At 36.9% G+C, this 72,089-nt stretch overlaps 2 protein-coding genes across 5 annotated transcripts; one reads left to right on the forward strand and one right to left on the reverse strand.

The window, feature by feature from the left end:
- Window positions 1-4,536: 4,536 nt before the first annotated feature.
- kiz (kizuna centrosomal protein) lies at window positions 4,537-35,500 on the forward strand. 3 transcript variants are annotated; one of them, XM_028000849.1, is made up of 15 exons: window positions 4,537-4,715; window positions 5,453-5,515; window positions 6,162-6,321; window positions 7,322-7,393; window positions 9,545-10,139; window positions 10,286-10,544; window positions 15,070-15,189; window positions 15,790-15,954; window positions 16,928-17,132; window positions 19,092-19,248; window positions 20,885-20,947; window positions 23,328-23,417; window positions 23,608-23,677; window positions 30,736-30,776; window positions 31,346-35,500. In XM_028000849.1, the coding sequence occupies exons 1-15, from the start codon at window positions 4,630-4,632 to the stop codon at window positions 31,447-31,449; spliced, it is 2,250 nt and encodes a 749-aa protein (XP_027856650.1). In that variant the 5' UTR covers window positions 4,537-4,629; the 3' UTR covers window positions 31,450-35,500. The 3 variants fall into 3 exon arrangements, with proteins under 3 accessions (XP_027856650.1, XP_027856651.1, XP_027856653.1); XM_028000850.1 differs by having other exon boundaries at window positions 16,982-17,132; XM_028000852.1 differs by lacking the exons at window positions 23,328-23,417; window positions 23,608-23,677; window positions 30,736-30,776; window positions 31,346-35,500 and adding an exon at window positions 21,021-22,089.
- A 26,252-nt stretch (window positions 35,501-61,752) lies between these two features.
- Window positions 61,753-64,495, reverse strand: nkx2.4a (NK2 homeobox 4a). 2 transcript variants are annotated; one of them, XM_027999921.1, is made up of 2 exons: window positions 63,637-64,495; window positions 61,753-63,197 (listed from the first exon to the last, which is right to left on the reverse strand). In XM_027999921.1, exons 1-2 carry the CDS (start codon window positions 64,004-64,006, stop codon window positions 62,506-62,508), a joined length of 1,062 nt encoding a protein of 353 aa, XP_027855722.1. In that variant the 5' UTR covers window positions 64,007-64,495; the 3' UTR covers window positions 61,753-62,505. The 2 variants fall into 2 exon arrangements, with proteins under 2 accessions (XP_027855722.1, XP_027855723.1); XM_027999922.1 differs by having other exon boundaries at window positions 61,753-63,170; window positions 63,637-64,494.
- Between the last annotated feature and the right edge of the window lie 7,594 nt (window positions 64,496-72,089).

A 72,089-nucleotide genomic window follows, 5' to 3' on the forward strand; every position in this document is an offset into this window, starting at 1 on the left:
CTTTGAGCTGTATTCTAAAGGAAAGCTTTAATTTATTTATTTGATTTTCTGTAAAACCTTTTGGATTATTTGGTGTGGATATGGTGCAATATTCATAAACTCACCTCACATTTTGCTTGAGCCTCCAGAACCAATAACATAACATATTAATTGCTTATATATTTTAATGAGACCTCGCTTTAATAATCCTGAATTATTCCGTCGACTTCCTTAAAACTTCTGAAGGACTTAGAGTGGCTCAATCTTATCAGTGTCATAGATCAGAGCTACCAACCGTTAAACACCAAGGCCTTAATGTCAAATATCTTGACCCAAAACATTAAATAGCTGTTGGGAATCTAATCTGTCAAAATGCACACCATCCCTCAAATTAGCTGTCAGTCAAACTCAGAAGTGAACAAGATCAGCCCAGGAATTACAAGCAGGTCAAAAAAGTTGACAAGTCACACAAGAGACCAGTGTTCAAAGTAAAGAATATAAAAAAAATTAACAAAACAGAGAACGAATCCACTCTGCATCACAAGACGTGTGTAACAACAAGCCATTGTCATTAGACCTCAGAGTCTTTGTTTGAAACCACACTGTCATATTGTGCTCTCAGACAGCACTCAAGACTACCCTGATGTTTATTCAAATAACCAACAAGTGCAACATTGGCATGAATCGGATCTTTTTTCTTCCAACTAATAAAGGACAAAGGCAGTAAAACAATTAATCTCTGGCTGTCTTAACACAGCCTAGCTCACTTTCTGTTTTCTTCTTGAATCTCAACTGAAAAGAGAACCACTGAATACTATTTCCACTTCAGGCCTTTCTATTTGCTCAACTTTCTGTTCTATGAAATTATAAAGGGAACTTCTTGCAGGTTTTTATCCACTTGATAGCACTTAGTTAATTGCTGTCCTTTCATCGACACAAATGCATTCTGTCACAGAAGATGCACACACCGAAACATATGCATTCACTGGCTTTGTAAAGATCTAAGTGATATTCCTTTTTATGTATTATAAAATTAAATGTGACCTGGTTTTAAACTGATGTATCTAATACCATTGTCGGCACACATGGAATCTCTTTAATACAAATTTGTGAAAATCAAACTATAGCGCTGCCGGTAGCTGTATAAGTGCCTACTTTCCGAAACAATCATAAAAGCCTGGTGAAATCTCTTTCACTGGAGTTATCAGCCAATTACAGATACAAGTGATCATTGAATTAACACATGAAACTTGAAAGCTTTTGCACTTTGATGCAGAATGTTCTCTGGGAAAAAAAAGAGAAAGAAAATTATGTCAGACCTTAAATTGCAATAACACATTGAGTCACCTAAGTTCTGGGGCAGTCAATGAGCATTGTGGATGTGAAAATGAGAAAATGTCACAGTTGTTCTTTGTTTCTCTTTTTTACATTTTTGTAAATGCTAACTAAACAAAGATATGAATGCACAAGAAAAAAATCTCCACATTTCGCTGCTTAATAAAGCAAATGGTATTTAGAATTAACCCCAAATGCTATTCCCCTTTGAAACCACGGAAACCAGAGCAGTGGAAGAGCAACAAAAGACATAAACCCAACAGCACAGAGAGGTGAGCCAACTGTTCCAAGTCCTGCACAAGGGAGGATGGAGTAAAAAGGGGAGGAGAATGGGGAAATAATTTAGCATTTGTATAAGCTGTTTATCAAATTATTAACTGCACAGATGTTTCCGACTAGGCTACGAGCTGAACATGAGCTCGACCAAGCAGAGGAACAAAGGTCTGAAGGATTCAATGGAGATGTGCACTGCATGTCAATTTAATTTACTAGCTGTTAATTCTTATGCAAATTGTGACCTCTGTTGGGGCGTATCAATGGCTATACACATTGCATGTTGCTGCAGGAGCAGTAGAAAAAAAAAACAGTGAAAGATCTCTGCTAAAAATACACTAAGATAATCACTGCAAAATAGTGTTATATTAGCAGTATTTCGATTTGTTTTGTAATTGGAAGAAAATGTATAAACAAGCAACAAATAAGCAAACATGTTCAAATGGTTTATTACAACTTATATATGTAATGTTTATTTTATATATATATATATATATATATATATATATATATATATATATATATATATATATATATATGGATCGATAGATTAAATATAATAGAATAGAATAGAATGGAATAGCATATAATATAATATCATATAATATCACAAAATAGAATACATATTATGTATAATAAAACTAATCCTGCGTATACTGTGTGTGCATCCCCCCAATTTTCCCACAAACTGTGCCACTGTGGAAAATAGGGGGAGGACCATAAGTTTAAAACAGTCAGTGTTGATATTGTCTGTACTTTGAATCATACTACAGTAAATAAAATCATCACCAATACATGTTATGACTTCAAACAAAGGTTAATCACACAGCCAACAACCTTGGACGGGCTCAGCTGGAACAGCAATGAGGCAAGTCTCATTTTCTTCATCACCTCTAAAGCACTGCCTTTCAGCTCTCTGTGGCACAAACAAAAAAACCTAGCAACAATATCAATTATACATGCAGGAGGCAAACAGGGGGATTTATTTCACAACAAATAGCCTCATAGAGAGATGCTGAATAGGGCAGATTAGCATTAAAAAAGGACAACAAAACTCCCCTGTTCAACTGCTAAAGAGCAATTTGATGGGTCTGGAATTGGGGGAAATTGGTTGATTGCAATGTGCATTTAAGGGCCTGGAATCCAAATCTCTGACATAGTGTTCAAATGAACACACTTCAAAGGTTTTGGGAAATACTTATAATGATAGTCATGGTCATTATTTATGTTGCAAAAGAGGGCTATTCAAAATACAAATGACAGAGAACATACATATCCACTATTTCTAAAATTAAAAATACATATATTAAAACTGACTGATCATACTCAGTTTTTATACACCACAACTGATGCGTTGGTCAATAAACCACCAATGTACAGACAACATCTTAAAACTAATTTGTAATGGAAAGGTGAAAATTAAGCTTACAAATTACTGGTGTAATTTGTAAGTTAAAACCTTATAGTGCGGCACTGTCTTTGTGGAAAGAAGCAGTTGAACAGGCAGTGTAATAAACTAAAGCAATGCATGACACAACGCAGTAAAAAAAAAAATGTTTTTCTGTGAAGCAAAGGGGAGAAGAGTGCCATTAACTGGGCATTCTTGACCATTATTTAAACATTATGTCTGTAAATTTAGTGCGGTGCATAGGTATTTACACCAGAAGTCCAGTTTGCCACAAGTCATGCAAAGAAACCCCTGGAAAAATGAGCTCTGGCTACCTGTGACCAAAATTAAACCTAAATAAGGCCTCCTCTCAAACTACATGGTTTGAAAAAACAACAGTGCAGTGCACATCAATCTGAACCAATCATTTAACACTTTTCTTCAGCAGGAACAAAAAAGCTGTCCAGCATGATAGGAAGACAGATTAAGTTAAATTCAGGGCAATCCTGGCAAAAAACTAATAAGAAGCTACAAAAGGCCTGACAGTGGGGAGAGATACACCTTCAACCAGGACAACAAACCAAAACACACAACCAAAGCTGCAATGGGATTGTATACTTTAGCACATTCATGTGTTAGAACAATTCAGTCAAAGCTGACCAATATCAAATTGGGAATCTCTTGCAAAATTTAAAGACAAATGCTCTTTGTTAATTTGACTTCGTTAAATGTCTCACTAAAAGAAATTGTGAGACATTTCAGTCTCAACATGTCTAAAATCAGTAGAGAGGCACCCCAAAGATGTCCAGAGGTAATTGTGGGGAATGTTGGCTAGACAAAGCATCTATGTATGGGGTCAAAATACAAATTAATGCCAGACTTTTCAGATTGTTATCTCTGAACATTTTAAAAGCAATACTGGGCTTTGATTTGGCTCTTACTTCACAGTAAAACAACACAATTCTATTAGTTTATCACATATATGCAATAAAATATGCTTATATTTATGGTTACCTGTCAAAATGTTAAAATGCTTTTTCAAGGTGTGTGTGTATTTGTGTACTTGTTTCTCTTGGCACATCATTGAGGCTATGTGTCTGTAAATGAGGAAAAAGGAAAAGTCATAATTTAATAATACATAATGGAGAGAGTGGGTTTAATGATAATAGTAATACGTTTTTAACGTGCTGTGCTGTCTTATTTTAACAAGCTTACTTAATCAAGATCAACATGGTAAAACATGACATTTTGAGAAATGTCAGTGATAAACTATGATGCAAGATGTTGAAGATTATAGGAAACTGCCATTATCTGTGAAAACGAGTTTTTTTTCTGACAGAGAAGGGAACGCTTATCTATGGGTACTTATCAAACAAAAGACAAAGGCTTTTGATGGATGATATTTAAGAAAGTCGGGTTATAATCAGAAATGGCATTTAGGCACTTGCATTTGCATTTCTCAAAAGAAGACACTTTGTTTTTAGCATTTAAGAGTAAATTCGAAAAGAAAAAAAAATAGACCATGTGAATTTTGTGTTTACCAGCAAAGGTTTCTGGGAAGTCGTTCTCATGGTAACCACCGTAAACACAACCGTCTTTCTCTCTGCCTCCTCCGTGTGCCTACCTTTGCTGGTCTCGGCTCTGCCGCGGCTCCAATGCAGGTGAAAATGGCAGGGTCCACTTACAGCGAGGACCGCTACTATGCAAAGATAGCTTCTATTCAGCAAAACATGCGTAAGAGGTAAGGTATCGCTCTGTTCTTTCTTACCAGGAGCGTCGGGCCGAGGTAGACTGGGGTCTCGAGTTGTAATCTCTGCCGCCTGGTGGTGTCCTTATGCCGCGCGAGTCCGGCTAACTATCCGGCGAATTTCAACGGCTAATTATCTCTGAGGCTAACTTAAGCTAACGGAGGTAAATCTAGGAGCTGCTCTTGTATTCATACTTGGAATACTTATCAAAGCTAATCTCCGTTTAGTGATTGCGCTATTGTTTTTTTTATTAGATTGCGTGCCTGTAAATAATAGCGCTAATATTGCGAATAATTAGCCTAGAAATACATTTTACGGGCTAAGCTATTTAGGTCTTCTTTGGGGGTGCTGGAATCCCCCCCTTGTGGTTTTGTACGTAACTTTGTCCGGTCCAAATTGAGCTATTTACCACCGGACGTTTCGGATTTACTAAACCGTATTCGTACAAAGGAGATGTGCAGGTGTAAAAAGTTTAGTAAGTAGAATACACATGACATTTAAGCGTTTTATGTAACTTTACCTCCTACAGAAGAAGAACAAAATTATATGCAATAGTTAAGTAGTTGTATGGACAGGAAGAGGTTTGTTTACAGGCGCAACATAAATATAAGAAGAGACAACATGGAATTGGTTGCCTATGAGAGGGGGTCATTATTTCACTAAGGGGCAATTGACCAGAGCCTTCATGGGGATGACAGCTTTTGTTTACTTGTTTCATGTCTCTATGCAGTGAGAAGCGCAGACTGGAGCTGGAGAGGGAGATGTTTGCTTACTCCAGATCAGACGCAAGAAAGTAAGTTTCACCAGCTGACAAAAATAAGAATATGTGAACATCTGAACTTCTCATTTTGCTTTTTTAATATTTTTTTTCCACATCTTGCACATGCATGCTAAATGGTATTATTATTCACTGTCCAGAGGAAATCTCAACATTGCAATGAAAACAGCTGTTCAGTAAAGTATCAAACAATAGTAAAAATTGATTTCTAAAGATTTTCTTCTTATTGTTCCAAAAAATGATTTTAAAATGCTTAAGTCTTTGCCTTTGGTGAGAAACAGTTTTACCTTCGTGTTATGAATTTTAGAGCTCCATTATTTTCTAATAACGGCATTTAAGCAAAGAAAGAGGTCATAGTTAGTGTGAGGCAAAAGGTACCTAATATAAGGTTGTTCTGTATGAATATTTGTGTCTGGACAACTAGTTACTTAGCAAGAATATTGTAAATGGTGTCTGAGCCTTAGCAGGGTGTTTTCAATCTCATTCATATTCACATTTCAGGTCAAAACAGCAAAGCTCGTGTTGATATGAGGCTTCTGAGCAAGCTTCAAATTTAAATCATATTGTGCTTAACCTTTTCTTACGAGAGGTCTAGCTCTTAGTTTTTGACAATGCTCTCAGATAATATTTCCCTTGAATAACACTTCTCCATTGCCTTCAGCTTGCAGATAAAGTGTTCCAAACTGCGCAGCTATCTCAAAGAAATCTGTGGCAGGGAAGCACAAGCGAAAATGAGAAACCTTCAGCTTAAGAGAGATGTGGAGTGCATGGAAATTAGCATGGAGTACAGTTCTGACCATGGAACCCTGCAACAACAAAAGGTACTACATTCACTCACACTGCTATGTATTTATCAACACAGTTTCAGATTGCTTATGTAGATTTTCCCTTGATATAAGCACTATCAACAGACTGCAAAATCCCTAACCCAAGCAAGCAAATATTTTATTCAAAATCTGATTAAAAACACCTCTAGCGGTAAACAAATGACTTAAAGAAAAAGATTACTTTAAACACATTTTGTACACATTAGCTTAATTGCCACATTGTACATTTACTACTTAGAAAATGCATAGTAGACAAGTAGACAGCCCATTGAAATTGCTCGCAGTGGCTTGATGTGAGAGAAGTAAACACTCAAACAGTCCAATTTATCACCACAAGCAAATGAACAAGGGACAAAACAATGAGCCAGTCAGATTATCACTTAAAACTCAATGACAGTGCTTGACAGCTTAATATCAAATTAACAAAATTGGCTAATTATGACTCACTGAGTTAATTGCCCAATATAGACTCTGAAGTGCTCCAGAGGTTTAGTCATTCTCTCCCCTCAAGCAGTTGGTTTATTTCCTCTGAATGCTTTTGAGCCCTATATGTTTGTTTTTGTTTTGGTGATTTTTAGCATCACTCTTGCATTAATGGTGTTATTACCACAATTATGACACCTGAAAAAAATAAATATTCCTACACTAATTTGGGAAAGTTTATTTATTTTTAAACATAAAGAAACATATTAAAAAAGGTGTATATTTGTGCTAAACCAAGGCTTATTGTTCGATTGAAATACAATTACTGTGTGAGTTTAGATTAAGGCAGTCAGTCAGATAAACATTAAGGAGAGTATCTTCTTCTACACCAGGCACGCTCACTTGAGAAAACTCGTTTGACTGATAGCCTGCTGCTCCAAGGTTGCCACTTTAGGTTCTTTGTAGTCATATAATATTGAGCACTGGTATTGGAGGTATTCCTTTTCTAATGCTATGTGAATATGATTATTTTTCTATATTGTATCTGGTTATTTAATACATTTTTATACAGGCTGACTTCTTGGAAAAGATTTTCAGATTCACTGAAGCGAGCAGCAAGACAGAGGAGCTGGAAGGAGCAAAGGTAAAAACTGCTAATATTTTGGTGCTGTAAAATTTTTGAAAAAGAGCATCAAGCTTCTTGTGTATGCTACATTTTGCTGCTTTTGTATTGCTTCTTTATATTTTGTGCTTATTTTGTTGGTTCTTTTTAACTCGTGCTCGATGCTCGTATTTAAAAATGTTTACAAGGTTTATGCAAATTACAGACAGCTCTATCGGGGCTCTGTTTTCAGATTTAGGAGAACAGAAAAAAGCAGACATTATGCCTAGTAAATCTGTAGAGGAGTTTACGTTTAAACTGTGTATCTGTAATAGCACAGGTGTCTAATCCTTGCTGGGGAGTCTGCACAAGCAGTGTAGTTCAAGCCCATGGCTGCTTTCTCCCTTCACTTAAAGCAGTTAAAGCTCTTTTAGATGAAATGTCTAAGACATCTCACAATAACTTGGAGCATGCTGTCTAGAGCAGTCACTTGTAACTGTGTGCAGCCCCCCACCCCCTCCCTCAGCCTGTCGATATTGTAATGAGCAAAATGGTACCGTCACTCCATTATGCATACAAGCCATTGGCTGGCAGTGTGCATGTCCCTCAGGCTGCAGCATTCATTAAGGAAAGCTTACCGGGCTGAAAGCTGGAGACAGATGATAACGGGATATGATTTTCATATTTAATACATTCCTTGGAAGAGCACACGCGTGCCGCAGATTGATAGAAGAATCAATTGCTACTTTAGTGAAACACTTTCTACTTTGCCCTGCAGCTACCGATGGAATCACTCAGCCAAGAAATTAACTTTTCCTCTTTTTTTTACCTACTTTGTGGATCTGCTGGGCAGGCTGCATGGGTTACAGTGAATGTTATTAAGCAGCTAACTGTTTGGTATTTAAGACGCTTATCAGAAAAGAAACAGAAGCTACGCTTTTTGTTGTTATGTTTGGAGGGAGGCTTTTTTTTTGCTCTTCTCTCTCCCTCTCTCTTCCCTCTTGGTGACATTGCAGACATGAATCAAAACTTGTCTAAAGGATTTTTCACAAGATTAAAAGTTAAAGCATTGATCCTGACACATTAGTATAAAACATAGTAAGAAGAAAACTCTAACCTTTGCCCAAATAAACTACACTTCTTATGAATCAAGCTGGTGACATATAGCGAGTGAATCTCAATAGATAAGGGTATTATTTAAAATTGTGTTTATGTCAGTTGCAAATCTACCTAAATCATATATAGATTAATTACACTGAGTGTTGAATTTGAAGTATTTTCATCTTTCATTATGGCTGGCAAGTAATGTGTTTTGGAAATCTTTAATATTACATAACACCAATAATAAAAGTAATTTTGATAATTTTTGTTTTAATTGCAATGTACAATCACTTGGAAGACTACTGGCTTGATAGTTATCCAGCAGACAGTCATTGGCATCCTTCATGGGTGAGCTGTGAAATGTCATTGCTAAGAAACTGGCTGTTCAGACTGCTGTCTGCAAGGATTATTCTTGGAAAGTTTAGTGGAAGGGGAAAAACAAGCCGACTAGAGAAAATTTTGAAGCAAAGCCCAAGAGTTTGGATGGAAAGTGGAAGGTTGAGTAGCTAATTTATAGTTGAGCTGGGATTAATGCTGCCAAACTCTCCAGTGCTGTGAAAAAAATACCAGCATAAATGCCACTTTCTGATTACCTCCAGTGCCAAACAGTTATTAATACAAAGGGAACCCAAACCAAAGTATTGATTCTATATACTTTACAGTACCTGGACTTACTGCTCAAATATCTGACATCCTTTTTTTTTTTAGTTGGTCTTATGATATAAAAAACATGTTTTGTAAGATTCACGCTAAATTTTGAGATGAAGGTTTTAATTTCTTGCTTTTTCTTCATTATGATGTTCCCACAACTCGGTGACTAAAAACATACATTCACTTTGGAGATTGGGGACAGTTTATGTTCATCCAACAGACTAAATATATCATTGACCTTTATATTTTTACTCTATGGCAATTAAAATATATTGTCCTACCAGATATGAATCTGTATGCTGTATGGGATTTGTTATTTGAGTTGCTTAAATAATTTCACTTTTGATTATAATTAACCAAACACTTCTACATGTGTTAAATAACACTACATTTTCAGAAAGAAACTCCAGATGAATATTTTTCTGTTTTTCCTGAATGCAGAGTAAAGCTGTGCAAAGACGACAGTGGGACAACAGCAAGAACTTTAAGCAAGTGGAAATTTTTATGGACCGCCAGACCTCCAGGGGCTATGATGCCGAAGCTGGCACCACAAGTGTACACTCACACCAAGCATTGCAGCGTTTGCCCAATCGCAGCGTTCAGCCGTGCGAACGTCTACCGAGTGGCCTTTTGAAGGACTTCAGAGTTGGCGGAGAGGATGCCGCCAGTAAGCGAGCGCATTTATCAGATGACATTTCAAGCTCAAACGATTCCCCTGACGGCTGTAATTTGAGTGACAAACATGAAAGAGTGTCGGGGCTGCTCCCATCTGCTCGTGCCTCAACAGCGGCAGCTGGTTGTGTGGCTTCTGCAAGTGATGATGAACGAGAAGCTTCACCTCTGGTGACCTTGACGAGGTCTGAGAAGAATCCATTTCCCAGCAACGGTAACCCTGCGATGGCTAAGAATCCCGCTACAGAACCCACTGACTCCCAAGAGGTGGCTCGCAAGCCTCTCATAATGGGAGATGAAGAGAGAGGTCTTAGCCATTTGAAGTCTGAAACCACTTTCAGAAAAGGAGCTCAAGAGACATCAGGTTTGCAGTGATATTTCTTCCTTACTACCTTGTTGTAGCTTTTATCTGCCTTCACAGAAACAGTTTTTAGCACTTTATTTTGCCCTTTGAAGTTTTTTATATTTTTCTTAAAAACAAGCGATACTCTTTGGGTTGTTTACATTCAGGAAAATGTGAGAGTGTTGGAGAATCATGCTCAGATGTGCAGTTGTCAGAGAGCAGTTCCAGTGACCTGACAATTTCTTTGACACAATCGGAGCTTGAGGAGGATTTACCAGCGGAGGCAGCATCAGAGAGAAATGCCTCTTGCAGAGGAAGTGGTGATCACAAACAGCATCGTACTGATTCATCCCCCCACTCTGATGAGTCTAAGAACACAGAACGGTTAAATAGTGAATCCTCAACACCGGGGGTGACTTTGAAAAGGTAAAGTATGTTTGAAGTGTTTTGGTTTCTGAAATTTTAAAGAGACTATCCAGTGTTGTTTTGTTTTCACCTATAAAGCTACACTGACAGCAAAAGTACATCTGGGTAATGTTGCCTGGATTTCCACTATACAGAGTTTCATAAAATATTAAATTTGAAGAAAGAAATCTGCATTTCTTCCTTATTTGTGTTTGGGTTTAAGACATCACAAGAGGCATGTGAATTTAGCTAATCATCTAGTCATAAGCACAAGTGACAAGAAACTTTTAATATAGCATTCAAGTTGTGTTTAATTACAAGGGGTTGAACCTAATGTATTTGATGACCCCCAAGACATGATGGATACTGCCATGGATGGCGAACAGTGACAGTGATTATCTTCTAGACTTTAACTCTTAAGACCTTGTTCTATTTTCAGCATTTTCCGTTTGAGTGGTGCCCCTACACATTCCTTACCCAAACATTATCTCTCTGATCTCTCATCATTCAGCCCCACTCTTCTGTACCAGGTGCTTCCAATTTATCTTACAATTTTTTGAATAAAATTTGGATACATGACTTTGTTAAACAACATCTATTAATAGGAGGTCAAAGTTTTTGTTTGATCATTGGAGGTTCTGTGTTATGTTAGAAAATCATTGTGATGTTGTGATAAATTCACATTTCCTTAATTCTCTCTTTTATGCTTCCAATTTCATCTGTGACCTTTAACTCCTTGATTACTGTAATCAGTGTCAAGTGTGGGCATTCTGTACAGGCTCCATTCTGAATTATCCTATTGAGATGCAAAGGGTGAACTTATGGTACTTTGACACAATATTATTAATTATTGTTTTCCAAAATGTCATATTAATTTACTAATGTAGATGCAGTGATAGTATATTCATGACAACTTGTGCACCCTTATCCGGAGTATTAATCTGTCATATTTTATAGAAGTCAACAAGTCTACATGGGGTTTTTTGGAGGCAGTATATCTCTATATTTTATAAAAATATTAAACTACACCAAAAAATAGAAAATATGAAAACTGGTACAAAATTGTTTGTTTACAGGTACGAAATGGGAGCAAGAATAAATTGAATGGGAATGTGTACGTAAACAAAAAATCTCCTGGAACAATTTGATAAAAACACAAGGAAAAATGGGAAAGAACAAAAACAATGTAATTAGTTGCTTTATGCCTTTTTTGTGTCATGAGAGACATTTTCGCATAGACACTGGTTTATGGGAGGATTCACTTTCTTTTCTTATTTAGATAATTATTTGCATCAAACCAGCAAAATAAATTAAAACTAACTGACAGCGGCCCATTTTTCTGTGTTTTCTTCTGTTTTAGGACATTGTCCTTTTAGAGTTGGCACATTTTAGTGAACCTTTTTCCAAAAACCTAAGCTAAGCTTGCATAAAAGAATGTTCTGCGTGCTCATCCTGAACCACATTGCAGTTAGTGATAGTGGGTGAAGTTCTTTGCAAGTATCAAATCTGGGGCTGACAGACAGGAGCTGAGGGAGTCACAGTCCATGCCACAGTGTTGTCTGCAGCTTCGCATTAGCAGTGGCTGTTGTGGCAGTGATGCATCTTATAGAGGGGAGAGCTCAGGACCTGTCCACAACAATATTGCCATAATCCAAGATAATGCTCTAACAGAGCAATTTTCTGCTTGAGAGACCTCAGGAAGTCCCCACTGGAGGAGGAAATTGTGGCACCATAGAGTGTTCTGGAGGGTGGGCATGTGGACAGCACTTAGAGCCACAAATCCTTAGCGTGATGATGGCTTCTGAGTTGAAGGATCACTTTGGATGGAGTCGGAGTCACAGAAAACCCCATGTGAATGTTTTTGCACACAGCGTTTCTGCTTTTTTCCCCTCTTCATATAAGCAGGCCCTTGTGTGCATTTTACAAACCACTTTATTTTTGTGCATTTGTAAACATATTTGTTTATTTTTTTCTTCTCTCTCCCCTTAAGCTACATTATAGATTATACTCTGCTTACTGTATCTGTTATAAATATCACAAACCTTTCTGAGCACTGTCTAATTGGAAGCACATTATTTAAAAGTTGGTACAGCCTTTGCTTATTTCTAAAGCAGTTTGAAAGATTATATTTCCCCTCTAAGGATGCAGCAGGCACATTTATGTGTGGTCTAGCATATTTCTTATGGTGTGACCCCAAGAGGAGTTGCAGTTAGCCTGCAATGGAGAGACAACGGTGGGGGCTGCTGCCACCATTGTTAACACAGAGAGCTTCTGTGTCTGAGGAGAGAACCAGAGGCTTTGATGTAAAGCTCAGAGAACATCCTGCGTCTATCGTCTCCCTCTGTTTCCCTCTCCCTTAAGGTTAGAGTTTATATCGCTCCTTCCATTCAAACCCCATTCCCAAGCAATTCATTAGATTATCCCATTATATTTTCTTCCTCCAGCACGGACAGACTGAGAGAGACTGAAATATTGTCCGAGTTTCTTCTCATAATGGCCCCAGTGTGTCCGCCTCACAAATACAGTTTCACCTAACTGCACAATGGCTCGAGGCTTTTTGGTACTGCCAATCGCTTTTAGTCCAAATTAAAGAGCAGTACATCATACTAATTCTATAGCAGAATAGAATTACATAATAATTAATTGTTATGTAATCACAATGTCATTGTAGGAGCACTGCAAGGTAAAGGAAGTAATATATTCCATATATTATACTGTGTATATGCGGACATACATATGTACTGTATAATATATAATATGCACTACATTGCATTAAACCTTTTTGTCCCTCTGCAAACTGCTATCTGCTTATTAGATACTGGTGGTGATTTTCCATGAATGTCAGCCTGGTTTAGTCCTTCTTTCAAATCCTCCAGGCAGATTCATATTTTTTTGCTTTTTGTTGAGTTCCTGTGCCGCCCAGGGTAGTGAACTATATTGCCTATATAAAAAAAACAAAACATTTAGGTTTAACAATGCAAAGGTAATTTTAGGACTAAAAAATTATATAGAAGACTTTCTCATGCAACCAAAGAAAATTCAGGACACTTCAATGTTTTCAATGTAGTCTAATGGAACTTTTAGGTACCTTGAAACCAGAACTTTAAAAAAATACCTCAGTACTGCTAACTGATCCATGCTTAATATTGTTTTTCTTTTCTCATTTGTTTGCTATTTTTGTTGTGACTGGCATTGTAGTTTCTCTGATTCTCTGGCCATTTTCTATTTTCTCTCCCTCTAGTCGTGTTTGTCCATGTAACAGACATGATTTCCCATTCGCTCTCATTTGTTGATAAAATCTGCCCAACACAGTAAAGCAACCAGAACCTCCCATACTGTTTGCATAAGCTGTCAGAACAGGACACAATAAGAAGATAAATAACAGAGTTTGTCTCTTGAATTATCGTCTTATTGTGGAACATAGACAATATTTAAAGCCACAGCTGTGCTGGGACTATTTGTGGCTGCATTTGTCAGTTTGGTTGAGTTATTTTTGCCATCTGTGCGAGCAGTGTGCTTCCTCCTGACACCAATCACTCAATTTTGGGACCAATTCTGTGTGGTAAAAATCACCCGAGTCAGAACTGTGTGTTCTACAGTATTACTGCTGACCTCTTCCACCTAGTTAAAACATCCTGAGAACAGCAGCAACATACAAAGTAAAGATATACACCTGGACTATTTGCAGAAAATTCACTAATTTACTCTCTCCATCTCTAAGATGTTTTCTACAATAAAGAGGAACAACTTGTGGCACACTCAGACACATGTTTTGTCTATTCTTTCAGAATGTTAACAGGAAACAATCTGCGGAAAAAAGAGGGAGCAATTGTTTGCTGACCCTTAACCTAAGAGCCTATGACAGATTATCATAAAGTCTCTCTGGCCTCTCTTTAAAGGATGGTGGCTCAGAATGTCTCTGTTGGAGTTTCTGGGAGAATTCAATGAGGACCACCCAGAGCTTAATGCACAAGAAAGAGATGAATTCTGCATATCCACATGCATTAGGGATCCATTTCTCATTTCGTAGCCTCACTAGGCCAGATTAAAGTTTAAATCTTCAACCAAAAGAAATTATCCAGAGGCCCCTCTTTTTCTTTTAGGATTTTTTTGTTTGTTTTCTGTGAGCTTTTAAGGTGTTTATAAATTCACCCTGTATAATACTATGTTACTTATTACTTATTGGACAGGATTGAGCCTGCGATTTACTACAGCAGCAGACAGAAGTTCTGCTTTTTGAGTGCCAGGTGTCAGAGCTTTTCTGTGCAACCTGTTATTACATGTGGCACCATCAACAGACAGTCAAGTGTTGAAATCCTGCATTGTTGCCGTCACGTTTTGATGGCCGGATTCTCCAGTGGTCCTTGAGTATCTCAAGGAAATTACCTGGAAAAAAAAAAAAGAAACGTGTCACAGATTTTTGGATCAAATGGCATCCTTTTATTTTTTTTTATTTCCCTTTACAATTTCAAACCAAATCGATTATATGACCTCCGTTTTTTATTTCCTTTCATCACAATATTTGCAATGTTTGTTTTTTTTTTAGCCTCTCCCTGGAAGGACTTTTTAATCTGCTAGACAGCATCGAAGGGCGACTCCATGACAAGCAGAGCCACGTGTACAGAGATTCCTCAATAGATGGGAGACAACTCAATAGGATTATCAGGTACATCCTTCCTGTCTTTCTTCAAACTTTACAATCTTATCTCCCCCTGTCTAAATGGAAAGCCATGTAAATTTATTTAATAGCTATGGAGCAGTTTGAGCAGATGAGAAAAACATATTATCCTTCTGCTGAGGGCTCTCACATTAGATGAAGTGTCATCACCATCAGGCGTGCGTCTTTATTTCTGAGGGGTTTTTCAAACGCATGGGATTGTTATAGTAACCACCCTGGCTCGATTGTTATTGGGAGTCATAGAGATAGAGGACAGGGAATGTGTTTCATTAGACAGGGCTTCTTTTTCACAAGGTTTTTATACTTCATAGCATGAATCATTTACCATAATTGCTGCTCCTGTCGTAAAGCATAAAAGAATAAATGTTGCACAAGAACAGGGCTGTCTAAATACATAGTGTGTACTTACCTCCGTCTGTTGTGTGACCATTTGGTGTCACGACCCTCATAATGTTTAGTCGCGCTGATGTTTATGATTATGCTCGTTTAGGATGTTTGTTTGTCTTCGATGCGTTCTCTGCAATGCTCGCCTGGGGCTCACCTCAGGGCTCCATGGCAATAGCTGACCGCTTTCTATATATTGGGCAGCCTTTGTGACGATGGAGCGGGCTTGATTGACGAGGACCTTGAAGCATGTGGAACTGTCGTCCTTCATGAGCTTCGGAGGTTGTCATGGAGCACGGAGAAGGGCTGCGTGCTACCACAGAAGCTGGTGAGAGCGCATCAGTCTAACACTGAGCCTAATGAAATAAGGTAAGGGTCAGTGAGTGTTTTTTATTATCATGGTACCTCAAAAGTGATAAATGGTATTTCTGTTTGAATTTTGTTAATTGTTGTAGTTGTGCTTAATTATTTGTCTCAATAATGCATTTTTGTTATTGTTTGAATCATGCATTTACAATGTCAATTGTGCAAAACTGTTTTCAATCTCTTAGCTTACTAGCTAAAATTTTGACTAACTTATATTAATAAAATTAATTTTGTTTTTTTAAAAATGAAATAGACAAAGGTTTTCTGGTTTATAATAGCTTTAAAACAGACACCCAAATCATTATTGCTATAATAGCTGGAGTTCAATAGTTTTCTTTACTAAAAGCATTCAGTCACAGCAGAGGTGAAATCTGCTTTACAGACTGAAAGTTCGCTGTATGTTCTTTTTACTTTTATTTTATTTCTCTCTAAGGCAGTTTCTGAGATATCGCATGTTACAGTTTGATCGGTCTCCCTTGTTCACAAACCTGAAAGGTCATCTTTGGTGTCACCTCACACAGCATGGGTGAATGTCATGAGTAAATTAAAATGCCCTATCTGCGACTTCCAGTACTTTTGGATAATGCGCAGTTATAGTCTGAGCCAAATCTATGTTCTGCTTCACTAGCCTATTGATTTCACTGAGACCTTTTCTATTATATACTCCAATTCTAAGAGACACATCCAGCAGCGTCGTTCTCTGGAGATGCCAATTGGTTGACCTTGACCTACTAGCCTGTTTTTCTGCCTGAGGTCATATTGGTATCTGTGTCTATTCAGTGTTAACTGGAAATTAATCAATAATCTATAGTTCTGACATTGTTTATAGACATTATGTTATAGAAAACAATCCTTTCCACAAAACATCTTCAAAACATTAACCTATCAAATGTAATATATTTTGCTCTAGTCAAACTTGCTCACATTTATGACTATTTATGCTCATTTTAATCTTCGTTTACATTTTTTTCTAAAGAAGGCACCTTTTTTGTTCATTTTTCTTGCTGCCCTACCCCCACCTCAACTACAGCACCAGCCTCCCTCCCAATGCGGCTCGGCTGTGGGATCGCTGGTTCAAGCACGCCCTTGTGCTCAAGGAGAGCCGTGTCCTCAGCACTGAGCGCCTGGTCCAACTGTTTACGCCGCTTCTGCTGGAGCGTGATGCCGACTACAGCCAGCAGGTAGCGTCAAAGACGCGCGCACACACTCTCTTATAGGGCACACAGAGAGTCATGCAGTAATAACACATCCACCCATTTTTAACAAGCGGACATGGCTTGTTATTATACTTCTGTTTCTTTTTTGTTTTGCTTGCCCTTGGAAAAAAGGTTTGGTTTTCCTGCTCATGAGATTCTTTAATGGAAGGCCTTTTCACACAGCAGTAATTACAAATCACTCTCAAATGGTTCACTATTAAGACAATGCTTGCTTTTAATTAAGGTTTTACTCATCAGCTGAATCAGTTTTTAAAAAGTCTGCTCTTTAAAAACTTTCTCTTCTTTTTTATTGTTTGACATTTTACTCACACTCATGTTGCAGACGTGTTCATACTATGCTTTCACATTTTGTCACATTAAAACCACTGGTTTCAATGTATTTTAGAATTAACTTTTGTGATAGACTAATGTAAAATAGTTCAAGATTGTAACATGGAAAGAAAAACGACACTTAAAAAAATTAAAATTATAAAACATGTAATCTGTTACAGCATGTTGCTACCTCCATTCTTGCTTTTCCACAAAAATATTAATGTTTGGTCTCATTTGTGGAGCACCTTCCTTCATTAGTTTGCTGTGCAAATACGGAAAGGTTTCAAAGAGTGTGAAAACTTTCATAATCAACAAGAGATTATTTACAATTAATGTCCAGCTATGGACCCTTGTGTTTTGCTCATTTGTTTTGACTCATATTACTGGGATTATTGTGGCTTCAATTTGTTGCTGCAGTACACCCGACTCAATGAAAGAGGCAAAGAGGAAGGCTGTAGAGCCTCTTGAAAATATGAACTCACAAAAGAAAGAGGGGTACATCCATCTACATCATTGTATCCAAGTGCATCAGAAAGAGGCTGAGTGAAATCTTTCTCTTCCTTTATTGCTTTGAGTCTCGCTCCATCTATTCCTCCCTCCTGTCCTCCACTCCACCCCATCTCTCCCTTAATGTCCCTCTGTCTTCCCGTACAACCGCTCACTCTGCACATGGGCTCAGACAGACATTTCCATTCACGTCCCGCCACGCAGCCTGGCTACTCTAACAAATGGGAGCATGCAGCTCGCATGCACACACTCAAAGTGGCCCTTTGAATATTCAAGTGCTAACAGTTGCATTCATTGATATTTAAAATGCAGTAGATGAGCGAAAGCCCTCAACTCACGGTACATTTGACTACATCTAAAAAAAAGGAATTTTAGGGACAAGAATTAAGACGGTTTCTTTTGCGGGAAAGTCAGATCGGCATGTGTTTGTATCTTTTTCTCCTCTGAAAAAACATTAAATCGTTCGCATTGTTGATCTTTTCTGTGACCACCTGATAACGAATTACAATGCACTTAAATTTTGTCACTGTCAAAATCCCCCTGATCATCCCCTTCATATTAGCGTTCATTTAAAGTTCCAAATGGCTGTCCAAGGCTGAGAGGAAGCCTTTGATCACAAAAGAGAGATCATGATGGCAGGATTTGATTTGGGTGTGGAGAAAGGAAATCTGTGTGTGGCATCTCCCTGAACAGCTTCTCTTAATTGTGTATCCTCATCACCACAGAGATAAAAATGAGCTGAAGAGGCGGGAAGAGAGTAGTTTGTCTCGATCCTCTCAGCCAAGAGGAAAGATATCTGAAACGTGTTGCACATTAACGGCAGGGTGATTGCATTCTTTAGAAAGTTCTCTAATCTCATGGATGAGAAGAGAGGGAATGAGAAAAGCTAAAGTGATTGAAGGGGAGAGCAGGCGCAACGGCGTGAAAAATTATCTTTTTGTTTTGTTAAACGAGTGAGGGACTTTAAGGTTATTGGATGTTGGTGTACGAACACACATTATGGCTGCACCTCGGCGTGAGCAGCCATGGCCAAAGTTCAATTTGACGCTTCCTTCACAAAATGAGAACAATTAAGAAGGTGGTTTTAATTTGTGCTGTGCGCAGGCCAAAGTGTTTCTGAGGGCACTTCTCTCCCGGTCCAGTGATGAGGGCCCCTCGGCAGAAGATGAGAGTGACTCTTCTTCTTTGTGCAATAATTCCTCCGCCTTGGCCGTCGCAGACGTGGAGCCCTCCCGATCGGTATGCCCGCAAAACATCCAAGGTAACTGCAGATATTTATATTGCACATCATGCTTACAGTGAGAGCTCTAATAAAGTTGTATGCAAAAAATGATACACTTGGTACAAACAAATCTGAGCTTTTAATTCATTTTAATACGTCCTAGCATGCAATCAAATCTCTAGGTTACACCAATTGAACCGAGAATTGAGCTCTGCTTCTTATGACACTGTGAACTGTCTGTGTCTTCTTTTCCACAAATTTCTCTCTAGAAACTAACAAATAAAAGTAAAGAAAAAATATATATTTTTCAACCTTCCCACAGTAAGCGGTCATCAGTTATTGATAACAGAAGCAGAGGAAATGTCCCACTTGGTCTGTTAGAGGGTATTTTCTTTCAAATTTATTTATAAATAGACAATATAGACTAAAGATTTTCTGACTATATTTTGTAATTTCTATGAGGATAATAAAAAAGAGATGATATCATTATTTTAAAAAATGATCCAAGTTTTTCTTGCAATACGTGTCGCATGCAATCAGTAGAAAAATAGTCACACATTATCTAATAGCCTTCTTCACTGCACTTATCCTGTAAACAGCAGACAAAAATGCATTTAATCATATTTTCAAAAATATTATTTATTGGAATTAAGTGGAAAAATTGACTTGACAGCAGAAATACACATCTTAACTTGCAAAAGCCATTACTTCACAATAAATATTAATTTTATTTTTTTATTATTATTTTATTTTACCAGGTAGTTACCATTTAGTAAGGTAAGATTATTACAGTGTTTTTAGCTGACTTCAACTTATGCTGATTCTTAACAGTCTGTGTTACTTTTACTGACTGATTTTGAAAGGCTTTTTCAATATAATTTTCCAATCCAGCATATACAGTGACAATTGAGACTAAAGTTTAAAGAGATCAAATAGAGCAATGTTGCTGTCCTTGGTTCATCCTTCCTGTTAACTGTTGAAAAACTTTTTTTTCTCTTTTTCTATATCTATCATGTTTGGAATCCAGGATTTTCCATTACAGATGGAGGTTAAAAGCTTAAAATAAAATGGAGCAGTGTTCTGCTTTCTTCAGCCTTTCTGTTATCTGCTGAAAGTCTTGCTTTCTCTTGCCATGTCACAGCCTCCACAAACCTCAGACATAATTTGACATGTCATAGAAAATAGTTTCCTTTTAAATACGTCGGATTTTTCTGACTTCAGTGATGCTGCCGAACAGCGACTGTTAAGAACCTTTCTCTGAGTAACAGCATCCACACTGAAGAGTGTTATCGTTAGCATGATGTGGAAGCACTCGTGTATAATGCATTCACCGGAAAAAGGATTGGATTTTTGAGTTTACGAGCAGCCGACCACTGGTCAAGGCCAATCAAGCTGGAAATTGCTCAATTCTGGTTCTACAGACAGTTTCTTTGTTCATCTTCATAGATGTAAATGCTATTCATTGCTATTTTACTTTTGCTTTTTGAGTCTTTTATGCAGACAAACATGTATGTTCTTTTGTGGAAAACATGTTTGCACAGAACATGTTATTTACTTTGCCAGTTTTTATGCAGTCTTTCATTCAGATATAAAGAAGGACCCCCTTACCAATTTCTGTCCAAGACTCACTTTCTCCCTCGCGATGCTTCTCAGTGTGTGCTTTTCTTTCTTACAGAACTACAAAGCACTGAAGAGGACAGCCAGGACAAAAGCCTGGTGGAAAGTGGTCCTATTAGAGGTAATAAGGCATTGCTGGTGCCTCAGCATTCACACTGTCCTTATGTTGTGGTTTGTTTTTCTTCCCACTGCAGTGAATAATGGGCTCCTTTACACAATGGTTGAGGCTGGATGATCAAGGTGAACCCAGGGTCAAAGTCCCACCTGAAGAGCCATGCTAGTTCTCTCTAATTATCTCCCAAGAAAACACTAGCAGTGTTTCCAGCCTGGTCCGACGAATTCTGGCAGGACTTATAATTCGCTGGCCCGGCATAATGCGGTTTGCTTTAATTGTCAGGGCGCCAGTGTAGGGAGCGCAGAAGATCTGTCATCGGTTCTCATTATCTTCTAAACAATGCTCTGGCAGGGCTGGACTTGAAAAAGTACTAGATGTGACGGCATCCTGGAAGCAGTTGGTGTGCCCATCCCTCAGCTCACCTCTGAAATGTAAAGCCATTCCCACATTACCCGTGGCTGTCCGATTTCCAACTGGGCTTTTCATGCCTCCGCATCCCTAAGGGGCACAGCCTGCAAAATGAGTCCAGTTTGATATTGTACATCTAATCAAAAGAGCTATAACCAGCTTAAAAAAAAAAAGAAAAAAACATTACTAAAGATTTTGCAAGGAAAAGATTTTGCTTTCCTGAGCAACATCAGTGTCGCAATCAAATACCATGACCTTGGAACTGAGAGTAATTGCTCAGAGATGTGTGCCTGTAGCATTAGTGGGTAGATGTAGAAACAGAGGCTGTGTAAAGAGCTCTGGGAGATTGCTATCCTGTGTCAACGCTTTCAGCAAAAAAAGAAATTTACCAACTGAATAATTGCTTTTAAAACTAGTTAGGTAAAAGTATTCACACCCCCTAAAAAAGTGTCGGAGTAGAAAGTTTCTCACTTTTTATCATTTTAGACGCTCAAACTGAAATATATTTTACTGGAGGTTTATGTGGTACCCCAACACAATGTACTACATAATTGTGTAGTAAAGAAGTTATGACATGTGGACTTCCTAATTTTATACAAACTAAAATGTTAAAAATTGGCATGCATTTAGAATTATCTTTTCAAACATTTCTCTATCAGCTTTGCTCATCTTCAGATTTCTGCCCCTCATTCATTTGTTTATCTTTGTATATTACGTATATACACATAACCTGCATCTTAACTCGAGTCGAGCAAATCTCAATCTCGTTGTAATCTGTTGATGACAATGACAAATAAATCTTATCTTTTATGCAAAATAACTCAGGCTACATCAGATTAGATGGAGAGTGTCTGTGAACATTTCCAAGCCAATATTCTCAATTGTATTTAAGTCTGTACTTTAACTAGGTCATTCTAACACACCAATATGCTTTGATCTAAATCATTCCATTGCAGCTCTGGCTGTTTGTTGAGGGTCGATGTCCTGTTGGAAATTAAAGTTCTGGCCAAGTTTTATTTATTTATTAATTAAGTTTATTTGACAAGGACAGACACACAATAAAGAAACTGAACATGCCTGTATCATGGCGCTTATAGCATACGTTAATTTGCAGGACTTGTCCCTAGATGAGCTTTTATAAATAGTATCTCTAAGATATGATTAAGATATGAAATAAGACTAAAAGAATAAAATAATTAAAAGTGATAACATAAGCAATCACACACATGAAGCAGAGTTTCAAGTCTTTTCCAGCTTTTAGGATTTCCCCATATTCATCTTAATCCGACTCGTCAAGTCTGACCAACTTCCCTGCCCCTGCCGAAGAGAAGTCTCCACATAGCATTATGCTGCCACTACCGAGACATTTTGGCCTGATTTGACCAGAGCACCTTTTCTGTTTGTTTGCTGTGCCTGATTGGCTTGTTTTTTTCTCCTAGCCAGTGTCAGAAACACCAAATCACTCAAGTGATTAATATTCTTTAAACTGTAAATGGTATGAACTTCTCTAGATCTATTCTAGTCATTCTGAAGACACAAAGTGCTTTTACACTTATCAGTTTCCATCTTCCTATCTAGCTCACAGCGTTTTAACGGTCATAAACCGATATGCAGATGGTAGACAACTTTGGATTTAATCCACATGTGACAGGGGAGACTGGAATCACAATTCTGCTCTACTTTTTGATGGTCCATCATCTAAAAATCCAATTAAAATACATTGATGTTTATGACAAATTTGTCTTTTTTTTCTCCCCAATAAACACCATGTCTTCCCCTTAGATATTGTTTCCCAAGTTATTGTTTCACAGTCACTGGTATGTCACTTCCAGTTCAGCAGCGAACCAAAAAATAAAATTCAGCATGTTGCCTCATCAAACACTAAAACCTGTGGAAGTCAGAAAATCCGGCCTTTTAAACTAATATTTGACCGTGACGTTGTATGTGTTTGTGTCTGTGTGTGTGCCCCCCTGAGCAGAGACAAAAGCATACAAGTTACTTAAACAGTCAGCCATGCAGAAAAGACTGCCGAGTTCTGAAGAGGAGGAGGAGGAAAGCAGCTTTTCGGGTGAGCGACTGGAAATTGATCATTTAAAATCTTTACGTCTTTTGTTTACTCATTTGTACATATTAAGGGAGCCCAAGACTAGTTTTGAGCTTCCTTATAAGTATGAATTCACGTATGGATGGTGAATTAGCCTGTGATGAGATCAATCAGGAATCAAATGGTTTTATCTGGGCTTGTTTGCTCTTTTAAGGAATAAATCATGGCCATGAAGAGGACCTGGGGAGGGCCAAACGCTCCTCACATCAAGACCCTTACCCTCGGTAAGAACATTGTTGTTATTCAACGGGCCACAGGAAATGGGCCACCAGACACCAAAGTGGTTGATGTACATTTGCATGGCAGCTCTCATAATTCCCTGTTCATTTCCATAAGATCAAGGGGGCACCACCCATTAACTCGCTTACAAAGACAAAAGGCCCCTAAAGCCCCTCTTACTCACTGTTAGCCAGGTTCAACCAGAGTTCCAGGATTCAAAAGCAAATCAGCTGCCTGGAAAAATAAATTGGAGCCATAACACTACTGTTTTCAGCCTTGTTGTCAGAATGCAAACAGATCATGTCAAGAACAGAATCACCGAAAACTGTTTCAGAAGAAGGGGACTCGAGAGTCGATAAGGACAAATGTCCTCTCATTTGTCACCCTCCAAACATTATTTACCGTCTAATGATAACTGGCTCGGCAGAAGCTCACACCGTCTCGGTTACATTTGAATATCAACACAACTTCATCAAATCTGCAATCGCTTTTTAGGTCCTCAGAGCGCCTCTTCACCACAGACCCATTTGGGCTTTAGTAATGGCTGGGTAAACGTTATGAGGAATAATCTTCTCTGATTTCATGTGATTACTGGGCAACATGCTGACACGAGGGCTGAAGTCTGTATCTCCCTGTCAAACAAGCGCTCCAGTCTGCCTATTAGTCCATGGAAGGGTCTAATGGCCTGGCTCTATTGTGGTCCTCCTCACTCTTGCCCCTGCCAGCTCCACTGACCAACGTATTTAATAAACATGAGCCAATTTTGGGCAAAAAAAAAAAGCCCTTCTCAGGTGGTGTCTGCCTCACAGTCAGGGATGTGCATGTGGAATCCGCAAAGTGTGTGATTAAACAAAATTTGCTGGGCTAAATGCGGACATCCCAAATGCAACGATGAGACATAAGGTATGTGTGTAAGTAAAATAGGACAAATGGGTAGTTAGGCATGTCTAACACTGTAATCTCCTCTCAGTTGGGAGAGCGACATCTTAATCTTCGCCTTGTCGTAGCACAGATATCTCTAATTTTTCCGCTGTGCTCTGATTTAAGCATTCCCCTTACCGCAGCTACTTTTGCAGTTTATTGCTCCCACAAGTGGTCTGGAAGCCTCGCACTTCAACAGAAGCACAACACTGCAGCTTTTCTCCTTCTCTCCGTCTTTCTTGCCCCTTCCTCATCCCTCTTTGCCTTTTCCTCTCTGTCATCCCGTGTTTTCCTCTCCCTCCTCTCCATCCCGCTTGTTAATTATTTGCTTTATTTTGTCAGCGAGCTCATGAGTGACTTCAAAAGGAGGACGGAGCTGGACTCGAAATATACAAAAATGGCTCCGTCTCTGTTGTCTTAGACAATAATTATGATTTGCCTGTTAAGCCTGGGACTACAGCAGAGGGATTGTAGTTTAAAGCAGAGGCTTTGGTACAAAAATGCATTTATAGCCCTTTGTGAAGCTCCTCATTATGTGTGGGCTCGATTCATTAAGTAATTGGTTTGCAGTTGTTTACATGAGTATTAAGGCCTTCTATTCAGGGCCTTTGAGAGATACATTGTGCAAATGTTGCATGTTATGAATGCAGAATGAGAGGCGGGGGGCCAGTGCTATTGGCCAAACACTGCTCCCGGCTGAAAAGCGAGAGAAAAGCTCTGGGTGCTGCTTTGCATAGTAATGACTCGGCCTTAATAAGCTTTACAGATTAAAAACATGCAGTCTATACAAGATGCAAGGAGATACTCTTAACACATTTATATGCGCTCATTTCTCTATTATGGAGTTGGAGAGATTTGGAGTCTTTCATATTCTTTTTTTCCCCCTCTGCTTTGCTTTCTCCCACACAGCGTTTTTCATTCTGATACTTTTATGAACTGTTCTGTTTATTGTGTTATAACTTGCAGGGAGGCGGCTGATCTGCAACATTTATTACAGATTTTTTTTTCCCCCATTGTAAATCTTTTGCAGTCAAATCACTTTGTGGTTGAGTGGGGATGAAAAGAATAATGCACGAAGGAGTGAGTCTTAATAAGCAGCTGCACTCCATGTAAAGACCACTTGTTCCCCTTTGTATGCGAGTGCATGCCGTTGCTTCCTCTTGTGGAGGGAATAATCTTGCTTTTCTCTTCTGCAGGCATTTTTAGATGCCACTCCCTTCTTATTTTTCAGTTCAGGTTTTTAACTTACCATTTTAACCCACCCACCCTTTTCCACCCGGAAAAAAATCCCCCAAAAAACATCCTCAACGCACGTGCAGACGGACAAAACAAAAGGGCGCAGCCGTCCAACGGGATAATAAGTGCCGTGCCTAGAGCCTGCTTGACAAAAACCTTGACTCAACCATTAGTGGTTTACAGCTTTGGTTTGGACAACAGGATGTGCTCAAGCATTCGACCTCAAATCACTATGTGTCAAAATCAGAAGCTCTATCTGTCTCCTTTCAGACCCCTCCCCTCTGCCTCGTGTGAGGTGGGGGCTGCGTTTGCAGCATTGACGCTTCACCTAAAAGACAGATGGAGGGCTGGAGGGGGACGTGAGCTGAGAGAGGGGAGGGAAAAGGAGGAAAAATAAAAACGAGAACAGGAGTGGGGATGGAGTGGTCTTTCTGCTACAAAATCCAACAGTGAGCTAAGTCAAACAAAAAAAAGAGAATAGCAATGTAGCACATCAGAAGGATTATTTTTCTTTTCTTCTCTGAATGTTTCATTATGGAAGAACACTTCATAGAAAAATAAAGAAATTACTAATTGTTTTCTGCTTTTTACACTAAACATTGTTGGATTTGCCACTTTCAACCACAATCACCTGAACTGAGATCAGAATGGGCCAATTTTCTCCTTATTTTCTTCGATTAGCAGATTAGAATCTCAAAAATCATTTTTTAATTTTGTTTTCATTGATTATATATAAACTAAGAACTTTTAACACAATAACCAATGATAAGGATCTTTGAAGCATGTAACAAACATTTTTTTTTACAATATTGGAGATAATCTGGTTAAAAAAAAATAAATGTATATATATAAAACACAGGGCTGCACAGTGGCGCAGTTGGTAGCACTGTTGCCTTGCAGCAAGAAGGTCCTGGGTTCGATTCCCGGCCGGGGTCTTTCTGCATGGAGTTTGCATGTTCTCCCTGTGCATGCGTGGGTTCTCTCCGGGTACTCCGGCTTCCTCCCACAGTCCAAAAACATGACTGTCAGGTCAATTGGTTTCTCTAAATTCTCCCTAGGTGTGAGTGTGTGTGTGAATGGTTGTTTGTCCTGTATGTCTCTGTGTTGCCCTGCGACAGACTGGCGACCTGTCCGGGGTGTACCCCGCCTCTCGCCTGGAACTTAGCTGGAGATAGGCACCAGCAACCCTCCCGACCCCATTAGGGACAAGGGTGAACAGAAAATGGATGGATGGATGGATATATATAAAACAGTTAGACTAATACATGTATCCAAAACATTGCACCATAATTTAATTCAGGATTGGTGTTACATTTGGAATTGACAGGTCAGACCTCAAAGAAATCTGATATCACTCACACCTGATAACCATTAACCCTTTCTCCCTAAAATAACTAAGAAAGGCAGCATTTAGAAAGTCTGACCAGTGGAGGTCACTGTATTACACTTGCTTTTTAGGATTTAGCATCTTGTGCGATTATAAAACATGCAATTCTATTTTTGACACTTTCTGTTTTTGAATATTTCTGAATATTCATATCGGTGAGTTCAGACCTTGGAAGAAACAAGCCCCCAAAAGCACAAAATATACTATAATGAAAGGGCTGGTGTAATAGGCTGTAATAAAAGATGCTCTTTTCTAAAGTGTAACCGCAGAAACAGCCAATCAATTTCTGCCACCCCTTGTCTGGGCTATAAAGCAACAGAAGCGCCATGAATGCGCTGCCCTTCATCCTGCCTTTACACCGACAGTCTCCACTAGACCGCCACCAGTCACTGGGAGAGCGTGTTGTGTTGAAATCAGTGGCCCAGATACCTCTCACGTTGAGCTGCAGTACTTGCTCGCTGCCAGCAGAGAGCACTCACACGTTGGAGAGCACCCACTCATGCTGCACTCACAGGCGCCTGTCACTGTTTGCCCCCACTGAGGGGCTACATCCTGCTACCATTCAGGCCCGTTAGAGCACATCTAAGCGGAGCCTAAACAATGTTTTTGCAGGGTCATAGCTGGGATGGGAGTAGGAGTTGATGGGAATGATGAGGTGATGGGTCACCCTTTACCTTTAGACAAGCACAGCCGAGCAAAAAGTGCTATTGTGCTATTAGCATTTGTGCGTGGGCGACAGGGGCTTAAAAAAAAAAAAAAAAGGGATAAATAAAAGCAGGTTGTAGCTGTCGGCAAGGCAGTAATAAATGCTTGGTAAGCATTATTTTCCTTGACAGTCCTGCTTTTCCTGGTGAGACTCCTGGTTAAAATGAAAAATGCATCTTTGTGACTCTTGGACAGTAGTCTTATGAATTTGCTCGATTTGCAGTTAAAGATTTTATGGTTGTGTATTTGAGTATAGATATTAACTCACCTCATACACAAATTGCTTTTGCATTTGTTTAAACATTACACTGTTATGTGCATTAGTCTGAACACTTTTGTTGTAATTTGTCATTATTAATATAATTGAGTAGTTTCTTAAGTGGCTTCTGATGCTGCTTGCAAATGCTAGATCAAATGAGAAATGGATCCCAAATTGAGAAATAGGTCAGAATTTGCTTAGAGAGTTGTAAGTTGCTATAATATTCTTAAAGTAGCATTGTTTCTTTCACTAACAATTAATTCTCTGGCATCTCTTTAAAAGGGACTTTGAAAGTTTGGAAAGGTTTGACAGAAAATTGACAAAAATAACTTTAAAACCTTGTTTTACCATATACTGGTAATGGACCCATGCCTACTAGTAAAACATCAATTACCCTAAATCAAAGTGAGAACTAAAAATATGTTTCCTCAAGATTAGGAAAAACAATGTCTGTGGGGTCAGTTTGGTATTAAAGATTATTGGGAACAACTGTTATATTCAGAGATAAACAAGAACATGAAACAATTGCAAATCCCACATAAAGTGAACAGATACAACAATAGGGGGAAAATACATTACAACCGTAATTTGCATCATTTCACGCATAATGTTCACCTCTGTCTTTCTGGCCTGTGAAATACATGCCAGCCAGTTCTTACATATTCAGATAACTGCCTCATTTAAGGGAAATTCGGGAAAAGATGTACTGTGATAAATGTTTGTGGAGACTGAATGTTCAGGTCTGTGGGGTCAGATCCAGGCTCTGTTCATTGTGGTAATGATTTTGTCTTAAAATCAATACTGCACCTCACTGAAGTGGAATTGTTGATGGGCCGTTCCCGTTCTGTGGGGGGAAGTTCGAGAAAAGAAATGCGCAATTTGCTCTGTGAAACGGCTATTACTGCGGCAGAGAAGAGGAAGTAATTTCACCGATTATTGCTGTGTTTTTGCTGCATCGTGGCCCGCTTTGGATCCTCTATACCGCAGCTTTAAATTACTATACTTCCATTGGTGTTTTTGTTAAGCGTTACTGTTTGAACTTATCTGTTGTTCAGCGTAAAAACATGAACACTACTATTGTGAGAGTTTCTCCTACTTTGCAGGAACTCATTATTTTTATGATGTAGCAAAGTCGCAAAACCTGTTGCGTAACCATTTTTAAGTTTATTTACTCAAATGAAAGACTATTCGTGTGTGTGTTCAAGTACCAACCTTTTAAAAATTTGCAGCTACAAAAATCTGAAAATCTTTATAGTGTTAGCTTGCTAATGACAGCAAGGTACGAGCGACATGTCTACAACCTAGTTGACTGCAAATTGGCTAACTGAGCAGATGCTCCAGCTAAACCATCTAATATCAGCTTGTTAGACTTGTGTCACTCTATCAAGAGCAGAACAGGAAATATGTCAAATATTCTACTAACACTACTACATTTAGGAATTGTTAAATATTTGTGCTGAACATTTTTCATTTTCAAAATTTCTGTCATAACCCATTGCGGACATTTTACCCATTGCTTTTGCTAGTTTGCTAATTATCTATTTTTAAACTTTCACATTTTTTTGTATGCTTCAATGTATTATCTGAACAAATTTATGAACTATTCATTTATTAGGAAGCACTATTATCATATGAATTTACAGATTATATTGTGATGATTGTTTTTGCTCCATGATATATAGTTTCTAAAACAAAAGCAATCTTCCAGTTTGGACAGGGAGGTTCATCGTATTCTCTCCTTTCCTCTCAAGTCTTGCAAAGCACCAATGTATAGTTTTAAGCATGAACAACTGGAACACAGCCAAGGTAATTTACTCCTCATGCTCGTTCAGTCATATGTGCCAAGATTTAACTGAGGAGATGAGGGTGATTGAAAGGACGACAGTCAAAGAGGTCATGGGTCTGTAGTGATGCAGTTGGAAGAAATCGTAACACAGCTCTTTTTTTGTAGTGCAGCAAAACAAACTGCATTATTTCTTACTTTCTTCAAGAAAAGCATCAGCACGTGTGTGAAATAGTTGACGGAAAAGCCATATGGATGTGTACGCTAACCTGGGAGACGATGGGGATATGTTGTAGGGTTTTGAATAGGCTCTGTCATGATGTAAATTAAAGAGGACGCCTTTAAAAGTGGAGGGGGTGGCCTTATTGCATATGCATCGAGGTAGATCAAAGCCTTTTCGGAGGTCACACATTTACATAGCGATATCACCGGAGCTATGGGAACCTGGCAACCCGGTCTTTGGGCCATTTTTGAATACAGAGGGCCTTGTGGAAGCTTTTTGCCGTCAACAAACTTCCTCCTGCTTTAGTGTCTGAGTATAGCTAAACCTTATTCCCTTCTGTGTATTGATTTGTGTCTCTTTATTCTCCAAGATTCTGAGTGATTTTATATTACACATTTTATATTTGAAGTATAAACTTGCAGTATACTTTTTAATGTACTATTTGCACAATTATGGATTTTGGTGTAAGTTTTATATTTGCATTTTTTGTGTGAAAAAAATAAATAAATAAAACTTTTACCTGTCTACTAACTAACTCTGTATTTCCAGGAAAGGAAGCTCAAAGGTTTATTCTGCTTTGCAAACAAAAGGTGAGTGTAGACGCTGGTGTCTAACGTAATATATGTTAATTACACCAAACAGACCGCCATGAAAAAAATTGCCTGTTAGCATAGTGGAAATTATTGTAAAATTGGAGCTTCACCAAAAACTCTCAACCGTTTGATTAAAATTTTCTGTGATTGCAGCTGAGTCTTTTGAAGAAAAAAAAAAAAAAATCTTGAAGCCAAATCTAGTTCGCTGAAAGCTTCTTTTGAAGCCACTAATTCAGATGATAAACAACTAAAACGACCTATTTGGGGGAAGATTCTGCCTCTATTTTTTATATATGTATATTATGAAACTTTTTTTTATCATTTTTTACTTTGTTACTACTAATAGGGGAGAACGTTTTTGGCTCTTTAGTTTAACAGATGGGTAAAAATAAAGGTGTTTCTGCCAAAACACCACCAAAAGTGTTCTCTGCTCTTTATTATCTTTATCTTAAAAGTGAAACTGCTTTTTATTTTTTCTGCAATCCTACATATCCTACTCTTCATATTGTCTTTGTTGTTTTTGCAGGAGGTTTTGCTTTAATTATGTGATTTTGTGTTTTGTAAAGACTTTTGGCAGGAATCTGATGACAGCGACTTCGAGATTGAAGCAGCCCTACGTCCTCCAACTTTCAGCGCAAACAGTGATGGCACCGATGACTTTTATCATTGATATTTCTGCAATGCTCCGTATTATATCAGTGTGAGACATAATACACTGTCTCAATAGACATGTGGCAGATCGGCTCTTAGTTATTCACCCCCTGACCATACTTTTATTGGTCTGCATTCTAAATCACATGCACAGCATATTGTAAAAACAAATAATAAAGTTGACAGCTCTCACGCTGGATAAAGTATGTGAAGAGTTGTCCAACGCTCTGATGTTAACCCCGCTTCAGTCTCTTTATCTGAACAACTCTCCCGGCTCATAATAACAGCTCGAAATAGATTAAACTGATCTTTTAAAGCGATTTGTTTGCACTGGACTGAAAATCCTGCATTTCGAATGCTGCAAGCATCTCAGAGTGCTCTACTTGCAGCAAGCTGGAGTGTAGTGATGTGAGTCACCTGTGAAACGACAAAGCACAATGGCCACTCTGCTCGCTCCGGTGTGACCCGTGAACCCGCTGAAGAGGCTCATCTCTCAGGGCACAAAGTGTGGCAGCACTAGCAAACTCAGAACATTTAGAGACCCCAACAAATGCTCTAAACATTTTCTTAGGGCTGGAACAGATTTGTGAACTGAAAGTACAAAGATATGGTTAAAATCTCTCTCTTTTAGTGTACTAATGACTCATGAGTAGCTGAAATTATGCTCATATTGCAAAATAGTCTTCTGTAATTTAGGATTTTCCCGCACATTGAACATCCTGTGTCTATTATTAACTGTGTGGGAGGCTACATTCCAAGGTTTACATTTATAGTTCATTATTTCTGCCGCGTAAAATTTCCAAGCTGAGATGTGGTAAAAGCCCCCTGGCACATAGTGTCAGCAGGATTCCATTAGTCAGCTTTTGGTGACTTTATATGCCTGAACCTTTCAAAGTAGGACTCCACATTCATTACCAATAATGGCTTCAGTCGGCCCTGACCCAGCACAGGAAAGGGAATGGGGCAGAGCAATTTACAGTTTGCTAAAAGGTTCCCTAACATAATATCCAGTTAAGGAGCATGTCAACAGATACTTGTGTGCGACTGATGGCTCATGGTGAAAGTGGAGTTATATTGTACTAATGTGTACTAACAGGAATATTTTTTATGAAGATCTTCTTTGAGTCTGTGCCACTGAGACAATTGGGATGCTATTCATATCATTTCTTTCACTCTGTTATTGGCGTAAGTACGTGTTGCAGTTACAAATGGGATTTCAGACTCAGGTTGTCAATGGATGAAGCTCGTCTCTTATACTTGTTTGGTTTTATCAAAGCAGCTCATGTTTTTCATTGATATTTTTGCCTACATTGCCTCTCTGAGGTTTACATACATTCATTGTTGCCATTAATACCTTTAACTTGGGACCTTAAATGATTCGAACTATCCTTTTACAAGGTGCAATAATATAACTTAATATTCCTTCAGTTAATTTTAAAACTATCAATTTGATGCACAGGCTTGAGTTTATTTGGAATTTTACCTAAAACTTGGATCAAAATCATAAAGACAAGCTCAACTATATGCAAACACCCCACTCACGTTTTGTTAAATGCTTCTGGGCAAGTTACATAGAGACACACACTTTTCATAGTGATCAGAGAACTTCTGGGATCATTCTGACTGGATGTTTGCCTACTTTCATAATTATGAAAAGTATAGCCCATTAAAACTGATTCTTGTTCAGGCACATACCTGGCTTCAAAGCATAGTTCATACATGTAAGTCTTGTTCAGGTTGAGGCCAAACGAGAAGCTTAATGTTGCTTTAAAAAAGACTAAATCAGTTTTGATTAATATTTGAGATCATTCTTCCATTGGAACACCCACTTCTGTCCATGTTTAATTCATACAACTCAAGCTGCCACCATCAAATAAGATGTAGGGAAAAAAAGTGATCAAAATGCTCTTAAGCTAGCAGCTGGATAGAAAAACTTGGATAAAATTGGTTGTTGTAGCAGTGCAGTGATCCCAAACAAACAGATAAACTGGTGTTGGAATGAGTAAAGCAGACTGAAAATAGTTTGTGCAATAACCCTGACTACAAATCAATCAAAAAAAAAAAAATCAAAGTACTAAATCTAAAAGCCTTTTAAACCAATTTAGGTGGGCTATGTTCTTTTAAATAGGAATAATGTTGAAATATCCAGTCAGAAAAATGCAAGAAGTTCATTGGTGAGAACAAAACGTTATTTGTTTTTCAGGAATTATATATTCAAGCATGCATAAAAAATTTTGACTGTGGATTTGAGAAATTTTGTCCCAACGTTGAAATTGAAGTTGAAGGCTACATAAATCGTTCCAAAATGAAAAAAAATATATATATTATTGAAAAGCAACCTTAAAAGCCAAATAGATCCAACATTCATGCCTATGATGAGCATACAGTAACTGATTAGCACGGTACACTGTGTTTTCTTTAAGTCAGAAATGTTTTGATAAAAATTGTTTATTTTTATGAGTGCCAGAATTTTAAAAACTATATTTTTTATAGATATGTACATATGCTTTTTGAAACTAATAAGGTGGAGAGCAAGGAAATATGTTTTGAATGAGTTAATCTTTCTTGTAACCAATGAAGTACCCTAATCAGTTGTTTCTGGGTTCATGCACATAAAGTAAATTGTGAATAAGAGCTGTGTCTACACATTGGAGAAATGTGTGCATGTAAAAATGTGTGATTTGTATCTTTGGAGACTTTGCTAAAATATGTAAACAGAAACAAGGGCAATTCGCTACTTACAAATTCTAATTACAGGTCTTTTAACCTTTCTCTCTGAGGCAATAATTCAAATCCTCACACAAATGTTAGTTTTTTAGGATTTGAATTATTGCCTCAGAGAGAAATACAAATATATTCACATAATGGTCCAAAAACCTTTTTTTAAAGGTTAAAAGACCTGTTCAGTTATTTCCTCACTTTGGGACAATGTCTTTAACATAGCCTTCCACATTACCATTGATAAAGGAAACATGTATCACTAGGGAAAATAAAATAAGGCAATATTGTGTAAATCTGAAGCTGTTTGATGGTATAGCTACACCTACTGTTATATGTGGGAACCAGAAAATGTTTTCTTTATATAAATATTTTAGTATCCTCTTAAAAATTGAAATGTTAACATGTAATATTATGACATATGGACAGATTGGTAACTTTTAATTTTGTATTATCCTTAAAAAGAATGATTGACTGTAGGTGGGGAAGGTGAAAACTAAAGAATGTATGTGGCTGTTGTTGCTTCTTGTAGGTTTTGCTAAATTTAGTAATTCTTGTTAAGTTTGAAAAGTATTTTTACAAGAAAAGCAGGAAAATTAACTGTTATTGGTTTCAGGTTAACTGTAAAATTTGCTTTGTCAGTGTTTTACCTAGTCTTTAAGTTAGCACTTTTAATTCAGTTTTATTGCATTTTTAATTGTTAGTTAAAAAGGCCATACAGCATTTTTTTCAACATGAGTTGAAATCTAAAATAAAAATGTAAATTTAAAATGTTTTCTTCATTCATTCAGCTAAATTAATAATTTTCCTACTGCTGGTTCTACGTAGCTTTGAGGTGCATTTTTAGCATTTGAGCTTTTTGTTACTTTTCATTCAGATCCATCTATTTTACCTAATAGGTTATGTGGATATGCATGTATGTGATAATTATTTACTGATTTTAACCTCATTATAAAAATAATTATAGTAAAGAACTAGTATAGTAGTTTTCCTGAGGACTCTTGAGTTGTAGATGTATTTTTTGTCTTTATTAAATGAAACAATTTCCTAGACTAATTCAACATGGCTGAAATGAGCATCTCAATTTCCATGACATTTCAGATTAAAGCCAATTATGAGAAGTGGTCAGCTCATCATATCTAATTTCTTTGTTAGAACTCTGCAATTTGAAGTAAATGCTTCCTGTGTAAGTGTGATGAAAAGCTGATCTTGCTAGTAAAAGTTTCTTTTCATTGTGTCCAAATACATTTTGTCTGTTTTTTGGGAGTGATTTAATGTAATTAACAAAGTATTTCATAATTGTAAAGTGGAAGGATATTTTTTTATTTTTACAAATAAAAACTTTAAAAGTCCAGTGTATATATTTACTCTGGTTATTGTTTAATACCTTACAGGGCCACCTTTTGCTACAACTACTGTCACAAGTCTTCCTGGATTCATCTCTACAAGCTTTACACATCTAGACATAAAATTGTTGTCCATTCTTGTTAAATAGATCAAGCTCTCACTCGATAGAGAACATCAGTAAAAGGCATTCTTTTGTCACAGTTTGATTTTGGTTTGGACTTTAACTAGGCCGCTGTAACACATGATGTGCTTTAATCTAAAACAGCCCATTGTAGCTCTGGCTGTAGGTTTAGGAATCATTCACCTGCTGGAATGTGAACCTCCACCTCAGTCTCAGATTTCTGGCAGCTTTAGGTTTTCTTCCAATTAACTCTCGCCAGCTTCTCCGTCCCTACTAAATAAAAGCATGATAAAGCTGCCACCATGTTTCAGAATTAGTTGCAGTGCTAGTTTTTGACCACTTTTTTCATTCTGGTGAAAAAAAATCAGTTTCTTCTCCATTGTTGTTCTGTCCCTACATGGCCTGTTGTACACTTCTGTCTTCCTTCTTTCCACTTGCTATATGTAAAATCAACTTTTTTTTTAGCTTTCTATCATGTTAGAATGTCATTCTCTTATCAAAGTTCCTCCTTTGAACTGCAGACTCCAGTCTTTGTGTCTGCTGAGCTTATATGAATTACTACTAAGTCCAGAAGTAATTCACTCCTAAGCACTCCTAAGAGCAATCATAAAAGGCACCACAAGCATAGTTGCAGTGATGTGTTGAAGGGGCTGTGTCAGAAAGGTTAGTAGCACAGAGGCCAATTTCAAGGTGTCCGATAAGTCTATGATGCTGAAGATAACATAGTTACTTGATTTTGCTATAGAATGGCACAATGTCTGGAAAATATGTAAATACACTTATGTCCCCCGCTTTGAGAGCATAAATGTTGAGTCAGAACTAAAGGCTGTCCTGTCAACAGGTTCTTCCACCTGAAATGTGGATCTCTGCAGTTCCACCAGTGTTGCAATTGGCCCTTTGGCTCTTTGTTTTAATTATTTCTCTCCTTTTCAAGCTCCTGAGTTTAGGTAACCGGTCATGTCTTTATTGGCTAGCAGTTATGTCACACTTTTTCTCTTGTTGTATATTCAAGAAGGCAGTGAGACATTTCCTGTACACATAACTGTGACGGTACATTACAAGTCCCAATTAAATACATTTTGTGGTTGTAGTTTGACAAAAAGTTAATGAGAGTTAAATACTTTCACAAGCAGCTCTGAATGAATCAAATCAAGATCCAGCTCTTGTACTTAACAGTCAGATGCATTTTCTTCACTGTGTAACCAGCTACTCGATATTAAAAAACAAGGCACGGTTGTTATTTTGAACATGAAAAGCTAAATGAAAATGCTTCTTGAGCCTTCTTCACTGTAAATCAACTATTTTTTTCTCTTTAGCTCTTATAGAATGTTTATTCCTTCATAGAATGCTGTAGATGAGAAGAAACTCACTGCTGAAGCTCACTTTTTCAAATTCCAATGCCACTTTATAGTTGCAGTCAATCAAAGTAGTTGAGCCTTACAATATCATCTATCAGTTGTATGTTGAGTAAATACAAGGCTTTCAGTAAATGGAGTGACACACTTGTGATACACAAAGAAGCTCTCCTGATTGACATAGGTCATGGTCTGATATAATGTGGTTTCATTAGATGTACATGTCTACAGAAGCAGCCTCATTCCTGCTTGACAATCAAGTAATATCTCAGAGCTGATTTAAAAGAAGAACCAAACATAGAAAGCCTGCTACCAAACAGCAGATAGAAAATGGGAAAGAATGGCTTTCCCATTCCAGTTTATTCAGCCTCATTTTACCCACAAGTATATGGCATGAAAGGAAGAAATACTGTGATATGTTGAGATGCACAGACTTCTGATTGCACTCAAGTCCATTATTCAAAATACAACATATCTTGTGGCTGCATTATGGTGCACCGCAGTTGGAGAAATTGTGTCCTGTACTCCAGATCTCCATGTTTGATTGTTGAGCAGCGTTGCAAAATGGCTCTTCAGTGTGTGGCTTTCATTCTCCACACTACCCTACTCTTACTTTGCTCTGAATAATCATTTAAAGCAAGGTCATTTTGATCTTCTGCCTCAATAGACCTCAATTAAATATTCATTCATTCTGATGCGGCCTCTTCTGCATCTTCTTTGGTATGTGTGTTAAAGAGACAAAAGCTTTTGCGTTTGATTATACAAGCCTGTGTGTGTGTTTTTTTAAGAGATCAGACACCATTAAACCTAGTTAAACAATCCTTTACCCCCGATCAACTCTGTTTGGTAAAAATGTTTGTCTACGCTATTCTGATTTATGTCCTTGAATGTTTGAAGAAGAGAAGAGAAGAGAAACAGTTTATTCAGGTTAGAAAGCTCATTTAAGCTATGCATCCAAGTCTTTTGTTTATGATGTTTCATGCTCTGCTACATATTCGTCAATAGGTTCTTTTAAAGTTTGTACAAGGTTTAAAAATGTAAATGTTATGTTAAAGATTAAAACATATGACCATTTATAGAATCCAATACATACAATAATTCTCATAGAACACTTGCATGAGACTTCTTGAACAACTAATTGAGAGTGAGTTTGTTGGATACAGTGATGGTTATACATTTTTACAGCTGCTGGGATTTGGGAATGTATGGTTGTAGATGTTTATCTCGTGAGTATACTAAAGTGAATAAATATATAAAGAAGCCACTTTATCACACAAGGTTGTCGAGAAGAACATAAAGAAAATAGGTTGTATTTGAACGTTTCAGCACCAAGGACAGTTCTCTGCTCTGCTCAATTGGTGGATTCATTGACAGTCAGTTCAGCACCGTAACACATAGACAGTTTCAGACAAAATACATGCAATGACTTAGTTTATCTATTAATTTATTTTGGTATTATATATATATTAAAATAAGATATATATATATATACATATATATATATATGAATATATATATATATGTATATATATATATATATATATGTACTATATATATATATATATACTATATATATAGTACAGACCAAAAGTTTGGACACAACTTCTAATTCAATGGGTTTTCTTTATTTTCATGAAACTCGTGCAAGTTAAAAATCTTCCATCTGCCTTGATATGCAATTAGCTCCACTTAAAATTTATTTAAGAACATTTTCTTTCAAATCCAACCTGGATTCAGTTCAAGGTGAAGAATCTAACAACCTGCTCCAGAACTGAGAGCCTGCTAGTATCAAAATGAATTTTGGGCCTAGATTTTTCATCTGGCTCTGTTGTATTGTCTTGGTTTTGAAGCTTAAAGCTGATGAATGTCAGTGGCTTTGAAACTTCTTTTTCTGAGAGTTCTGTTGCAGTTTTCTTTGTCCTGAATAATTGAAATAGAAATTAGAATATAAATTAAGATACAAAACCCATATTGTTAAACTTTTGAGAGACTGATCAATCTTCAGGATTTAATATTTGTTATATTTTATTTAATTTTCTGGGCATATGATGTTCCTCTTTTAGCTGTAGTTTGTCATGTAAAACTATTGGTGTCTTGGATAAATGTTTGTCAGTTGATCTCAGTTAGTTAGTCAGTATTAAAAATAAATAATTATAAATAATTATTTTGTTACTTTTCATTATTATGCTTATAATAGTTGAAGTATAAATACCTTTAGATGATACTGAAAGAACAGAAGCTACTGCTCTCATTGTTGTCCCAAAGAAAAACACCTCAATAGAAATTTAAAGATTTCATCTTTCTGATTGATTTCTCAGAAATTGTCAGATTAGTTGGGATATTAACATAACTTTAGTTGGCTAAATCACACTACACTACCTGATTTTGTGGATTTATATTCCCTTTTAATCTTATTTCATAATGAAGCTGTTAAAAAAAACATCTTCATGTTGGCTTTTGTTCCAGCGAAGAGCATGTAATTAAACTTTCACACTCTGAACAAACACAAATACATGTTAAATCTGATACTGTCATAGTTGTGACAGCACAGAATGTGTTTTTCAGTCCTACCTACCGTTAAATTTAGCACTACTTTAGCACATATTTGAGTGCACAGCAGGTGAACAATGGGTCCAAGGATGATTTGCACATGAATGAGGTCTGAATAAGAGCATGTGTCACAGAGGAAGGCTGCCTCCATCGTCGGGGCAGAAAGGTTTGCTCCCTTCTGCCCCGACTACAAGGACCAGGTGAGGATCTTTGACACAAAGGGCCAAGTGAAAATCTGTTCAGCACAGACCACTAAAGATCTTATTATGATAATGCTTCTGGGAGGAGAACTAACAAAAACAGTGTTGTTTCCATCTATGTCTGCCTCCAATGTCTTTGCAGATCGATGTCACGTGTTTATTGGGCTTTCATCTTTAGATTACGAAGCTACAATACTGTTCAATCCTACATAATGTATCCATATCTGTGTCTCATGGCATAGAGGCTGTTCAAATTAGTATAATAATTATTATAAGTTATTAAAATATTTTATAATAATTGTAAATTATTATAATTTATTATTAATTATAAATCTGCAACTTTAGTGTGTGATAAAAAATTAGCTGATTTATTTTCTCTTTTCTAGTTTATTTTCTAATCTGAAACAGAATGTTTGTTGCATTTGTCTTTCACCAGCAGATGCCTTTCTCATAGTTCTGGAAGTATGCTTGATTTTGCTTGGTGGAGCACAAAGTTGGTATGGTGGTGATTATGAACATCTGCCATGTATCTAATTTAATCGAAACTGTAAAACAGTAGCATTGAGCTTCTATGCATCGCAAATCTGGGACAAACTTCCAGAAAACTGCAGAACACATTTCCTTTAAATCAAGGCTTAAAACCCAAATGTTGTGAGATGCCTTTGATGAATAGTGCCATAATAAGTGGAAAATTGATCAATGTATTTGATGTGTATTTGCTTGATGATTTTGATGACATTTGACAAATTTAAATGTTTATTTCTTGTTTCATAATTGATGGCTGTATGATGTTTTCATGATAGCACTTTGAACTGCCTTGACATTGACATGTACTACACAAGTAAACTTGACTTTACTTGACGTTTAGTTAAATATGTGTATTAATCTCTTAGGGTAACCACTTAGAAAGGCATACAATGTATTCCTTTTTACAAAGGCTTTACAAAGAAAAATACATAAGTACATTTTTGTTAATCACATAAGTTAATCTGTGTGAGTGTTTCTGATTTTCTTTTTTTTTTTTTACCACACATAGTATTTAGTCAAAATGTTGTCCCTTTTTTATAACTGTTATTGCTGCTTTAAATGACTTATCTTAATAATACTGTTTGCAATCCCAATGTGACATTATATAACCATTGTCATCAATAGTTTTATGAGTATTTATGTGACAGATGCACAAAGAGTAACGCAAAATACTAAAAAAAGTACCAAGAAAAGGATTTATACTTTTCAGTATTTTACGAAGAAAAATCCAAAAGGTTTGGTGTGTTTGCAGTCCCATTTATTTGCATATTCCTAATTAAATCCAACCAACTGCTTTCAGAAATTACTCATCTATGAGACAGAGCCAAGAAATTTGTGATTTAAAGGGAATTTTTGAATTGGTGTTGTTATTGGTAATAGTTCCTTTAACTATAGCAGAAATATTTCACATCGCTGTGAGCGTTTTAGAAGTAAAATCATTCTGACTGAAGGAAGCTAAAAGCTGCTCAGATGTACACTGAGTATTTTAAAAAAACTAAATTTTTTTATTGGTGCAAAAAAACCTAGCTGTGTTAGCAAACATTAGCAATCTATGGTTTCATAAAAGATCCTTGTTATCCTTGTAATGTTTGGTGCTGTTTTGTTCCACATTAATTATGGAGTTATCTTGGTTGAACAGCTGTATCAACACTGACAAGAATGGAGTCAACTTTTACATTTTCTACTAGACTGTCAGGTATGCAACAGCAAAAAATAGATGTTCCTTTATTTGTTGCATACTGGTGGTCTTAAGACTTGTTGATGAGGCAAATTAATACAAAATACAACTGACCAGCTTGTTATGCTTCCATCTTTCTTCTACGTTTTCTACTAAATTTAGATTAAAATGTGTTATGCACAGTTGACTGAAAAGTTAAAAACCACAAGAAAAAAGAAAAAGCTTCACAAATGTTCTTCTTGTTCCATTTCTGTGATCTCTTAGTGACATATCTGGTGCAGTCTGCTCGTGTTGAGCTTAATGAAGAGGCCCAAGCTAATGCTCTGATCACAGGGCTCCCTGCCTGAGATGCTTCTGATCACATTACAATTAACTACATTTAAAATGGAGGGCAGAGTGTCACATTTATTATTATTTCCCATGGTTCTGTTTCTTTTTCTCCCTCTTCCTTTTTACACTCTCTTCCTTCATCCCCATCTTCTCCCATCCCTATTTTCAGCAGTGGGTAATTAATATGGAAAAACGAAAAGACATCATATTCTGCAAATTCCTGTGAGATTGGCTTGCAAAAGCTGTTAAACCCAAGTAGGCAAATTAGTATTCATGCAGGTTTTCCAGTTGCAAGTCATTTTTTCCTGTGGGACCAAGTAGTAGATTGGGTAGACAGGCAGCGCTCGTCCTTGATTATGTGAGCAGAATGCTGCTGCAGAGCCAAAGCCCAGCAGAAAAAAAAAATTCCTTCGGCAGTAAATCAATTTCTGTGACCTGCTAAATGTAATTGACTACACTGTAATTCTTTAACCCTGCGTATGAGGCAGAAAACACATCCCGAGGTTGAATGATTATACCTGCCATTATTTAAATCCCTAGTTTCAGTATTGGTTAATATCCATTTACTGCAAAATTATACATATGCCACCATATCAGTGGTAATAAACAATTGCTTTAATGCAGTAGCCATGTCTTTGTTTAGTCAATCAACAGGATCTCAGAAAACCTCCTATTATTCAAATGAGAAAATGGTTTGGTAAAGCGTTTTCTGCTTTTAGATGCATAAAAATTTGTATGTAAATTGAGGCGTTAATATTTTAGCCTGTGCGGAATACATGATATGGTCTGTAATATTATAGTTCATTTGACTGGATACATTTTATCCAGTGGTGGTTTGTAACATTCTTTTCTGGTCATGGATCTGGATATTTTTGAGGTTTTGCTCTAAATAGATATTCAACTGTCTTAGATTCACAAGGATGTATTTGCAATCAGCTTAATTCTACTAAAACCAACCAAGACATCGTTCTGACGGGTTGTGCTTTGAATAGAGTCATAGCTAAAACGCCTATGTTATTTCTGGACGGGCTGCAGACATCCACAGCTCAGATTGATTAATGTGATAAAAGTTGGAATACGTTTATAGTCTACAAATTAAAGTCGTACCAAGGGCTCCATAGTTCGCCTCAGTCCAAATCAGAGGAACATTAACTTAGCAGAAGAAGATGCTCTGGTCAGTAGAGAAAAAAACGGAACATTTTTGAATGGCTTAGATAAAAATATAGTCCTGTGTTAGAATGGCCATGTCAGACACCTGACCCAAATCCAGCTGAGAATTTATTGTAAGAATTGAAATTTGCTTCTCTTATTGTACTTGCAATGCACATGCTAAAACATGGTAGTGGGATTTTCATGCTGCATAGATGTTGTTCTTCACCAGGGACTGGTCAGAGCTGTTGAGAAAGTGGATGGAACAGCTGTGCTCAGATTCTTTACTTCTTATGGACCCATGTAATTTAGAAATTCTCCTCTTAATTTGTATCTGCTTTTAGAGTGACAAAAATACAAATATGCCCCAAATATAAAATGTAATCTCTTTTTTCACCTTTGGAGCACGTGCATATTTGAAAATATGCACATCCTCCTGCCTCAACTTGTTCAGCTATCAGCAGAGCCCAGGACATGGGCTCTGACTTTAGCCAGATTAATTAGCAGTCTGTCCTCTTCAGTCTCTTTTGCCCGGTCCTATTAGACCCAGCTCAGCAATCTGGTGGAAGGTAATTTTGCACAAGCACACAGGGTTGCAGCACTGACACCTTATGTTTCATGATTGAAGGCAATCTCCTGGGGACAGCAATAAATTTATTCATGGTACTCTCTCCCATAGCCACTAGAGATATGTCTGTGCCCGCCCCAGAGCATAGCAGAATAGCCACAGATTTCCTGTGCTGTATCGTTCCCTGAATGCAATAATAATACTAAATGATCTGAGGGACTTGCGTCTTATATTCTTATGCATGCATGCATTCAGGGGGCCTGGTGATCTTTTGCTGTGTGAGAATATGACTCTGAAAAGAAGCTAATGCATAATGTGAGTCCGGTGAATGTTTTTGCATTTACAAATCTTCACCTTTGTAACCTCCAACTGACTCTCCTTCTCCACAAGGGAATAAACGTGCTAAGAAACATACTTGTGCACACATGCTTCATGCGATTGGGTCACAGCAAGTGTCATTCGTGTAATTCCTTGTTGATGACTAAAATCTGTTGATAATAGAGAAGTTAGTAAAGGTGATCAGCGTAGATTAGCCCAGGAAACAGCGGGGGTATTGGTTGGGCTCCCCATCATTAACACTGGCTATTATCTAGGAGGCGGCACGCCCGCTGCTCTTCGCTGGGGGAATACGGGGTCAACAATTAACATGGAGTAGAAATGCTAATGCCCAACTTGAATCAACAGGGCTCTGACTGCCTGCCAGTGTTTATTTACGGCTGGGATTTCAAAGGTGTTATTAACTTGTGACCAAACAGATGCACTGCAGCTCTGATGTTGCTCAAGGGCACAAAAGGTCACTTATGTCTAATTGAGAAATTGCCTTCTCTTCATGAGATCCATGCTCTATAAAATAATCTAAAGCACGAGGATTTTTTTTTTACTCTGTAAGTGTATCATGGCGGTAAAATGTACCATTAGGTCATAGTGGCACTGCTAAGAGCTTCAAAGATGCCCTCAGCTCTCGTGGTAATAAAAGTAAGTACGAACCTCAGAACACACAAATGAGAGCTGTCACTCCTGAGGCTGTAAACTTGTTTGGAGTTATTGTATCATCAGAGCAGAAGAGGCAAACAAGTACCCTCAAGTCTTGCAGTGCTCGAAAGGGAAGAGGTATTTTGACAATTAGCCCCCATGAATTTGGTTCCCTCTGCATCAAAATACAAGTGCCATCAATATTTGTCACATGGTCCATTCATATCCTCTTATCACACTGCCTGCTTTTTTTTAGTGACAGTTTTTGACACAAGATTTCACTGCAGCTATAGTCATAGGAAAAAGACAGCAAATTATGTTTTAGTTCTACCTTAAAATGATATAAACAGACATAATCCCTCTCAGTTTGTCTGAAGGAGGAATTATATCCATATCCCACCATCTCTATCACAAAGGTGACTAAATGATAATTATAAATTAATTATTTTAGGGAAGGGAAAAAAACAAAATATATACCATTAAGAATTGAATTGTTATTAATCACTCTCAAATTTTTTGATGGTTTCATAATGTAAAAACCCCCCAAACATTTAAACTTTACTGTTTCAGGAAAACAATGAAAATTAAACATTTTATATATTATCTAAGCTGTTTAAAGGGATGGTATTATGTGTTTTCCAGGCACATGGAGCCATTGTATAGCATAGTCAAGTAACTGTGTTGCCCTGAGTTGTTAGAATTTGTTGTTTGAGCATTGTACTGAGAAGTAGATCATAGGAGAAGCTCAACAGATGAGCACTTCCACCAGGTGTTTGCTAAATGCTGCTGCCACTAGTCTGAAGGAACTGTGTGGAGGAGGGGCAGGGGAGAGTTTCTCTGTGAGGCAGACGCTCAGCTAGAGAGTGTGGTGTTAAGGTATTCATAAATGAATATCACATAAGATTCTCAAACATGCATGAAAGAATGAAAACAAAACTCCATCTGTGTATCTGATGAGGAAATAATATTATAAAATAATATAATGCTCATAAAAGTCAATTTTACATAATACCTTGAAGTTTAACTTTTATACACATCTTTTATCAACGTTTTACCGAGTTTGAAGATAGGAAGTAAGTTACTGAATAATGTTAATTTAAGGCGGAGTAATCTATAGTTTTAGAACCACCTTTTCATTTGTCAACTTCCAGCACCAGAAGGAAAAGAAAACCATCCTTCTGTGGGTCAGTAGAGGCTGTTTGGGTTCTATCAACCTATCCTGTTGTGGCTTTATGGTTCCGCTATTTCAGTCCTTCTCTTTGATAGAGGGATAGTAAGCTCTAAGGGCAGTTCTGTTTGCCAGATCCATGCTAAAAAGGCAGGTGAAACTGGTCCTGCTATTTTTTCTGCCCTATTTTTGACACTAAGGGAGATAATAACAATGTAAACTAACTAGCCTGTCCTTAAACTGTACTAAAACATATCTTCCTAAATTTATTCCAACATGTTATTTGGCTTTTGTGAATATCATCTGTTACTAAATATTGTACATAGTTTGCATAAATTATCTGAGCTGATTTTCAACTTATTAATAAAGTATTGTTAGACTGTCAAATGTTCATGTCATGTCTAAGCTGTCAAATTGTATGGGTTAAGTCCTTGTTGCCTCAGGTATACTGTAATTACTAATAATGTGACTAAGCCATAAAAATGTTGGCCTTCTGAGTGATTAAAGTCATACATACATAGTAAGACGTTTTTGTACTTTATGTTTGCTCAGACTTGTAAAGTAAAGACATTACTCTTAGTAGTAAAGAAACAGATTTACTGTTTAAAAATACTGTACTTAAATGTATATGCTTTGGGAGAAGAAAGAGAACAAGTGAACTTAGAGGAGTGAAAAATCACTGGTTAAATTACAGGTGAAATAAATTCTTCGTAAAGCTTAAGTGGGAGAGTTTGGATGACCTTCTTGTTACCTGTTGATTGCCTGTAAAATTTGGGGTTTAAATCAACTCCACCATGAATACTTCCAACAGCTATTTTTACATATTCTGCATGCTTATGCTCAATTTTGTAATCATATTATGCATGGAAATTAACATTTATGAGTTATGAGTGCCTGCGATCTGCTAAATTTGATCATTGCACAAAATAAATTACTTGTGTTGTAAACACAGACGAATCAATAGTGGCTATCTTAGTTTTAGCAATAGCAGAACCTTAAACCTTACCATGAACAGCTTAGCTAATTGACCCAGTTTTTACATTTTTAAGGCGATTACTACAAGGATATGATAGGAAAATCACAATGAAAAGGAGTAAATCCATATTGCAGCAGTAAAATAACTAGATTTTACTGCTGCCAAATAACCAGTAAAATAACTCACTAGATGACTTACTAGTCATCTAGTAAGTTTATGTACTTTATTTTTTGTAAGATAAAATAAATGTTTATCTTACAAAATTAATGGTTTTGCCTCAAGCTCACTGCATGGTTTGTTTGCACTTAAGCAGATTAGCACCACACATAATGAAATAAACAACTCACTTTTACTTGAACAAGATTTCTGGTGGAAAAAATGTTCAGGAGAAGTCTATAATTCTTTAAGGAATTCAGATTAGCCAGGTTCAGGCTTTATTCTTGGTTGGGATACAGTCACTGGTAAAGAGTCTAGCATGGTTGACTATGGGACAATGGTGGAGACGGTGGTAGGAGTTTGTCCTGCAGTCGGTGGGTTGCTGGTTTCATTCTGTCTGCCTCTGTCGCTCTGAAACTTCGCCTGGGTCTGATTGTCTGGTTCACGGTAGCCTCACCTCTGGTTGTGCTACTACCAGCAGCTTCCCAACATTGGGGGCTGAATGACTGAGTGAAGTGTGAAGCACTTTGGGATCTCTGGACTTGAGAAAGCAACATACAAGTACAGGCCATTGGAAAACTAAGTGACATGACAATGAGAAATAATTTTGGCAGTTTGGTTTGACCATGTAGAATCCTTTAAGCATATGTGAGACTGACCAATTTTGAATCCAGGGTTTCTTTGCAGATGCAGTCTTCTGCAAGTAAAGGAAATAAGTTATTTTGCGACAACCCTCCTTCCTTTATACTACTAATAGCTAATGCAGGTCATTCTGTGATTCTGTATTTTTTTCCAGTCTGCTTGTTCTATGTATGTATTTTACTCCTTTCTTTCCTGTCATGGATGGACCCAACAGTAGGCAAGGAAAGCATTAATCAGAAAAGCAAACAGGAAACTTGCTGTAAGAAAAACTGACTAATCTTTAACTGTAGATTTTCAGAGCTGGTAAGGGCAAACTCCAAAAATCTGTTTTAAAAACTATTGACAAAGAGCTACACATCACCCTGTGTTCGTCTAACATCTAAAATCCTGTGAAAATACATTTGAGCTTCTATTTGCAGCACAATGTGAAATTGCTAGAGGCGTCTCAATACTTTTGCAAAGGACTGTATTTTGTTAGAAGCTCTTCTCTGCAAAGTAGCAGCACATTCCCACCCTTTGGCTTATAATGTGCTCCATTACGATATAAAGATCTCTCCCAAAACACCTTACATTGTCTGACCTTCTATAATCTAATTTATGAATAGAATATTCATCCTTCAATCCGTCTGTGAATTCACTCATCTGTCCACGGCAGACACATACCTTTATGTTCAGAAGGGCAATAAGGATTTTATCTCTTTGGAAGATTCTGCAGGCATGTTCTTCATCAATGAGGATTTAATGTGGAGAATTGTCACCATAAAGCAATTTGGTTTAGTAAATCTGTCAGATTTTACAAATTCTGATATAAAGCCCTGATATAAAAAACACATTTGAAGCTTAAGCATTGGCTGCATTTGCTTTTATTTCTTATTTTTATTTCTATTTAATTATTTTATTTTCTCATTTTAAAAATAACAATAGCAACACTATATTAAGTAAATCAGCAACATATATATATATATATATATATATATATATATATATATATATATATGAAGTGATATGGTAATGCTACCTGTACTTACTAACTCTTTGATGTGCATAAATCTGCATAAATTTATTTAAGTTCATGAGTCTGTCCTTTTTATGTTCTGGTGTTTCAGGGCCATTAAAGTTACAGTCAAAGAATCCTCTTGAGTATATCCAAATGATCATACACACTTTATGCACTCATGCATAAAGTGAAAGTTTATAATTTATATGCAGTGTGAGAATGAGCTGCAATATTGCCAGTTAGTACACTTAATTTACTCAGTCAGGAATAAAACAACATAGTAAACATGAACATGAATGGGAAAACCTGAATTCCAAATAAATATCTATACCTTTACCTTTAGGAACATTTATGAGTTATGATTTAACTGTCTGGATTCCAGTTTGCATTGCATAACATGGACACCTTATAAAAATCCAACTCTCATCCATAAGTTGTCATCACAGATTTGTTGCAAAGATTGTGATACTACTACAGTCAAATCATGACAGCAAAGAATCTTGTTGCCAAGGGCTGCACAAACAAATGCCATATTTAGTATTAGTTTGTGTAAGCAAACGCTAAACCTATTTTTCCATGTATTTTTTATACATGGAAAAATAGTATGGATGCCTCTTTTCTTTAAGTAAATGAAACTATCAAGTAAAAAATACATTTAGTTTTCATTTACAATGTATTAGTCTAATACTATGTTTTCTTTCATTACATAAAGTTGTTTATGGTAAAATAAATAGATAAATAAAATTCTAGGTGCTAAACTGTCCTGTCACCAACATTTTCTGACTGTTTGAATTACAGAACCAAATGCAGGTTAAGGTTTAAATAAATGCTGGAAATCAAACAACTATTTTGCTTTTCAGTTGGTCTACAAAATGTTTTAAGACCTTTTGTTGAAAATGTTTATTTTTGATTTTACAGAAATAAATGCATTTTATATAGACTGCATATATGTTTTTAGTTTGGTGAAATGGAATTTGTCATGACAAATTTTGACTTTTTACAGATCATTTCCACTTGCTTAGGTTTGCAGCTAATCTTAATTTATTATTATTATTATTATTATTATTATTTCCTTCAATGATCATGTCGCTTTAGATGTGCAGTAGCCCAAAGCATTCTGAAGCGAGCAGAACTCAACTGTATAGAGCGGATACACAGAACGAAGGGCATCGCGGTCAATCAAAGGCCACATTTCCTCTCTCGGCTCTTGCTTTGGGGTCTTTCTGGCGGTAATTCGCTGATTTGACTTTGATGTGCCAATTTGTGCTTGATGAATAATTGTCTGGTTTGCTGATAACTTGTGGGAGTCAAGTGTATTCTGGTGGCACTCAATGCAAATGGGACATATTTGGGTCCTTCAAATCACGACAGTGGCCACTCTACATTTGCCTCTCCGTGCCGTGAGTAAACTGACCAATTAGCTGTGTTTGAAGAAGCCATTTTTGATTAGAGCAATCAGTAAACAGCAAATTCTCAGTTTGATTGTCGCTCGTCCCCCCCTCTCCCCTTCTGATTAGATGAGTTGTCACTTGAGAAGTTGTTTTAGATTTTAATTTGTGGCCTTATATGACTGGAAAGTATGGTAATAACCCAATCCATTCTCCATGGTTCAGCACTTGGATTAAAATTCATCCATACCGCTAATGTTGATGACCTCATTTTCCCACCCAAAGTTTCTTAAGTAGTCTTTGAATCTACTGAATCAGGCAAATAGGACAGCCGCTATTAAGATTCAGATGGAACGCACTGACTTCAGCACAGATGACATTAAGTTAAATATAAAAGGCTGTAAAACAAAGCCAATACAAATTTAACAAAAGCATTAAATGATTTAAATTCAAATAATAAAAGTTTAATTATATTAGATTCTACATATATTTACTTCCTACTAAATTATTTAAACTTAGAATACAAATGTAACCCTACAGTGTGCTTTGTTGCTGCTTTTGTTCTTATTTTACATAGTATTGATTATGGTTGTTGCTTATTAATCTCTTATGACAACACATTAATTAGTATTTAAGAAATTATCAGATACAAAGTGGATGAGAGAAACATTCTTCATTCAAACAAAAAATCTCATTATGCACTTCAGTCTTTGAGAGTCTATGTGTTAGTCTTTAATTAACTCTGTAAATTGGTTAATGACCAAAAGCTTCTGACAAGTGATAAATTACAGCATGGTGCAACCAAATTACCATTTTCGTGCAGAAAGGGCATTTCAAGCTTTTGAAATTAATTATGTTTTTTTTCTAATAATGTTACAATAAAATTAATATGTTTATTTGACTAAACCTGCAAAGGGTGCAATGAATGATTCCAAACAAGGCAATGAATAATCTATTTGGAAGGAGAAACCATTTGACAAAATGTCTAATTTAGTGAAGGAAAAATGACACATTCATTTGTGTGTAGCGCTATTCATTTCTCAAGGTAATTTGAAGAGACTTACAGAAAGAAAATATGGTGGGAAAAACAGTCGGGTAACAAAATAGGACACCTCTTTAAATATCCAATTATTTACTAAGAATTGTTCACATATCGATGTCTAATTTTGATTAGGTGTAATTCTGAAGTAGAAATGTGTTAAATTACAGGTATGGAACAAAAGAAATATGTACAGCACTCATCTGTACAGAAACTCTTGACAGTGTTTGAGGGGTTTCATGCCTGTGCAGCCTTTTTAAAATCAACCCACAGGATCTTAACAGGATAAAGATCTGGGTTTGACTCAGCCGCTCTAAGACCATTTCTTAGTTTTCACTTAGTCCTTGTTGAATGTACTGGTATGTTTCCAATCACTGTCGTGTTTGCATCTTTTGATTCCTCTCTAGCTAAGCTGCTTTTACACATCTTGCATATTTCCTTCAATCACTCTCTGATACAGAGAAGCGCTATGGTTGGTTATATGTTATTGAGCTGGGCTAGTCCTGCTGCCATACAACATCCCCAAACCATGGCACTTCTCCCTCCATGACTCACAGTTAGTCTGAGGTTCCTTTCCTGGAATTCTATATTTGTATTAAACCAAATATGTTCTGTTGTTAAGGGGGAAAAAAACAAACATTTTAGAAACATTTGTTGAAAAGCAGTTGCTCTGAAAGTCAGTGACAAAGGTCTGTATGATGTTCATGTTTTTCTTAGAAGGCAAAGATTTCCTTGTTGCACACCTCTGAAGAAAGGTAAATTTATGCAGTCTTTCTTTGGTTGTAGCATAAACCACATGCAGATCTTAAAGATATTAATTTTTCAGCTTTCTTCTAGCATCCTGTATTGTCTGTTTTAAGGGTGGTCATGCATGTTATCAATTGTTTAAAATGTTCTCCACTTGTTGACTAACAGGGGAATGGACGGCAGCAAATTCTTTCAAGACATCATTAGTTCAAATTTAAATTAAATTCAGAAGCATTTTAATAATCTAAAAGGGAAATTAAATGTTATTGTAACTCTTTTTATGGAAGTTTCTTTAAAGAGTTGTTGTTGATAGTGATGGCTTTGGGAAGGAAGGCCTCCCTGTTGCTGCCTGTATTACAGTGGGCCTGAAGAAGCATCTGACTAACAGTCAGACAGTCTTCATCATTTTTAAGTGATGAAGCGGGTACTGTGCGTTGTATGCATTTTATAAACACATTGGCACATACATTATTATACTAATAATCATTCTTTGCACAATGATCTTCAGATCTTCTAAAAATTTACAGTGTGGTAGCTCTTGAAGACTGGACTTTCAGACCCTTGCTCTGTGGCCTCCAAGATGAGGGATGTCAGGGAAATTGGTCTATAATCACTGAGAGCTCATTGAGGACCTTCTCCGTGGTCAGGCTAAGGTTGAACAGATGCAGAAGAATCCCACTTCGCTGCTCTGGACAGACCATCTGGTCTCTGGGGCTGGACCTACAGTCTCGTTCTAGTTTAGTCTAGCACAAGAATCCCCTTGAGTCTGTGTGCAGACAAACATTTAGAAGCAGAAGGGGTCATGACCGAGGTGGAAGATAAACATCTAAAATGTGACAGTAAAGCATGGGTTCAAATGAGGATGGGATGTCTGTTTACCTGAGGGGAGGAGAGTTAGAGGCTGAACTTGATCCTAGACCAAATCAATGTCCACACAAACTCCTGATATTGTTCTGCTGGAATTTGTTCTCCAGAATTATCCTGTATGCTGCCTCTAATCTTGACTTTAAGCTGCCTCTGTATACTCCTCCATATTTCCTTGTCTCCTTCCCTAAATGCTTTCTTTTTATTGTCCAACATTTTCTTTAGGTCATGAGAGATTCAGTTTTTTCCTCTGGGGAAGTATCTCACTATGCTGATTGAGGTTATGTTATCCCTCAAAGCCATCTAAGTCTTTCTTGCGGCACTAACTTTCTTTTTAATCCATGAGGGTAAGATTTGTGTAGTGTACAGCTGTTGACATGCAGCTTCTCTGCAGCTTCTCTAGAGATATTGAGATTAAACAGTACAAAGGTGTTTAATCTCAATATTACTAATTTGAGTTTTAATTTTTTTTGTTGCACTGGACTTTGTTTTAGGAGTATCAGAGTATCACTTCACAAGTATGACCTACTTTGCCTTCACCTATGATTTACTAGTGCAATGAATACTATTGTGTCAGCGTGTATTTTATTTTCCAAAGACATTGTAGGAGAAAACATAGTATGTCTACGACTTGGATTATCATTCTGAATAGTGATTGGTAAAAATGTAATTTATGGAGTTTGCAATGTCTTCATTGTTGTTTACTTTTGAGTTTTGTTGGGACAGCCATTGCTGAGCTATTTCAAGATTAAATTAACTCAAACCGAAACATTGTTTAATCTAACTACTCAATGAATTGTTTGACAGCCACACTGATAGTAGTCTAGCGACCACCCTATAGAATCTCCTAATCAATACAGCAGACAGAATAGGTAAGACACAGGATGGGTATGTGTGACACAAAACCAGGATTAAGCCTGATTAGGGCACTTTTAACATGTCCTGCTGATTAGGGGCCTCTGAATCTGACTGCTAATTACATGTGAAGTGTGGCTCACCGCACAGACAGGACAGCAGACGCTCTAGGGACAGGTGCCCCAAACTCGTCCCCCTCCCTCTCAATGCCCACCGTTGTCCACTTTCTACCCCCACAAAGGGAGTTCTGGAGGCCCTTTGATTGGGTCTGCTGAATTGTGGAGAGGGGACTTGAAAAAGAGTCCCTTTTCCCTTTTGCTGTGCTACCACCCCCTGCAGGGAGGAGTCAATATACAAATTCTATGCTTTCGTATAACCAGCTGGCTGCAGAGGTGCAAATAAACACTCAAAGTCCACTGGCCCGTATATATCTGAAACAGAACCTTTGTCTCTTGTGGACTGTCTTTTAATTGGTGTTTCAGAAACAAATTCTGAGGTCACTATTTGAGCTGATGAGGTTTTAATGAACAGAAAATACACTTTGAGATTCAAATAAAGACAAATAGAATGAACCTGTGCTTGGGTTTGTGTATTAAAACATTTTAGATGCACAAAGTTAAAATTTGCAGTTATGCATTCAGAAGTTGAATAAAAATCAACTTTTCTCCCATCCTCTTCATTCAAATAAAGTTGACTTCTCTTGTTTTAAGTCAGTTAGGATTAAAGAAAAATATCCCAACTGACCAAGGGAATTGATTAATAGAGGAAATGTTTTACATACATTAAGATTACAATGCCTTCAAAGTCTTTTGAGGAAACCTATGATGTCACAGCTTTAGTTAGCTTCTGATTGTTGTGAGTTTTTTTTTTTAGCAACATTTGAGTCAAACTAAGGCACACCTTTGTTTGAATTCTAAGAAAAGAACTCAAAGGAAGCACTTCCTTTTGTGACTTAAAAAACTAATTCAAGTAAAATATCAGAAAAAGAACTGTGGATCTCAAGTCTGGTTCATATCTTGATATATATATATATATACTGCACAAAAAAAATAAAGGGAACACTTTAAGTGTGAAACTCCTGTTTAAGTGTTCCCTTTATTTTTTTGAGCAGTGTATATATATATATGATATGCTGATATAAATAAACATGGTATGGTAGCATAAGAATATGCAACCATCATGACATATGGAATAATGTTCTTCATCCTGGGAATTAATGTGTTTTGGTATAAAATGTGCATATCAACCTCAGAAAAAAAGCAAGACCTTGTGAAGATGCCGGCTAAAGCTGGTAAGAGAGTGTCATTATCATTATCTACAGCGAAAGTGTCCTGTGCATACCTGAGCTGAAAGGCCATTCAAGGATAAATAAGTCACTCCAAAAGTAGCACAAAAAGGCACAAATACAACAACAAATACCAGAATTTCTGGAGACATGTTCAAATTTTAACCTTATTCAACTAAAATTGAAGTGTTTGTCAAACTAATTAAGATTCACTTTTATTGTCTTGGTTTGGGCTAAATTTTAGCAAGGCATATTTGCAATTTACAGGACATTTTAGCACCCTTTGATTGGCTAATGGAGTGGTCAGCCAAACAAAGTTATAAAAAGACTTGAAGGGGTGTTAGGGATTGTCCAGTGACATAGTACCACTTAATAGGACAATCAAATAATTATGTTACCTTCAGTTATTATAAAAAAATAACTGAATAAAACATGACTCAAATTGTATTTTTCTTTGCAATTTAATGCCTTGAGATTGGCTCCTGTCTTCCTTGAAAAGTTTCCACTCTTTCCAACATGCTGTCTTCAGAATGTCATCACAACAATGCCTTTCCTTTATGCTGTTTACAACTGTTCTTAGGAGAGTTAGACAGAGAAGCATTTTGTATGATAAGTTCATTTGACTTGCAGTTTCCTGGAGGTGTTTACTAATTTCTGCTGTCACTAGTTTGGTGGAACTGAGTGGGGATTGAGTGGGGAAGTGGTAAGAGAGCTACTCTTCTTATCCATCACATCCAGAAATATGATTTAGATAAACGTATAGTCATGTTAGAATAGCCTAGTCAAAGTCAGTAACTGAATCCATTTGAGAACCAGTGTGACAACTTGAACTCTGATGTTTACAGATTCTATCCATCCAGTCTGACTGAGCTTGAGGTATTTTTCAAAGACTAAAAGGGGCAAAAATGTTGACTACATGTGCAAATCTAGTAGATAGTAGATACATGCCCTAAATCACTTGCAGCTGTAATTGCAATGAGGTTCAACAAGGTGTTGACTCAGGAGAGTCAAATCTTTATGAGTTACATTTATGTTTATAGTTATGTGGCAAAATGTGACAAAGGTCGAAGGGTGTTAAAATATTTGCAAGGCACAAATAGCCCTTTAAAATAAATAATTATTGAATCCATTTGTATTCCTACCTATAAACAAATGCCCTATACAGGAAGATGTTTTTGTGAATTACTTTATTTTTATGAAGGATTCTTTCAAATTTTCTGGTGCTCTGCAAGCTTCAGTTTAAGAGTTAAACATGGATGATAACCAATGGCGATCAGCTTCATACACAACACATTATTCTATATTCACTCCTTTTTTATATTAGTTAAATATGATTTTAGTTGCATGTAATTAGCCTTTTTACAGAGTTTGCAGGGGAATCCAGCAATGTGCCCGCTCCCAGTTCTAGTCACCACCCATTGCGTCCTGACTACCGCTGCTCAGGAGGACGAGGGGAGTGGGTAAAGAAACATGGGATTTAGGGCGTAATCCTGTTTGTCCTCAGGGTCACATGCTGCACAGAGTTGAGATTGTCAGCTACTGTCTGGAAGTTTATTCGAGGGACAAACAGCCATCTAATTGTAATTCCCTCTAGAGAGATTGTCAGCTACTGTCTGGAAGTTTATTCGAGGGACAAACAGCCATCTAATTGTAATTCCCTCTAGAGAGCAGTCAGTGTCTCCTGCTGAATGCTGGAGAGGAGACAGGTTGTTGCAAGATGATAATTGAAAAGAAAGTGGGTGGTCCTGTTTGGCCCCCATGGCCCTCTGGGACAGTCATATTGAGACGCCTGCGAGTTTTGGAGGGGGCAGATTAGCGCATGTTATATTTGAAGAAATCATTATGTCCTTCTGGGCTTAATTTGACACACATAGCTGTTGAGTGATGGCTGCTTCTGTTATCTTTTGCCATTCATGTTAGATTGCGTGTGTGAGAGTTTGGCTGTTTGCTGTTGGATCATTGCCCCCTATTAACTTTTTCTTTGGGCACTTTTATGAGCTTTTATGAAATTCTGTCCTTGAGTTTTTAGATCTTTTAATTTTACTTTACAATTAATTTTTTTTTAAAAATTGTCATCACCTATTACTTCCAATTATGTTAATTAAATTCAAACAGAATGAAGATTCATTCATGTGTGACTACAAACACAAAAAAATAATTAAAAAAAATAAAAGTAAGACAATCTTATTGGCAATCACACTTTGCAAAACAACTTTTTAGTATTAAAGACACACAGATCTTGTCCATTGCTTACCTTCACTGAACTGCTCTCCAGTCCCAGCCCTATTAACCAGTAATCCTCACACTGGCAGCTGGCCATTACCGTGGCAACGATGAGATGGGAAAAAGCTGCTTTGCTGGTTCAAACGTAAAAAGGAGCGCTGTGAAGGACAGAGATGAACTCTTTTGTCCTGTAAATTCGCCTTTTTTTCATATTTCTGAATGCAGGAACTCCACGGCTAACAAATTTTCACTTCATCTCCTCATCTAGGCTGTTTAAATATGATAATTAAATGTCTTTGGTAGTTTTAGTTTTATTTCTATTTGTGGATATTTTTTCCACACATAAAGACATATTCCAAGGGTGAATGTGTATCACATAAAAGAACCCCTACAGAACAGCCGGATGTATGAATGCATCTTTTCATTAACTTATGATTAATTTGATCCGTGCACAGAATAAAAATCACAAAGTTGGTTCCTGGATCATTACGTGAATTCTGTATCTGCATTTTAAATTGTTGATAGCTTTTTCCTGAAGAAAGCATAAATATTCTTTGGAATTACATTTCTGATGCTTTAATGAACTTTGCTGCTGCTTTTGCGTCAAACATGTCCAGTCGGTTCTTACAATTTTATCCAAAACAACCTTCTGAAAATTCCTTAAGGAAGAGTAAACAGTTGAAGAACCAGGTTAGCAGTATGCGTCCGTGTTTATGTCTAACTAGGTATGACAGGGGATGGGATGTGGGGGGGTGCATCCCTTATTAGAAACTCATGTCACATTCTCCTCTGTGGCGACCAGGAATCGCTGCACTGCCAGTAATCCCCTCCAAGTCCCCGTCTGCATCTTATTCAGTTTTCTCATAAGTAGTTAGAGAAACTGTTTTCAGTTGCCACTAATAACTACTGACCTCCAGTGACACAGACCAACAATGGATTTTTCAGACCTGAAACACACAGCTAAAAGAAGCTGATTAGGAACTCAAGAGGCTTGAAGCAAGAATCAATGGTTGCTCTGTCCTGCCACGGTGCTTCCAGCATGGTGCTGATGATTGTGGGACCTCTATTAGTTATGCCTCATTAAGTCCCACAAACTCCTCTTTCAAGAGAATTAGTTGAGCTGGTGCTGAAATCTATTACTGTTGGAAATACCCCACGGAGGTGCTTCTGCATCCTGGCTTTGAGACAGAAAAGGCTGAGGAATGACTTGTTTTGGAGTTTAATAACTTTTTCAAATGTTGAACTTTAATTCCTTCGATGATGCAATATTTTGTATCCCTAAAAAAAAAAAAAACACTCTCCCTGAGGTAGATCTTATAAAATATTCATCCGATTCTGTGTTTTGAGTGCCAACATGGCAGCTGCCTGCAAAATTAAAAAAAAATTCTACAATCTTTCAAATGCAGGTGCTTTAAACACCATCTGAGAACATATGAACAAGGCGTTGCATACTTCTTATCACTCTTGTTCTTTCCAAAAACATTTATCATTATATTTTTTTTAAAAAAAAAAATCATTTTAAGGCTGATATATGAACTAATTATCAAAATCATTTATAGAATGCTTTTAACAAAACAAAAATATTGTTTTTGAAAAATGATCGGATTTTCTCAAAGTTTTTTATTTGCATCAATATATGCTTTTGCAGTCATGTAATCATCATACCAAAAAGTTACATCCTGCATGTGAAATAAAAAATACAAAACACCTCGGAATTTTGTTGTTATAGAATATGTGTAAATTATATTTAGCAACATGTTTACTGGACACATTCAAATTTACTATCACCGTTCACTCCACAACATCAACTGTGTCTTCAAGTATCCATGAGACCTTTATCTCTTTGAGAGTAAGAAAGGCTTTTAGAAAACTAGAATTTCTTTGAAATCATTAAATTTTTGACCATCTATGTATTTTTCCATTAAAAAATGGCTACAAAAAAGATCTTTTCCCTTTATCAGGCAAAAAGCTTGCAGTGCCAAATTTTCCTGAAAACTAAATAAATCCAACACTTGTGATGCTCACACAAAGATGGTCTCTCCTTGGCCGATAACAAGGGCAATAACTCCAATTAAAATCTTTTAGGCTTAATGAATTCAGTGCATTCATGTTCTTAGAAAAAATGAAAACATTTTTAAAAGTGGATCTTGAGACTTAAATTTCGTTTGAAAGATTTGGTCAATATTCAGAGAAGGAGGGGCAGTAGAGGTTACAGAACCATGTAGAAGTGAACAAAGAATATTAATCCTCAATCAGTTACTTTATGATATTGTATACTACCATTAAAAAAAACAAATGAAGTGGACCTAAATCAACCTATCACTCTCCCTATTCACTCTACCACTCAGAAATTAGGCCAGGTTCTGCTTTTAGCTTTTCAGTTTAATTGCCTTGCCACAAAGACTTGCAATATGGAACAATTTCTCATTCTGTTTGATAAGTACAACAAAACATATCTGACTTGTGTACTATTATGGTTACATGTTGGGCCAATGTTTCTGTGTAAACTATGCAGCAAATAGTGTGGAGCCCTTGCCAATTAGCGCTCTCTAGGTTGCTAGGTCGCCATGGTCAATTGAGGAACACATCAATAGGACTTGAAAAGGTTTCTCTGCGATCAGACCTTCTGACATATTAAGTAGAATAATGGGGAGGAGGAGAGTTGGGTGGAGGGGATTGGGGGTACTGCAGGAGACTGAGGCAAGGCTTCCTTCTGTGTTCACATTATGCAGTGCAACCTGCAATTACCTGAGAAGAATAGGCAAAGAAATCCTTTACATCAGCAAAACACAATATCCCCTGCTTCGTGCTTTATTATAACTGTATATGGCATTGAAGTAATGATAGAGACCCCTTCCAGCCCTGATGGAAATATCTGCATTGTATAATAGAGGTAATTTTATATAATGTATGAGTTATTCGACTGCTTTTTCTGTGTTTATAAATGTGCCTGAGCAAGAGTGCATATACATGATAGTGGTTGTTGATCACATCTTTTAGACAGATTTTGCAGATAGATTCACATGCTGCAGCACCCAAACTTCCCAGCCAGCGATGGTGATGCCACAGCCAATTACAGAACCAAACTTGTCTCATATTGCCATACAAAAAGAGGTAAGCTCCTCCACGATCTCCCAATAAACTGAGAGCAACAACAGGCACAATAACCAGTGATTACCTAGCATAGCCTATTAGTGCGCCATAACTGTGGCTATTGAAAAGAGAAAAGAATGGCTTCGCCTCCACTTTCATTTCATGTGGTTCACCATCAAAAAGCTTTGTTGACAACTCAGCCATGCAATAATTTAGACAAAAAATCTATGAGAAACATCTTGCAGCACCAAAGTGTGTATTATGGAGTGCATTTCTAGTTTAGCAGCCAACTCTGACAATCTTTCGAAAGTGTTGTTGTACTTTACTTTCAAACGTCAGGTGCATATTGGCTACTGGAGCTTCCTTCGAGTGCAGGGATGATAAAACGTACACATGCAGCTGTCAGGTGGAGGTGTTTCTTTTAGGAAATCAATGCCCTCCAAGGTCTCTATTGATACACTGATAGCTATCATCACCATCATCATCAGAGGGAGTTACTGAAAAATAATTTCTGAACGTGTTTAAAATCACCACAGAAAATGAAAAATAAGATTATCGGCCCCTGCAGATTTAATTGGAGGTTTTTTGGAGGACAGAGCCAAGGTGCTAACACGGGTATGACATTAATACTTTGGAGTGATTATTATTATTATTATTATTATTATTATTATTATTATTATTATTATTATTATTATTATTATTATTATTGAATTGAAATTAAACTAAATAATATCAACATGGAATTAATGTATCACTTTCAGGTTCATTCTTACAGTTACATTTATCACATACATCAATATCAAATCTATTACAAAATGCTAATTTTGTTTTAGTTGCACACTTGAAATAAAAAAAAATCTATGAAACAAGGGACAATTATAAAATAGAATAGATGAAAAACACCATGTGGAAATAAGAGTGAATAGTTGAAAAGTCAAATACTCCAGTCACATTAATGTAAAAACGCCACTAAAGTTACTGAATCCTATGTTAAATTTGTAATGTCGATAAAAAAAGGCTTAGCTCATTACATCTTACATCTGATACACACCTTTAATGCGATGATTGTTGATGTTTTAGAGATTTTTTCATACATTACAAAACTCGAACTTTATGACCCAATTTTTTTTTTCCAATGATCTTAATATTTCTTTTTTTATTATTTAAAGAAAATTAGGCTGCATTGACACGGAACTAAATTTGAATATTTAGCTGACGTTGGAGTTATAGTTGAGCATAAATTAAACCGTAGAAAATGTGGGAGGTTTTAAATTTTAGGTCACTGTTAGCAATAATGAATGATATATTTTCTTAGAATATCTAAGTATATATGTAACTAATAAAATATATAATGTAAATTTGAAACGCTTGATGCAATAATAATAATAATAATAATAATAATAATAATAATAATAAAAGTTAATGTGATATAACAACAATAAGCGGCACATATTCCACGCTTTTCGTCCTTATTTCAATAATTGGCTGTAATTGTGTATTTCATGAAAGCACGCAAAATCACACACACAAAAAAAAAATTAAAACTGAGCAATTAAACGGCATCATAACGATGGTCTGGCCCTATCAAAGAAAGATATAGTAAATATATATTAATACTTTTTTAAGGATTTTCTAAAAATGTATCAATAAATATATTGGGTAAACTGCTTGTTTCAAACGTGCTGAAAAGTGCTAAAGATGTTAAAAGAGGTGATGTCTCCCATGAAAGCCAGCCCTCCAAAATGTCACCTGAACAATGCTGGCTCCCTCATCGACCTTGCTTTCCAGCTCAATTTGGTCTCAATAACAACATAATGAAAATGCACTCCAAATCAGATCCCCCTTTTAAAAAATTACTTATTCAGGAATAGCTCTCACACTTCAAGTTATTTATTGTTAACGTTCACTTGGTTTTGAAACATATACAGCAGCCATCACGCATGTGTTCCTTCTTTTTTTTTAACTTACAAAAAATATTAAAGAAAACATAACTGTGGACGCTATAACGAATATCATACAGTTAAAACGCCTCGTGTGTGGGTGTGTGTGTGTGTGTGTGTGTGTGTGTGTGTGTGTTAGCCAAATGTACAAGTACCTACTTTATTCAATAAGTCTAATCAAATGAATACATTAATTTACAATATTGATATGATAAAATACCAAAGGAGGAGCGGTGGTTTTAGTGGAGTTCGGACCTGATCCCACCTGTCCTCCTCATCAGTACAAAGAAGTGAAGCAGCATTTCTTTTCGTTTCAACAACATAGACTACGTTTAAAACATTATGAGGAAGGTCCAAAACATGAATTACAAAAAGGTCCAGGAACGACACGGTTTCTGTAGAGGGTAGCCATTCGTGTAATGTTCAAAAATAGACTCCGTCCTTCAGAGGTGTCAAGAAAATGTGTCCTGATCAGTTCATGCGCCTCTTTGCGCGCCTTGTCCCGTTTGACCCTTTGCCAAATTATTACTTATATATATATATATATATATATATATATATATATATATATATATATATATATATATATATATATATATATATATATATATGTTTGAGGCTCATCCGCAGGTGAGGCTCATCCGCAGGTTCACATAAAACTGGACAGTAACAGTACTTTTGAAAGTCCTACCACGTTCTGCCGTACAGGAGGTTTGAGCTGACCATGTTACTGGTGTAATCTACAGCAGATGTGTCTATCTGGGCCATGTTCAGCTGACTGTGCAATGAAGGCGGACTTGGCGACATCTCCTCCAGCTCCAAAGCGTTCACCTGCTGCTGGCTTTGATGCTGCCCGAGGCTTCCGGCTGAAGACGCAAGCACCACTCCACCTCCATTCTGCTGTTGACTCTGTTGTTGGTTCTGTTGAACCTGTTGCTGATTCGGCGTCGGTGTGTTGGAGCCGTTCTGACACGGCTTACCATCCTTTACCAGAACAGGCACTGCGACGCGCCGCGGGGACTGCGCCTGCTGTTGGCACAGGTTACCGTCCTGTTGCTGCTGTTGCTGCATCTGCTGCGCCGCTTTGTCCTTGGCCTGGCGCTTCATCTTGTACCGGTGGTTCTGGAACCATATTTTCACCTGGGTCGGCGTCAGGTGGATCATGCTGGCCAGGTGCTCTCTTTCGGGTGCCGACAGGTATTTCTGCTGCTTGAACCGCCTCTCCAGCTCGTAGACCTGAGCCTGCGAGAACAACACGCGCCTTTTCCTCCTGGGCGCAGCGTGCAGAGCTGGCATGGCTTTGCTGGCGTCTCCCATCCCCGTCAGGCTCCCCATGCCACTCATGTTCATACCTGTGGAAGGTCCCATGAATCTAGAAACTTTAAAAAATACATACATATACATGCGTTCAATAAACAGAAGAGGAGAACACTATTTCGCCTGAACTATTTATCTTTTATTAATGTAAATTATTTCTGGAACTTTGAAAAAAGTTGTAAAATCTTCAGATATAACAAAATAGTAATAATAATAATAATAATAATAATAATAATAAAAGTAATAATAATAATAATAATAATAATAATAATAATAATAATAATAATAATAATGGTTGAGCCAGACTTGAAATGAATGATCTCCTTTTCAGTTTAGTCATTAAATGTTTCTTTTTTTTTTGTAAAATATTGTCCATCATAAAAATTGAACTTTTGTCCTTACATAATTAATATTTAGTAGAATATAGGGTCATCTGGTGTTTACGCGTTCATACAGAATGTAAAATGATGAAAGTGTAGATAAAATGAGAATCGAACTTACTTGTGGAGTATCTTGGATCAGGGTTGGCGCTGTACCATCCTGTAGCTGCTGCAGTATTCCGCATGCTTTCCTGGTACGACGGGAGGTCTCCCATATTGCCAATGCTCCCGTTGCAGTATCCCCCCATTGCGCCGTGGGAGAACTGGGAGACGGTGTGCGGCATGTGGTAAGTGGTGGCCACGGTGGCGTTGTGGCCCATCGAGTGCTGTTGCATGCCGGTCTGAGACACCTGAGGTTGTCGGTAGGCTCCCAGTGAAGAGGTTAGATTCCCCGCGCCGTCCATGCCACTGAACTTCTTGTAGGTCTCCTCGATTGGACTCAAAATATCTGTCACTGAAAAAGGCGTTGTATGCTTTGGGCTCAACGACATGATTCAGAAAGCAGGTAGATTTTTTGTGTTTGAGCAGATCAACCGTGTTGTTGTATCGGCTCTCTCCTTGGTGGATGTCTACGTAAGAGAGTGCTTGGAGTGCGCCTGAGATCCTATTGATCGCCTTGGAGAAGGAGGCGAGCCCAGGGCGCTCTTAGCCCGGGTTTATTGGAGCCAGGAGCCAGGTTTACGACAAACACCGGGGGGGCGGAGCAAAACTCCCAAACCAGCAAACAACGATCATTGACATTTTTTAGAGACATAATTCATGAAAACACCCTCTGCCTTGTGATAACTTCGACAAAACGACCAAAAACTGATATTGGAGTTTATGAACATGTTCTTTCTGGCGATTTTATCCAGGTGAGAAGAGCTCGTGGTGTTATGTCCACCAGCTGATCTTGCCACATATGACTATTTTGCGTCAGTAGGGAATTCCACTCTTTCCAGAAACTTTGAGAGCACTTTGAACAGACATAAGGACCACCGAGTATCATCAAAGAGCCACAATGAAGTTGCATGACCAGCTCATTTGGTCTTCTTGAGCATCATTTTACCCCACCAGAGAGGGGCAAGCCCAAATAAGATCAAAATGACAAAAATGCACGAAGGGAAATACATCAGGAATCCAAATTCTAACGGTGTTTTTTTGAGTGTGTATGTGTGTGTGTGTGTCCTATTCATACGTCTTCAAACATAGTTGCAATTTTATTTAGCTATTTTCTGAAACCTGAATAATTTAGGGAAGATTTATTCAACATAATTAATTTACCTGGTAAGCTTTGGAGAAAGCGTGCTTCAAAGATTGTTTGAAAGTTTAGATTTTAAAAGATTGAACTGTTTATTTGATTATTTTATTTAAATTACCACATTTGGGGAAGAAAAGGAGATTCTCCAAGTTTATGTTAAGTTGATATCAGATTTGAAACATTATTCTTTTGCAGTCATGTTATGATAATCAAAAAGTTATCAAAACATCTTTAAAAATATGTTTATCACCTTATTTGGACTGTAGGTTTTTAAGAGAAGTACAAACTTTGACAAAATATGAGATAATGTTTTATGACAACTATCTTACTGGTAATCAAAATGAAGATGTTTATTGAACACTTTAACCAAAATAAAAATTACATACATATGCTTTTATAAAGCATTATGTATCATTAATAATAATGATTCAGTCATATTTTTTTTTTTTGAATACAAGTGTCACCTTATGGAGATAGCTTTTGAAGAAAGCCCAAACTTTTCTAAAGAGATAGTGTTTTCAGAACCACTTCTATATAAATGTATGCATTTGTTCAACTCCTAAATAAGAAATAATTATCAAGACCAAAAAAATCTTTGGAACATTGCCTGATTTTCTTTGCTTGCATTTGTGTGGCATAATTGATACACTAGGCTTTTGGGACCATACACGTTTTATTAAGGCCTCGTAAAATATACGGTACAGTTATAAAACATATTTAGCAACATATTTACTATTGATACAGCATGGCTTTTGGAAAGTACCAAGTATGGTGAAGAGATGGCAGCCTGCATCTGAAATTATACATTTAGCATTGCAGAATTAAATTGAACAATACGCAAGTCAAAATGTTCAATCAGTTCCATATAAGTTAAGGAACAGATACACTGTGTTTAAGCTTGATGCATTTTGGACACAATATTGTAGGTTGATGTTTTACCTGTTTTTTAAGGCATCAGAAAATGTAGCTTTTTGGGTGATTTTAACAATACAAAAAATGTTATGAAACATCACTGAATTTTCTGAATTTCTTTATATCATTATTGATAAGTAAGAGTAATAAAATACATGGAAATTTGCAAAATAAGTTTATAGATATCTCTACTCAAGAAGGCAGTCTTTTGAGGAAAGCACCAACTTTTTGTTGAAACAGTACTCTTTCATAACATATTTTCTTTTCATATCAGAGTTGGCACAAAGGACTTTTGAAAGTCATGTAACTATGACAGCAAAAAAGTACAATTTTTGTATGCCTTATAAAAGCAACTGGAACTCTGATTGATTATAAATAGAGTCACAGTTACTAAAGTGTGTCTCTAGCTTAACTTACTCAGGCAAGTAAAATACTATTTCAGAGGTAGAATAACTCAGGAATGTTACATCACTCCAGAAAGCTTGTATCAAAATGGTACGTTTGGGGTCTAGAGGGTTAAACAGACTGAAGTTGGAATTCGTTTGAAAAATATGCTCTGTTTTAAGCAACTCCAAATAAATTAAGGAATGCTATGTTTAGAACTGATTCACTTTGGATACAATTTTGGAGGCTTTAAAACCTCAAATCTGGTCCGCAGTCTTCACCCGACATTATAATCTCTGAGCAAACTGACTGGCGCCAGGAGAAGAAAGGGAGGAAGAGCGAAACAAGAGAGAGGTCAAGGAGGGAGAACAAATTGTGATGATGAACAACAGCACGAAAATTTCAGATTTAGATTCTCACATAGGTTAAAACGTTGTAAAAGTAATCATTTCTTTAAAAACGACCTTTGATTTGCAATGGGATAATCACAATTTTAGGTTTATTTTCAATTTAGAGAATAAATAACCTTTTTTTTCTATTTAATGCAGATTTTTACTTAATTCCTTTTATTGTGTGGAGGAAGCTCTCTTCTCTGCTGCATCAAGCCACTAATGAAATTTACCATGGCATGATGGCAGCGAGCAGCTACCTACCCTAATTGAGCAAATGAAGATGTGACATGGTCAGCCATCAATTATAGCGGCACAGCGAGAACGCCAATCTCCATCGTTTAAGTTGATAACCTGAGCGTAATAAATCGTTGTTGCCACCGGATTTCTTTCTTTCTGTTCTCCACTCATCGTCTCCCTCTCCGGATGCCAGAACGGATTTAACCTGAAGTGGCTCATCTTTGCTAAGTTAGTAGGGCTTGTCAGAAAGGCACCGATAAGAAGAAAAAAAACAACAACAAAAAAACTTAATCTCTGACATAACGCTGAATATGTGTGAATAAACACCCTGTATTTACAATTAAAGAAAAACTTTTTTTTATTAACATAAAAATTAAGTATTCCTTTCTGCCGCTGTATATTGTCCCAACCGTGTGCCTTTTTCCAACACTTCTTTGGGAACGGTGTGTCCAAACAAAAAAAACAAAAAAAACAAAAAACAGAAAGAAAGGTATGCCTCTAACATTATGCAAATGAGGTAAACCTCTCAACCTTGTGGATTACTGAGTCAGAGAGCAAGACCCTGTAGTCCGCAAACCCCCCTTCACATCAGGATCCCATAAAAATCTGGAGCTCGATGGCTGCAAGCAACGGTTAGAACAGCTTAGACCCCAAATTAATTATTAGTATTGTTATTTTTAAATCTATGTCAACTTAAAAAGATAAAATAAAAAGATATATATGGGAATAAGATGCGAAGAACGCAGCTGGGGCCAGATAAACGTGGAACCGCGATAAGGTTGGTCAATTCCTGGGATTTTCTTTTTTTTTTTTTTCCTTTTACAAATGAAACTGTTTTCCTTGTAATTATTTTTGGAGATATTTATGTTACATGATCCAGTGTGTATTGCCATAGGGCGGACTCTATTTGCACTACCTCCATGTTAAACATGAGCCTGTTGAGGATAAGAGTTAAAGAAAGATTGTGAAGAAAAATGCGTTTTGGTCTTCTTGTTTTGGCAGTAACGTTAAGATCGCTTTAAAAATGTTACTCCCCGTTAAATGTATCTCCGTTATAAGTTACTGGAGATAATATCTCATACTCATTGCTGTAAGGATAGAAATATATTTGCAGCTCACTTAACAATTAAACGCTCCGTATTTTTGAAATTACTTCCTAAAGGGGGGGAAAAAAAATCAACATTTGTAGGTTTTTTTGTGCAAATCAAGGGATTTTAATACACTATTACTTTTCCACCTGTAAGTCTTTTATCTTGGCCGTTTAGCAGTTGTTTACAAGAACCTAATAACAAACCATGAATACCACTAGTTCATATTCCCCTGACAACCTTTTTCCAATACCGTCACTCCTCCCTTAGCTCAAAGCAGCAGATGTATCCAGGCGGCCTGGTTCCTGAAGTGCTTTTTTCCATCTCGTTGATGCGAGTTCAATACCCTGAGAGATGCGTAAAGATGGCTGAAGGGCCAGGGTCCTGACCCGCCAACTCAATCACACACCGGCCGAGGACAGAGTGCAGGAAACTGCAGAATTTATTTATACTTAGAGCCCCGAACGTCTCCATCCGAAGTCGCATGTTTTGTAGTCTTCTCTATACGACGGAGTTTTAATTTTCATACAGACAGAAAATAGGTGACGGTAAAGATAGTTTACAGTACTTCATCTTTTATTTGTTGTTTGTTGGTTCTAAAGGATTTAGGAATTAGATAAACGTCAATACATGCAAGTCTTTCCGTTCGTAATTTACGCACGATCAGTTTCCTTAGATTTTATTTATTTATTGATTGACTTATTTATCATTTTTGCAAGTGACTCTATAGAGAAGTTTAACCGGATGTAGCCTTTTTGTGTGCAACTTGGTGTTGTTTCCAGCGTTTCTGCGGTCTGGAAAAGCGCACGCGATATCGCAACTCAAATTGTCAACAAATACATGAAATTTAAGGCTTAAACGTTCATGTATGATGCTTTAAAATCTCATTTTGGCTTAAATTCCTACAGAACAATTTGAATATAGATCTGGAACAATAAAATGATTGAATAAATGATTGAAGACAAGGTGATTTTGATTACAAATAAACATGACCGGCAGTCCTCCACCTCTCCCCTAAATACTGATAAATACATCGGGAAATCAAGGATAGATAAAGATACATAATACAAACAATTTATTTGTTGTTTTTGTGACAGGAAAGAAAAAAAAAAAAGGAATCTAACTTCGAATTTTTGCACTCACAACCAGATTACTTCATATCATCTTATTTGAGATTCCGGTCTCTCGTGTCCGGCCTGTGAGTCTCATTTGTTGCAGAGATTTATGGAGAAAATTCCACACCTGCGGCCATTGTTGCACCATTTAGATCAAATACTTTCTCTCCTCTTAAATCGCGGCGCAGTGCGAGAGTAAAAAGCGGGCAGGTGCATATCTTTCAGCCGCTCTACTTGAAACGTTGCGGCTTCTCTGGTAAGTAGGTTAAAGGTCTTCCCAAGTGGAGAAAGTATGTGACAGACCTCTTGAAGGCCGTATTCTTCTGCAGGAGCTTGCATTCATTCACAATTAATGTGGCTTGATGAACGAAATGATGCTAATAGAGGTCCAAAAAAAAAAAAAAAAAAAAAAGAAAAGAAAGAAAAAAAGGAAGAAAGAAAACAGAATATGGGCTTTAATGGGATGCGGAGACATATTCTTGCAGCTGAGGAAAACGGCGAACGGAAGAATTAAATGTATTGTAATGGGATTAAAGTGCTAGCGTTTTTTCTTCTTCTAGAATCAAAGCAGTTCATTTAGCGTGGTGGAGATAAGGGAAATATAAAGAAATCACAATTTCTACATCTTGAATTTCTCAATGTCTCAAAATGAGCTTGCTTTTTACACAGTCTCTAAATATGCAAAATGCTGATGAAAGAAACAATTCTTTCAAATTTGTAAAAGTTACCAGTTTATTTTATATATTTCACAGAATATTACAAACAGAAATGAAAGAATAAAGAACATGGGTTCCTTCATCATTACAGACACATAAGGCTTTTCTAACTTAAAGAAAAATACATTAAGATAGGTTTATATACATTATAAAAACACATGGAACACTCTAAGAGGCTAAATGTATAATTTTTGATAAAATAACTTCTGAAAGCTTTAAAAAAAATTGAAACTTTTCTCAGATATTTGTTGTCTGTGTCTGTGTTTTTGTGATTCATTAAGCCTCCATGTTTTTGATTATGATAACTATATGGGCACCAAAGCCAAAGGAATCAATTATTATACAAATAACCATGAGAGAACCCGAAGATGTAGAAAAGACATAAACAAATTATTTTAAGAATAAAGGAGTTATATTATAAAAAATAAGTCAATGTTTAAAAATGTAATTTTCTCCCAAGTATCTACTGTATGATTCTCTAAAAAAGTAAAACTTTCATCACTCTATGCACAAAACGATGAAGGTAAAATTTGCTTCATTGTGAATAATGGATTTCAGCTTCTCAAACCTAATCTCCCTTTGATTTCGGCCAAACCAAAACTCTAATTCATCATTGGGGATCCTCAAAGGTTTTTGTGAGATCTACTACTTTAACAGTCAAAACTCTCTAGAAATACTAATAATAATACTAATAATAAAACTATGGTTTTAATTGCCAGAAAAAAAAAAACAAAGAAAATGTTGCTTCCAAAACTTTAAAATCCAAATGTTCCCATGAGTGCTAGTGTCCTCCGTGCTGTTTCAAGTGGCAACATTTTAGCATAGCTGCTCTCTTTTGTAACAACAATTAAAACAAAACACATGCAGGCACAGCAGCAGATCAATGCAGATCACCAAATGTACTGCAGAACAAAGCAGGATGGCGTACTTGGACTGGGTGCTTGGTTCCAAGGGTACCTGGTTCAGTCCACTTCTCTGCTGCATTAATTGTGGCAGCAGTAAGGGCAGGTAAACAAAGCTGTTAGAGAGTATAGTTGTGACTCAAACACGGCTCGCTCTAGCTTTGTCACCCAACTACTCGTATGTCCAAATGCATCTGCCAATCTTTCTCTCGTCTTTTTTTTCTCCCTTGAACGCAATCGGTTGTTGTGATACAATAAAAACCCACTTTGATGTCTGGAAGCAATGTTATAGAACAGAATTGAAGCTAAAAAAGAAAAAGTAAAACTCATAAGGTTGTTTGTTTTTGTTTATGAACATTTAGTGTTGTTCACGTTGCAAAAACAATGTTTGTTTCCAGAAACTGTGAATGGAATAAACATAAATAAAAAAGATATACCTCATCAGCTGTTGTCAGTTTTTACTCATAATGTACACCATATTGATTATAGCGCATGAATCGTACCAAGTTTATGCCTTTTTTTGTCTTTAACAACAATAACTATATTGGGCAAAACCTGTACAAGTTTCCTGCATCCCCTCTTTGACATCCATAAACATCCTGTAAGAGTTATACATAAAATATAATTATTTTGTGATCACACAATACCTTATTCTTTCAATTCAGATGTTAAATTTCTTTGATGTAGTAGATCTTTATACTACACAACTTCTATATACATTGAATAAAAAATATACTACCTACCAATATTTATAAGTTCTTTACACAAAGACAGTGATATTATAATAGGCTCAAGCAATGTTAAAAATTTCATCCCTTTAAGTGAAGATATAAAGAAATGTTCTGGTCACATCACTTATAGGATGCCTGACTGGGACGGCAATGTATATTTGTTTATTGCAACGCTAACTATATATTAGTTAGTGTTGCAATAGTGATTACTTTTTGTACCTTGTTAATGTAAAATGCTATTTTGATATGAGACTGAAGAAATAGTTACTGAACTATACCAGCATACATATAATTTATATTGGAATGGAAATGAGGGGTGGAGGTAAATGTTTTTTCTTCACCCCACTCCTTTCTAAGTTTAATATAAGTTATATTATTCTTACATTTCTTTTGTTGTTTTGTTTTTTGTAGTACTGCATAGTTATTTATATATATTTTTCTTACCAAATGAAAATAATATTATCATCTACAATATTAGATGATAATATTGTACTGTATTTGATTTCTTACTTAAGCAGAAAAAAGTAAATAAGTACAAAAGTCATTATAGCATATATAAATTCCACTTAAAGTCCAAGTTTGATGATTACTCTTTCGAACCTCTAATAGACTTTAGTTGATTTAGTGATTCAGTTTCAGCTTAACTGTATTTTTGCTCACTTATATGTGTAATCCTTTTACACATAGCTGTCCCTGCACTGAGCAGATATTCAAAGCTGTTTTCTTGTGTTCATAGGTGTTGATGATAAACTTGCATATGATCCATTTCATTGGACTCTATAACCTGCACACTGCCAGTCTATTAGTGCAAGATTACAAAAAATGTGTTTTGTTTTTCATCAATCAGCCATGAATAC

This window comes from Xiphophorus couchianus, chromosome 19 (genome assembly GCF_001444195.1).
Source record: "Xiphophorus couchianus chromosome 19, X_couchianus-1.0, whole genome shotgun sequence".
NCBI classification, from domain to species: Eukaryota; Metazoa; Chordata; class Actinopteri; order Cyprinodontiformes; family Poeciliidae; genus Xiphophorus; species Xiphophorus couchianus.

What these genes read in the sequence shown, in the direction of transcription:
- kiz (XM_028000849.1), top strand. Translation starts at nt 4,630, where the DNA reads ATGCAGGTGAAAATGGCAGGGTCCACTTACAGCGAGGACCGCTACTAT. An exon ending in ATGCCGACTACAGCCAGCAG is followed by an intron (nt 17,133 to 19,091) that starts GTAGCGTCAAAG and finishes TGCTGTGCGCAG; the next exon opens with GCCAAAGTGTTTCTGAGGGC. An exon ending in ATGCCCGCAAAACATCCAAG is followed by an intron (nt 19,249 to 20,884) that starts GTAACTGCAGAT and finishes TCTTTCTTACAG; the next exon opens with AACTACAAAGCACTGAAGAG.
- nkx2.4a (XM_027999921.1), bottom strand. Translation starts at nt 64,006, where the DNA reads ATGTCGTTGAGCCCAAAGCATACAACGCCTTTTTCAGTGACAGATATT. An exon ending in TGATCCAAGATACTCCACAA is followed by an intron (nt 63,198 to 63,636) that starts GTAAGTTCGATT and finishes TATTTTTTAAAG; the next exon opens with TTTCTAGATTCATGGGACCT.